We start from the raw sequence: 55,000 nt of genomic DNA, 5'->3' as shown, positions 1-55,000 counted from the left end.
TAGTCGTGTTAGAAACCTACTGTCAAATTTGAGGCATGTCAAGAGTTGGCTTTGAATCTATTATGCTTTTTAGTTAATGCCATATTAGGTTAAAATGTGTGAAATGGCAAAGTGAAACATTTTCTTGTCTAAGTTTAATCTTGTTATGCTAGCGAAAATGTTGCCAATGTAACCTAAAGTAAGTGCCTCTCTTTTTCCCTCCCTCTTAAACACGTCCCTGTTCCATAGCCACGACGCTGAACTACAACCTAGTAGTAACAACAGTAAGTAGGCCTAGCTAACTGCCAGCAATCAGCATAGAAAAGTAGCTTTCTTCACATGTTAGGCTTATGTATAATATGATATAGCATTGACGGTCCTAAACCCTCCTAAAACCCATTGCACTATCACGCTTGTCAAAGTTTGGCAGTGACGTCGGCGGCAGCGTTTGATTGATTGATTAGTTCACTTTTTCAACATTTGGGTCCCTGGAGATGTGACAGATCAGGACAGGTGTAACTTGAACTGTTTTAATATATTTTCATGATTTGATGTAGCTTACCTAATATTTGAGGCATATTGAAACAATAATAGGCTATTTTATAATAGGTCTACTTTAAATACATTCATTTTTATTCGTATACATTTCATCTTATTCTATAAACCGTTAAGATGTATGTGGCTTGAATGAAGGCAATGTCTATTTGTTTGTTACAAATACAACTCCAGCAGTTCATAACTAGCCTATTGTAGCTTATTTTAAAATGAAAACGTGGGTAAATCATCATGAATTTGTTTGATTTGGCTATGACTTGACTTGACTTGCTTGACCCAAGCTATGACTTGCTTGTGACTTGCACATGTGTGACTTACTCCCACCTCTGGTGTGCAGGCTTTAGTGGCCTTACCTGTGTAGTGTGTAGTGTGCAGGCTTTACTGGCCTTGCATCTGCAGTGTGCAGGCTTTAGTGACCTTGCCTAGTGTGCAGGCTTTAGTGGCCTTGCCTCTGTAGTACAGTGACTTTTTGAATAAAAGCATTCAATTCAATTCAATCTAATTCATTAACGTTCATATGATTTGTGCGAATGGTCATGAGATCTGTTTCAGGGGTCCAGTGTGGACAAGGACCACTTCGCTTCTGAAATTGCAAACGTGGGTCTGGAAGGAGATTATATTACACATTTTAAATTGAAACCAGAATAGCGTTGTGCAGAATAGCACAAACCAAATAACACCTTCTAACAGACCCAGTTTAGAGCCATGTCTGTGATTCTGGCCCTGTGCTCTAGTGGTGGCCATGTCTGTGATTCTGGCCCTGTGCTGTGCAGACAGTGGCGGCCATGTCTGTGACTCTGGTCCTGTGCACTACAGACAGTGGCGGCCATGTCTGTGACTCTGGTCCTGTGCTGTGCAGACAGTGGTGTCCATGTCTGTGATTCTGGCCCTGTGCTCTAGTGGTGGCCATGTCTGTGATTCTGGTCCTGTGCTGTGCAGGCAGTGGTGTCCAGACCTGCGTGATGAATCTGTCTGAGGTTATAAGGACCCCGGGCCAACACAGGCGCTGGTCAATGCACACAAGAGAGCACTCACCAGGAGATTTGATCTGCTCTGACAGAAACTGCCACTGGCAGCAGCAAGTGTGTGTGTGTGTGTGTGTGTGTGTGTCTGAGAGAGGGAGAGAGACTCACTTTGGAGGGATGTTCTCAGGCCGGCTCGACCAGTCTGCTACCCAGTCTGCCCCCTTGTTCATGAGGATGTCCTCCTCTCTGTCCTTCTCTGTAGAATCGTCGTCAGACTGGACAGGCCAGGGAAGAAACACATAAACACACACATACCTCAAATACCTATGTGTGTGTGTGAGTGTGTGTGTGTGTGTGTGTGTGTGTATGTAAGCATGTGTGTGTGTATGTGTGAGTGTGTGTGTGTGAGAGAGAGAGAGATAGAGAGAGAGTGTCTGTGTGTGTGTATGTGTGTGTGTGTGTATGTATGTGTCTGAGTGTGTGTGTGTGTGTGTGTATGTGTGTGTGTGTGTAAGCATGTGTGTGTGTGTGTGTGTGTGTATGTAAGCATGTGTGTGTGTGTGTGTGTGTGTGTGTGTTTGTGTGTGTATGTAAGCAGGTGTGTGTGTCAGGGTTTCCGTTGTCCGGTAATTACCGGACATTGGCCGGAAAAAAAATTAAATGTCCCGACAAAATTAAATCTCTCCGGTCAAATTGGCCGATTGAAATTGGCTAATACCATCCCCTCTAACACAAACTGAATTTGAGAATAAGCCTAAATGTAAGCCTAGAACTCTCTCCCTCCTCTCCCCCCTCCACCCTCAGCTACATAACATCCTGGACATTGGACCCACAATGGCCGCCTGCACTACTCCACTTGCACACTTGTACACTTTACAACTTGGTGTTGTTGTCCTGAAAACACAACACTTCTGCTGCTCTTACATAACTTGCACCACTATGCCACTTTCTTTATTACTTAGGTCAAACAGAACTACCCAAGCCTTTTATTGGCCTGACTTTGCACTAGTATTTGATTGACTGTCCATGCACAATTTCAACCAAATTTTGCTGCTCTTATTTTTTCATTATTATATGTGCCCTCTTATTTACTTATTTACTCACTTTTTTGTTTACTTGAATGTTATGTTTGTCTGTGGACTTAAATTGGTAAAATGTCTTGTCTTCACCGTGGGATAGTGAGAAACGTAATTTCGATCTCTTTGTATGTCTGGAACATGTGAAGAAATTGACAATAAAGCTGACTTTGACTTTGACTTTGACTATATTAAAGCAATACGTCCTCTGGCTATGATTTTAAATGTACCGTTTGAAAGCTATTAAATAACACGCATAGCCTATGCTGCATTTCAAATAGGAAGCGCACGCTTAAAACGCCCATGTTAAACAACGAACAAATGAGTGAGGCGGTTCAAACATGGCCAGGCCCAGACAGACTAGCCTTAAACGTTTTTTCAGAGGCCAGACGCAATGGATGATGATAAATTGGTAACGTCTGAAGCCTCAGATGTCCGGTTAACACCACCACCAGATAAAAAGCAGAAGTGTCGGGCGTGCATGTCTGTCGGAATCATGACGTTGGAAGTGGAGTTGCGGCCGCTCCAAGACACTGACATTCTCCGTGTACACTGGACATGCAACTGTGTTCTGTACCCAAAGCATACAGGAGGCCTATGCTTTCTCTGTTTATAATTTGCAAGGTTAGGCCTCCTCGATGAGGAGGTTGCTGGTCCGCGGATCATTTCCGGCACAATTAAACGGTATCATTGAACCGCGGACCAAAAGAAAAAGAAACTAAACATTTCCCAGAATAGGAAACATTTCTTAATTTATTGTTATCAAATAAAGAGGCATAGCCTTAGGGGGTAGTGGTGTGAGCGCTCATTCTTGTGTGTGCGCATCTGTGCAAGTTAAACAGTGCAACCACTGGAGATAACGTGGGTAGCAGCAACAAACAACGTAGCCTTTTTAAAACAATGAACGAAGCGGACTCTTGCTGTCCATGAAAACATACATACTGACTAGATCTTGGTAGGCATGTTTACGTAAGTTAGGCTAATGAACATGTTGCATTCTATTCAGCTTGATGTTATTCTTTAAGCTACATAGCCTGTCTCCAGTTTTCCTCAACTTGATTAATTAAGAAGCGATAATAGGATATTTGACCGGCATATCATCAAAATGTCCGGAAAAACGAAACCTCTGTCTGCCGGTCACTTTGACCGGCACCATTTTTTTCTAGCGGAAACTCTGGTGTGTGTGTGTGTGTGTGTGTATGTATGTGTGTATATGTGTGTGTGTGTGTGTGTATATGTGTGTATATGTGTGTGCTACCTGACTCTCTCTGCCACTGGGCATGTCCACATCAAAAGTGATCTGTTCGTCGTCCTGGTCCTGGTCTGGGCTGTGAGGTCTGGGGGGGCTGGGAAGGACAGGAGGGTGGACAATGAACACACGGCTGAATAACTGACCACTACTGAATTTGTGTGGCAGGAGCAGGGCAGTTATATAAAGCCAGAGACGTTCTAATGAGGAGACACAGCACTCAAAAAATCCTTCATAGAAATGCATGGGGTTAGTTTGTAACGCCAATATGGCAGTTTTCTACACATATCACACCCCTTCCTCGGTAAAGCCTCGACATGTGAATACATTGAGCCAATCATGTGGTGTGATGTGAATACATTGAGCCAATCATGTGGTGTGTTGTGAATACATTGAGCCAATCATATGGTGTGTTGTGAAGGTATTGTGCCAATCATGTGTTGTGAACTCGCTGCTGGAGCAAGATTGGTATCGTGAAGCCTTGCGAACGCGCATTTCTGCCGAATAGGATGCCCGATGAGTGCCCAAAAAGCATTGCGATATGGCTGCCGAGTGGAGGGACTTGCCTAAAAGGACTTTGATAAAGCCTCCTGTATGCCAAAGAAGGGGTGTGTGTGTGTCTGCGTGTGTGTATGTTTGTGTGCGTGTGTGTGTGTGTCTGCATGTGTGTATGTTTGTGTGTATGTGTGTGTGAGGGACGAGGAGGACTGCTGACAGTGACAGTAATGTGGCTGAAAGCAGAGCTCACCCCTAAGCCCCTGCTGGTAGAACTGAGTCTACACACACACACACACACACACACAGTCCCCACATTACACAATCTTCCCCCTCTCTTTCCATCCTATCACTCCCCTGTGCTCTCTTCCTCTCCTCTCCCCTCCTCTGCTCCTCCCCTCTCCTCCTCTTCCCTCTCCTCCTCCTCCTCCACGTCCCCTCCTCTTCCCTTTCCTCCTCCCTTCTCCTCCTCCCCTCCCTTACTCTCTCTCCTCTCCTCCCCTCCGTTCCTGTCTCCTCCTCCTCCTCCTCCTCCTCCTCCTCTCCCACTCACCTGTTGCAGGAGGAGCTGCTGGGACTGGACTCGTGCTGTGCGTCCAGCAGGATCTTCTCCATGTCCCCGTTGTGGATGGAGGAGGAGGAGGGCACATGCTCTAGCCCCCCCGTCAGCACCTCCTCCGCCTCCTCCTCCTGCACCACCTCCAGGCCTGCAGGGGGAGCCGTCTCCCCCTCGTTCCCGTTGGCTGCCAGCGCAGCGTTCTGGGCTGCCTGCTGCAGGAGCTGCAAGGAGGGGGCTGTGTTCCCATTCATCTCTAGTTCCACCCAGGACCCTGAGACAGAACAGAGGGAGGGAGGGATGGAGGGAGAGAGGGAGGAGAGAGAGAGAGAGAGAGGGATGGATGGAGGGATAAAGAGAGGGAGAGGAAGGATGACAACAGAGAGGAAGGGGAGAAGAGATAAGAGATAGAGGAAGAGAGAGAGGGAGGGAGGGATGGAGGGATAAAGAGAGGGAGAGGAAGGATGACAAGAGAGAAGAAGGGGAGGAGGGATGAGAGATAGAAGAAGAGAGAGAGAGGGAGGGCGAGATAGAGGGATGGAAGAAGAGAGAGAGAGGGAGGGTGAGATAGAGGGATGGAAGAAGGGATAAAATGGGCAAAAGGAAGAGTGGTGGAGGGTCAGAAACAGAGAGAGAGATTAATGAAGGTTGCTATGGTAACTGCAGTAGTGTGTGTGTAGTAAAGTGATCAACAGAATTCCACCCTCGCGCTGGACAGTCGCATCGCCGGCCGTGTGTTTGGGCTTGATATGACTCATAGCTTCACACAAGGGGTGTAAAGGGATTCATATTAGCTACAGGATGTTGGGTTCAATACAGATGTGTACCGAATACCATGTTGGAAATTCAAGGTCCCCCACAAACATATCAAGACAAGTGGTGGATTAGATGTCAGCTTAGTTCATTCCCGTTGCGCATAAGCAAAATTTTGTCCATGGATTTTGCGGCACCTACAGGCTTATCGTTCTGAAACGTAACCCAACCGAGATTTCAGAACCGAGGTGCACAGCGAACTGTAATGTTTGTGTACTTTTACAGCCCTACCTCACACAACAGAACAGAACCACGGAGCCCCAATAACACCTGCGTCCCTCGGACTTCACAAACCTGCACGGTCCACTCAGTGAGACTGAGCCTGGTCAGTTAGAATAGTCCCGCTGCCTTGTGTCAGCAGATGCCAAACTCCCTGGCAACACCCTTTGTCGTTGCCCAGAGTCACAGCTGTGTTTCCATGACAGTGGCAGAGCCAAGCATTCCATTGGCTCTGGTGAGTGTGAGATTGAGTGTGTGTGCGTATGTGAGAGGGGGGGGGCAGTGGCCAATAAAACAATTAAGCGCCATGTACACAGCCAGCTTCACAAACAACACAATCCTGTGCTGAGGGTCGAGTCCTGAGCTTTTATGGACTGGCCCTAAAGACACAAGCCTCCCTCAAGGCAAACACCTGCGTGAGTTCACACACTCCGCCCACCCACCGCCCGGAGCATGAGCTGTGGGAAACACATCACCACCGTGTCCTGAGAGGCTGCTGCGTGTGTGTGAGTGTGTGTGTGTGTGAGTATGTGTGTTGCGTCTGTGTGTGTGTGTGTGTGTCTGTCCCCCTGATGGTTGCCTGATGCAGCAAGAGATCTGGCCAGTTATGGCTGCGTGTTGGGTGGTCATCAGCACCCACATCCCCACAGGGATCAAGCTCACATCTTTTTTTTAATGTTTTTCTCATTCCTGCCATGCAAGACCCCTTGTTGCTATTATCTCCTTGCTCCCCCTCAAATGTATTTCCTTATTGTCCACTCTCAACTGCCTCTGAACTGTAAAGCAATTTGGGTCAACTCCTGGAGTTTTAAATGTGCTACAACTTGACTTGCGGTCAACAGACCCCTTCCTGTCTCCCTTTCCGTCCTGTCACAGCGTACAGCCCACAGGGATTAAAAGAGCCGCTGCAGCTATGCCAAGAATGCAAAGCCGTTCAGCAAAAACATGCAATGAACACTCCAGCAAAAGCTTCTTGAAATAACCTGCTTGAAATAGCCAGCATGCTTCTTGGCTGCTCCGTCAGCTCGCAGCGCACACATGGCGGCCAGGCAGCGGCGTCGCACACCCAGCAGATCTGCTGTTGCACTGCTCAGACAGGTTCTGCTGTTTTTTTGGCTCACAGACGGGTTCTGCTGTGCTACTGCATGTTCTCACAGCCGGGTTCGGCTGTTCTACTGCATGTTCTCACAGGCGGGTTCTGCTGTTTCACTGCATGTTCTCACAGACGGGATCTGCCGTTTCACTGCATCTGTGCTGTTTATATAGGCTCAGAGATCAGCTGTGCTGTTCTGCAGGGAAGCAGAAGGGCTGTTCTGTTCTGCTCGGCAGGTTCTACACTGCTCTACAAGGGAGTGCATGGGCTGGGCTGTTCTGCACTGCTCTACAAGGGAGTGCATGGGCTGGGCTGGGCTGGGCTGGGCTGCTCTACAAGGCAGTGCATGGGCTGGGGTGTTCTGCAGGTTCTACACTGCTCTACAAGGGAGTGCATGGGCTGGGCTGTTCTGCAGGTTCTACAGTGTTCTGCAGGCGGTGCTGTGCTGTGCATGCTGTGCTGTTCTACAGGGTGATAGATGCTCTGCACTGTTATCTGCACAGGCAGGGTTGGGGGGGCATTATGTAATCTCTGGCAGGAGCCACCCTCCCCCACCCTAACCCAGAATCTGTCTCTAACCTAGTTTCCCTGCGTGTGTGTGTGTGTGTGCTGGAGACTGCTTCTGGGGGTTTGTGAGGTGGAAGGCTGCTCTGTGTGTGTGTGTGTGTGTGTGTGTTTAGTGAGGCTGCAGAGAGAGGAAGAGGTAGAGGGGAAGAAAGTGAGAGAGAGAGAGAGAGAGAGAGAGAGAGAGAGAGAGAGAGAGAGAGAGAGAGAGAGAGAGAGAGAGAGAGAGAGAGAGAGAGAGAGAGAGAGAGAGAGAGAGAGAGAGAGAAGGTGGGGAGACAGAGGGAGCTCTGGGCTGGCTCTGGGCCAGGCGCGCTTGTGAGCAGTGAAGACGCCTCTGTGTCAGCAGGCAGTGGGGTGTGGGTAGGGAGTGGGGTGTGGGTAGGGAGGGGGGTGTGAAGCCTGTGAATGAGCCATGGCTGATTCAGGACTGTGGAGCACAGTGGGCTCATCAGGCATTGCGCTCACGTAGCACCGCTGCCTTTACTGGAGCTAAACTGCTCCGGAGCACAATGTTCCCTTCTGAGGATCCTCACAGCTTTCATCAGCACAGACTCATCATCTTGTATCTCTCTGAAAAGGGCTGCTGCGAAGACCGCGGCTCCAATTACAACTGCATTCTACAACTACATTCATTCTAGTCACCATGACTAACTTATATTCCAGACCATATGGCCACTTGCAGTGTCAGAAGCTGATCAGATGAACCATACAGCCCAAGACAGACATGGGTATCCTGGCTGTACACATTTCAGGACCACATAGCCTAGCCTAGCACTTATGATTGAGGAATGCAAACACTACATCCTAAGCCTTCAGACGTGTTGTTTTGGTGTGAGCCAGGCAGGGGTGCGTGTAGATGGCGCGTGCCAAGCGCGTATAGTTTGGGGAAATTATCCTAAATCTGGAAAACGGCATAGCCTAATAGCCTAGCCTACTCAAAGAGGGGGACAGAAAACTATACGCACGTTCAAAACAAACTAAGGGGCACTGAAGACATTGTAAACGTGCCCAGCGGAGATCTCAATGCTGAGAACAAAATGTACTCGAGGTTCAGAAGTTACTTCAGATAACAACAGTCGCATTAAGCTGCTCCGCCATGAAGGCCATTTAAAGGCAAAAGTCTCTCGATGTATTATTTTGAGACTTTATCCTACGTGGCATCAGAACACTTTGTTAGGACCGATGCAGAACACTGCGCAGACAGATGTCTTTGTTAATAGTGCGGATAGTCACAGCGCAAGTAGATCGATCACTAAACTAAAGTAAAACAGTAAAACACCCAACTGAACTCAGAGGAATCGTAGCCTAACGGTTTTCATATTGGTAGGTTACAGAGAGCCTACAACTGCCCATATCACAGGCAAACTCAGATCTGTAACAGTTGCCTAGTTCTTCGCGTCTCCCACCCCGCCCCCGTCTCCATTTTACCCGTTCTTTTCTTGCCTTGTTTTGATATCATATGGCAACGCCCCGACGGCACGCTAACATTCACACGAGGTTCTCATTGGTTTGCTCTCAATCAATCACATATGGCCCAATACAATGCATTGCCCACGCCATCTTATTGGTAGCTTTAAAGTGACGAAGCAAAATGAACGCCCTCAACCCCTCCCTGCAAGAAAGGAGGAAATTCCAACCACTGAGCGAAGTGAAACAATAGGTTACATAATATCGGTAAATACACTGCATAAAACGGCAGTTCTCTTTTCTAAACATTGTTTTGCTACCTAATATCCAACAGCTAAAACCCCAGGGTTCTTACCGTTAAGTCCTGCTTCTTCGTTGTTGTTCTGCTGAGCAGCGGCTGTGGTGGACATGTTGCCTCGCCAGTCAGCAGTCACTCAGCATGACGCGCATATTCCGGCACGGGAGCGCGCACGCGGAGCCAACATCCCCCTCCCCGCCCGTGGCCCCACCTGAACTGAAACGTCATCACTCGGGCAACCTTTTGGCCGAATGAAAACAAGTGTTCAAAGGGCTTTCATGAATTTTAAATTATCTTAATTGTGTAATAGCTGTACGGATATTTGTAGGCCTAAATCCTTGACCCTCTGCAATGTTTACATATAGCTGAATGTAGAATAGGCTACTCTTGATATATTTATCAATCTAATGTCATGCAAATTACACACATTACAGGAAAATATACTATATCCTATTTATGGGAAATCCATGTTCCTTAACTATGGTCAACAGGGGCCATAGAGCAGTACACAGGACACACACACTAGCCTGTTTTTGTGACCCACTGAAGAAAAACATAGAAAGAATCCACATTGTTGCTAACTCCCTGGTTGTCATCACACCTAGTAAGAATACTTAAATGTCAGACAGCCTTTCATCTATGTGAGGTCAGGTGATCAGCGTCATATGATATCTTCCTGCTGTTGCTACAGTTCTCATGCAGAAGAAAAACAATTGTTGCCTCAAGTGCATTGTAGTGATCATACTCAAATCAAAGTACACTAAACAAACAGGTAAAATAACTACATAAATGAATAGCTTTTTAAACAAACTGGTTAAATAACTACATAAAGATTGTTCCTAAATGTCACAGCTTCCCAAGACATGTATTGAGGGCGGTCAGATGGAATAAGATGGATCGCTTCTTTAACCCAGTATGGGCCAAATCGATCATTGTATTTCCCTGTGACCGTATACGGTCTATGGTTAGGCTACATCATGTTGCATCAGGACGAAGTCTGTCCATGGACTGCCATGGCCAGATTGACCTGGATTAATCTCAAGTGATTGGCTCAGCCTTCAACCAATCGGATACTCCGGCGGCACCATTGTTGTAAACAAAAGGCTTCTTTGGGTAAGTCTGAGTGGCACCCATTGTGGTCGCTGATTGGTTGACCTGGACAGCGGCCTGGTTTCCAGACCATAATGCACAACGGGGGGGCAGCCGTGGCCCACTGGTTAGCACTCTGGACTTGTAACCGGAGGGTTGCCGGTTCGAGCCCGACCAGTGGGCCGCGGCTGAAGTACCCTTGAGCAATGCACCTAACCCCTCACTGCTCCCCGAGCGCCGCCATTGTAGCAGGCAGCTCACTGCGCCGGGATTAGTGTGTGCTTCACCTCACTGTGTGCTGTTTGTGTTTCACTAATTCATGGATTGGGATAAATGCAGAGACCAAATTTCCCTCACAGGATCAAAAAAGTATATATACTTATACAAGAACATTGAGCAGGGGATCCACATGTAGCCCTCTGATTCAGGCAGCTGATATTGACACAGTTTCCAAAACTCTACAATGACACACACACACACACACACACCACTTGCACAGCTGATTGATTGATGAAGTTTATTTGGTTTTGAAGTCTTTTCATTGTTACATAAGTCTGACTAATTCATGTTCTCCCTGCATAAAGCCCCCCAGTACGAGCAGTGGTCAAACGCCCAGCCTTGAGTATTGTTCTTAAATCAAAGCACCACACAGCTATCCTACACAGCCTCTTTTCAGCCACAGGACACACACCTGTACACACACACCTCCAAACACCAACAGACACACACACATACACACACACACAGACAGACAGAGACAGACACACACACACACACCTCAACTGAATTTAACATTCACACTTTCTGCCCTGCATAGAGATAGTTGCCATCAGGTGCCCCATTCAACACTTGCTTGTCTACGAAGAGCACAGTCTTCCCAAGCAGGACAGACGGTAAGTGCATTAAGTCTAAATACAGAAGAAAAAAGCCTCAACATGCTTGGCAGTGCACCTCGGAGAGCTACTGCAAGCAAGAGCAGTTTGCGACGCCTTCAGCATGGATCCTTCAGATGAACCCAACGTCCAGTTCCCTCCAGCTCAGGCGTAATGGCAGGGAGAGGACTGAATGCAGAACCAGCATGGGAAAGGCAGCTAGCCGAGTCTCAAAAACGCATCCGAAACGTTTGAGAGTAGCACCTTTGCCAGGAGAGGAACGTCTTTGCTCAAACAGGACGATGGCTCACAGAGCCTCTGCTCTGGCTAGACAGTCGGAGAGGAACATCTCTACTTCTGTGGTCAAAAGAAATCAGTCCAAGAAGATCTCTGTCCGCATAGAGAATCAGTCGGGTAGGAACACCTCTACTTCTGTAGCAGGGAAGTCAAATGAAGTCAGTCCAAGAACATCTCTGTCCGCAGACAGAATCAGTCAGATAGGAATTCCTCTATAATATAATGCAGATGAGAGGGAAGAGAGGAACATCTCTACGCCAGTGGCGACAGGAAAGCCCAAGGACAAGGTCATGGATATGGAGCTCCATCCTGCCGAGAGGAAGGAAAACTCCAGCAGGTCTGCACCAGGGATGAGACAGACTCTCTCTCTCTCACACACACACACACACCACACACACACACACACATCAGGACACAGCCAACCCCAGTGCTCTACAGCCAGTGGGTCTACCCGAAGAGAGGCCTGCATACTTACGTACTTACGAAGGGCCTGCATACATACATATGCATGTACGCTAACACACACACAGACACTTGCACAAAGCTGATTTGAATATAGCTCAAGCAAAAAAGCTGAAAGGGTTTGTTACCCTGCAGGAGCCCCAGCAGCCGGGGGTAGGTGAGCTGCCTGCGACACCACAGGACAGCAGTGGAGACAGCAGACACAGCTCAGTAGTCTTTGGATCGCACTTCCTGCAGCCCCAGCCAATGACACGGCAGAGCCACACAAGAGCCGACTGTAGATTGGCCAGGGTCCAATCAGAGGCTACCTAAGGAGCCAATCCTCATCCACAACCACAGTTCTGATGCCGCCCCCCCTCACTTCGCTCCAGGACAGTCAGGTGGAACCAGCAGACAGATACAGTGCTGTAGATGACGCAGGAACATTACAGTGAGCCATCTTACAACCAGCAGACAGTGCTAAAGATGGCGCAGGACGTCACCATGCAGGACAGTTACAGGTTGGCCCTCTCAGAAGCAGCAGACAGTGCTGAAGGTAACATAGGACATCACTACGCAGGACAGATAGTGGGCCAAGCCACGACCGACAGACAGTGCTTAAGATCACTGCAGGACGTCACACTGCAGGACGTCACCATGCAGGACAGATACCGTTGGCCATCTCAGAACCAGCAGAGTGTGGGAGGAGCACACTGGACAGTCACAGCCCCAGAACTGCAATTCAGGATCAGATCACCCTCATTTAATTCTGTAGAAAAATAAATCTAACTATAGTGATTATCCTCTCATACAAACAGTTCTCAAAAAAAAAAAAAAAAAAAAAATTCTAATAAAAAAATAAAACACATTGAGATAAATCAAATATAAAAATACACACAAAACAAACAAAAAAGGTTAACATTGTTACCCAAGATCATGAGAAACCATTAACTTTTAACCTCCAGAAATTACAGTAAAACATGCCTGCAGTGATCAACATACAGAAGGTGTGTGTTGTTTGTGTGTGTGTGTGTTGTGTGTGTGTGGCAACAAACACAGAGAAACATCAGAAGAGTGCAGGATGACTAAAGCCTCCATTTGTGTGTGTGTGTGTGTGTGTGTGTGTGTGTGTGTGTGTGTGTGTGTGTGTGTGTGTGTGTGGTGGGGGCAATCATCAAGGGCTGCTGCAACTGTGCTGGTGTGGGCAGATACAGGGGTCTGCTGGTCCTTCTGTGGGCAGACACAGGGGCTCTGGGGCTCCGCTGGTCTGTCCATGCCGGTCCATATCCTGTCTCCACATAGAGACTGCTGTGCTGATCCCTCTCTCTACAGCCTCGCAAGGGGAAGACGGCTGGGAGACGCACCCACACACACACACACACACACACACACACACACACACACACACACACACACAGCGAGTCCTCGGAGCTCGGACCCCAGGATGGGTTGAGCACCACTGCCGATCAGGGCAGCCATCTCCGGGGACGTCAGCGGAGTCGGTCAAAATGAGAGACGAAAGAAATTTATCATAAGGACAAAAAAAAACAAAAAAAAAAACAATAAAGTAATAAAATAAAATCTGTAGGACATTAAAAAAAAACAATGTACATCAAAAACAGTAAAATGCACATACAGATGAACCAATGGAATGCCTCTGAGGTTGGGAGTGTTTAAAAAACGCATAGAAGTGGCTTACAGTAGAAATTAATTGGGGGGGAAATGGTGTTTGGTTTGCCTTTGCTTTGGCCTGGTCCTGAATATACTGCAGTCCTTATAAAACTGGTTTAGTATCAAAAGAAGTAGTTATTAATGCTAGTTAACATTTGTCCTGGAAAATGTACAGGTTGTTAGTGGTCGCTACGGCGATGATGTTGTCATGGGGATGCCATGTGGTGTGCAGGATCTTCCTGCTGAAGTCCAGACTGTCGACGCCCACTTCGTCCTTCCGCCGTTTCCCACCGGCGCACACACGGCGAGGCTTCAGCACCATCAGAGGCTGGCTGACCTCCCGCGACGCCTCCAGCGTGACGTCCTGTCGACCGCCCCTCTCAAACATCCGGAAGAAGTTGTTGTAGGAGCCCGTCATCACCACACTGCAACAGTGAAACAGCCAATCAGATCAAACAGTTCCTATGGGATTACGTCATCCAGGGGTGTGATTGGCAAAGGTAAAAAAAAATGGGGAAAATATACGAAGCGACGGCAATATACGGAGTGACATCCCTCCCCCCCGATGGTTCGAGTACTTTACTGTACTATAGTGTTAGCTACCGTATATATATTTACCTATCAACTACAATTCATAAAATACATGGGGCAAATCCTATGCAAGGGTGGCACTAGAAAAGGGCCTTAAAGAAAATAAACTAGGGGGGTCCGGAAGAACATTTTGAAAAATAACCCTTTAAATTATGACATCTGATGACTTTTACGGGAAGTATTGATACATTGAGATACATATATTTCAAACATTATAGCATATTACAATACAGCCTATAAGGCCTAAAGAAGACTAACATATATAAAGAAGACTAACTATAATAGAGCAAAGTAGCCTAGGCCTACACAAGATTAAACCAAATATGGCTGAAATATATAGGCCATCATGATCATTTTGCCAACAGTGACGCAGAACCATGGATTTTTTTCCATTTATAACATGTTTTGTTTATAACTTAAACCAAAATTGAGTACATTATTTACTATAGGCCTACTTGATAATAATATATCAGTGTTTCCCACAGAATTGGATTCAATTTGTGGCGGTAGCTGACTTGGTAGTGTATAGGTATAATTGAGTGCCTATTACTTTAAGACGTTCATGATTACACAGTTAACGTTAAAAGGCTGCTGATGTGTGGATGCAATCCATAACGTTTTCTACATAGTTAAAATAAAGGTTCCTACTTCTCCTTGGGACAAGCACTTTTGAATTTTGGAAAACACTTTTCCATTTACATCGGGATTTTGCAAACATTCAGCGTCAGTCAATAAAATAAGCCCTTCCAACGAAATTGACAAGCAGCTGTAAGTAGGCCAAGCATGCTAAATTCGACATCCAAACAGTATTCTAACGTTAGCTTTGACATACTGCTTGATTGCATAACTTAACTTAGTTTAGTCTCTTCAATGTAGCCTACTATGTTGTGATAAGACCTTAGCAGAGTTAACTTCAATGCAGCAGTTTTGAACAAATTTGCGCAGCATGGTCACGATGCTAAGCGGATTTAATAGCAATTTAGCCAGACGTCTTCTATGCAATGCTTCTATGTGGCAACAACAATCCCTCAACAATCGTGAATATTTTGTTAAATGCACATGCAGAGGAGGGGCAGCCGGCTACGAGAGAGAGAGCGGGGCGGGGCAAGGAAAGGCTGCGTGCGTAAAAAGCGCAGCTCAATGGCAATGCAAGGATTTGATCTTATATTTAAATTAAATTAAATTAAATTAAACATAGAATATTAATCTGTGGCGGCCGATTTTGATTTTGTGGCGCCCCGCCACAGATTAGTCAATGTATGGGAAACACTGTATATAGCCTGCCCCCTAACAGTCCTCTAGGCCTACGTACAAAATAGTGAATCATGTGATAGGCCTACTGATATTGATGCTGATTGAAGAGGTTGCAACTTGAAGGTTGTTGATATTTCAATTCCAAAGAGAATCAAATTACATTGATTCCTCTCCTCCCAAAGTAACACTGTAGGTCCTACACCTCTCCTCCTAAAATAAATGCTCTGTTTTAAGCTACTGCACCAGGATTGTGTAGGCTAACCGGCTACAACACTAGTTTTAAAAGCGCACACACTACGTGGGGAGCTAAGGTTATAATGCGGACTGCGCCTTTAAATTGGCAACTTTTTATCTATCAGCACAATGCTACAGTAGGCTATGTCCACTAAATATTCAGCTCAGTATTATGTGCAAGACATTTACTAAGTATGCCAAAGCTTTGATTTCTTAGCACAGTCACCATAACGTTACGTTTTCTCATAGTGAGATGGCATCCTGAAATATGTTTTAGACAAGGGGCGCAAGGTTCACGGAGGTGAACGGCTGGACAAACGCGTAAATGACAAGGTAAACTAAACAATGTAGTAGGCCTAAGGTAGACAGGCTTAGTGGTTAAAACTATGAAAACCTGTAAGGTTAGGCTAGTCTGTCACAGCTAACTTCAAGCACAGCTTACACGCGCAGAAATTAAAATGAATCACAAGATTCATTATCGGAAAATCCTGACAGCGAACCCGATGCAAAGCCAAAATGAGAAAAAAAACCTTCATACATGATGTCTTTAAATCTATTTGTTGACCTTTACCGTTTCATGGCTTCTGCTGAGAAACTAGTTCACCACACACACTGGCGGACGGACTGGATGGGGTCTCCTGTGCTGGGCAGGACTCAGAGCCAGACGTCAGAGTCTCTGGACTCTGTAATTGGTAGACTTGTGAACTGCAATGAGGATCAATGGAGAATGCCATTTTCCCCATTTAATGACCGTAGTTTTTTTTCAAGGCCAAGGTATCTGCAGTTTAGTGCTTGTGGTGTTACTTGGTGTATGGGAAATGTAGTTTAATGCCTTGTAGGGTTGGGTATCGTTTCAATTTGAACGATTCCGATTCCTAACGATTTCTTATTTCGATTCCGGTTCCTAACAATTCTTGATTCCGATTTTTTTAAGAGGCAAGATCAAAAAAAGTTTAGGATATTTTAAACGAGCTGGTCTCTCAGGGTATCTGCACATTTTCCAAGTGCAAATTAAAAGACTTTTAAGACCTTTTCAAGACATCTAAACAGGGGTGAAAGTAGTTTTAATTCTTGGTGGTACTATGATAGAGTTATAATGCGCACGCATAGCGCGCGCCGAAAATTTCACTTAGCCTAATTATTTATTTATTTACTGTATTATAGTCTACTGTATCATAGTGCATTTATTTATTTATTTATTTAGCCTAGTTACTCTGCTTGCTCCAACTAACAATCGTTTTTTTTTATATAGGCTACTGTATATCATGAAACACGTTTCTTTGAGTCATGCCTTTTTATTTGGGAGACTGCAACATACTTCTGTCCGCTAAGATCTGGTTAAGCCGTACACGCGCTCTCTGACTCTTGTCTGACTCTTGTCTCTCCAGCGAAACACGGCACACATAAAACCAGAATAGGCTATTGAAACATCAACATATTTTTCTTTAGCCTGTATGTTTTTTTTTTTATTTGGGAGACTTTCCAAGAAACGTCCGTCTGCTAAAACACTTTGGATACCAGTGCACGTTGGCGCAATTACTGTAGGCTACTGTATGCCCGCTATAGCTTGCTCGTTGTCTGTCCAGCTGCACGGGAGGTTTAGACACAATTCAGATACAGTTCAGAACGATGTATATGAAATGGATTTGGGGGGAAACGTGTTGCTTCTGGTAATTTGACATTAGCAGTTGTGTCGTCATGCTGAAAGTGCTATATTTTTCAGAGACAGTATAGTTTTCTTTCCGGTACGGCGTACCCTCTCCAAATATTTTAGTGGTACTCTGTACCGGCCAGTACCGGCTTACTTTCACCCCTGCATCTAAATGAAACTTAAGACTTTACCATGGCAAAAAGATATACGACTGTTTATGCAATAGTTTTTTTTTTCTACTAATTTTAACCCCCACCCCATTTTGGATGTCTACAGAAGTTACCAAATATATTTTGGCGAAAGAAAAATAATTGTGTGTGAATTACCTTCAAAGCTATAAATGCCCAATTTTAGGGTCTGGGCTGCTTGCTTTTGAAGCTGGCTGTACATATTTGGTTTTGCTTACTGTTCTTCACCCGTGTCTGTAGTAGCCTAGGCTACTTGCCAAAGACATGTGCACTGGACTGGATTCCCTTCAATATTTTTTTCAAAGTTAGACTAAGCTATTTACATATTTTAATAAGCCTACTTTATATAATTTACTATGTGCATCTATTGTCCAATATGCAGCACAGCAAATTAAAGTTAATCCACTACTTTACAATTTGCATACCAGTTGTATCTAAACCAACCAAAGCTTGACTGAAACACTGTAAAACCATTGACTTGTTTTAAATTAATTAAGAGACAGGTCCTCCTCGCATGATCCTGCTGAAAACTGCTGGTTTCATCTCAAACACGCACGTATTATGAACGCACGTTTTTTTTATGTAGCCAGTCGCCGACATTCAAAAAAATATGCGGTTATATTTCACAACTTTTGCGAAGTAGGCCTAGCCTACTGGGAAACGCTGGCAAGCAAGCTGCTGGCAGATATTACAGGTAGGCTATTATAACTTGAGAGATATTTTCTTCCCTAGGCTAGGCCAGCAACACACGCTGGAAAGATGCAAACAGATCAACATATACAGTATTTCCTACTGATTACGAAGCACTGCACATAATTTGACCAGCAGTCTTCGCGTCCATAGTTTGTGAAACGATGCTGCATCCGAGCAAAGATTTTAGATGCCCAGCGCAACTCCAAAAAGGAGAAAAAATGAGCGTCCGGCTTGAGGTTGCACCGGAAGCCGGACAGGGCTTTTAAAATCCATATGTCCGGCCTAAATTCGAACGTATGGCTAACCTATCGCTAACTGGCTTACCAACTCTTTCTCCGCTCATTCTACCGTAGGCTTCCTCATTCCACGTAGGCTACCTGTCTATCTCTCAGGCCTCAGCTACACCACGAAAACGTCAGGCATATTATTTTGTACATAGGCCTACTGTATTATTACCGTTTTCACACCTTTAACCACACCTGTGAAAAACATCTTAACTGCAACCACTACACTTCCTCCCGTAGCCTATAATATCCTAGTCACTTATACAATTGCGTTTTAAATACACGAAACTGGATGGAGACATCACTCGCTCTCTTGCACTCGCTGGCGGTCCCATACGCACATTTAATACCTCTCTTTTGAAAATTCTGTTGTATTTAAGACTTTTTAAGGATCCGCGGAAACCCTGCTTTCTGAATGAAATAGTCTGACCTTCTCTATGAATTTTAATTCTATGAACTATGCTCCTTCTTCGTTGGTGTTCAGCCGTTTGGTCGGCGGACTGGGAATCGAAACTAGGAATCGAAATTTAAACTTTTGAACGATTCCGGGAAAATCGCAAAGATAGTCCCGGTTCCAACCAATACTCGATATTCGATACCCAAGCCTAATGCTTTGTGGTGCTGCTTGGTTTGATGGGAAATGTAGTTTAGTGCTTTTGGTGTTGCTTGGTGTATGGGAAATGCATTTTAATGCCTTGTGGTGCTCCTTGGTTTGATGGGAAATGTAGTTTAGTGCTTTTGGTGCTGCTTGGTGTATGGGACATGTAGTTTAATGCCTTGTGGTGCTGCTTGGTTTGATGGGAAATGTAGTTCAGTGCTTGTGGTGCTGTGTTGGGCGGTGACGTGACCCCAGACTCACCTGTCATCTCCACTCCAGCAGCACTCAAACTTGTCGAAAATGCAGTCATTCTCATAGAGCGAGCACAGCTTACTCCTCAGGTACTCGTGCACCTGGACACACACACACACACAACACATCTCATTAGGATGCAGTCATTCTCATAGAGCGAGCACAGCTTACTCCTCAGGTACTCGTGAACCTGGACATACACACAACACATCTCATTACATGTTTATATCAACTGAACAGTGTTCATCAGTGATCCAAGTGTTCATCAGTAATTGAAAAACCCATGGATAGACCTTATATAATAATAATAATCTTTATTTATATAGCACTTTAATCACCATAATCACCATAATACACAGTGAGATCACCAATCAGATTATTCTGCACACAATGAGTGAGATCACGAAAGATCATCTTTTTACTTTTCATCAAGACGGCCATATGGATTTCCAGTTACAACTAAATAGAATCCGCAAAATGAATTAACTTTTCCATTATTCATTACATAGTTCACAACTGTTACAGCTACTGCTGAGGGGGTACCAGGTGTTTCACTACTCAAAGGCTCCCTCTAGAGGAGAAAAACAAGTAATTGCCACCTTTTACATAAGCCTTTGCTTCATGTCTTATTTTCAGGGTTCCCACTCTAAGTCAAATGTAAAATTCCATGACTTTTCCCTGACAAAAAAATCTGGATTTCCATGACCTATAATGAGAAGATTTCTGAGCAGCCGCATAGCATTCAAGAATCTTTTTTTTAGAGCGGAATATGAATAAATGGGTATTTAAGAAACAAAGTTGGGCTCCCCATCACCACTCAAACATGCAGTAAAGATAACAAAGTTGGGCTCCCCATCACCACTCAAACATGCAGTAAAGCTAACAACCAGATATACACCAGTTCTGTGTGGAAATACATTTCTATTATGTGTTTTGGCAAGTATATTTTAAATTGCCACAACAAAATTCCCTGATATTCCTCAGATATATGGCTTTGCCTCAGATATGATAAAATTCCCTGACTTTCCATGTCTGGAAAAGACTATCAAAATTCCATGATATTCCAGAAATTCCATGACCCGTGGGAACCCTGTATTTTCTAATAAATATCACAACACCCCACAACACACCCTAAAATCACAGAATAAATATAATAACACACACACCTGGTAGGTCTCAACAGGCCGGCTCTCCATGTTGAGGTCCCAGATCTTGACGGACAGATAGTCTCGAGTCATCATGTAGCGGCCGCTGTGGCTGAACTTGACGTCTGAGATGGATGAGATGATCTCCGAGAAGAACGACCGTCGGCTGGGGTCCTCCTGCTCCTCAAACACTACAAGCAAGAGGGAGGGGGAGAGCACGGACACACACACACACACATATATACACGCACACACACACACACACGCACGCGCATACACACACACACATATACACAATAGAAAACGTTACAGAATGGCCAACTTAAGTACAGTCCAGAGCAGGAGTCACCCAGGCCTAGAGGGGGCGCTACTCACGTTTAGAGTGTTGGTCACAGAGCGCCGAGGCGCGCATGTCACACAGGCGGATGGTGCCTTTGCTGCTGCTGTAGACGAAGGTGTTGCACTGGTGGGGGTGGAACTCCGCCGCAGTGATCACCTCCGTCAGCTCCTCCATGTTGGCCGGCTTGATGTCCACAATGTCTTAGGGGTCAAAGGTCAAGGCTCACATAACACTGCTGGGTCATCGGTCAGGAGCTGGCCCAGGACTGGTCCTGAGGCTGCCCAAACCCAGAGGCCTGATCCTCTCTGGTGGACCACCATGCCAGGTGAGGGCGTGTGTGGGTGTGTGTGTGTCAGATTCAGGGTCACATCTTTAACAGTAACTCTGAGATCTGACCACCTCAGCCGTGTCCCCCCCCCAGCGCTAATCTACTTCAGAGGATCAGGTACTCCCAGAGGACACACACACACAGGAGAGACTCTTATCGACAAGCAGCTCATGCTTCATGCTCTAGTCATTACAGGAAACCGTAACACACACAAACTCTCCCGCATACACACAAACAGAAGCTTTATCCCTCTCAAACACACAGACTTCGTTCCGTTTTATTTCACATACACCATAGACTAAGGCCCTATCTGTCTGATATACCCACTCTCTCACACATACACACACACACACACACAGGTAGGATACTGAAGCTGCGATCGGTGATCTCGAGGTGCCACAGGTTGATGCGCAGGTCGTCGGCAGACAGGTAGGTCTCGTTGTCGCTGTTGACGGAGATGGAGTTGATGTGGTAGGTGTGTGCGTTGGCGAAGACGCGCCTGGGACTGGCCTCCACCATCAGGTCCATGGGCTGAAATACGGGTACCTGTGAGGGACACACAGAGCGGCCAGGCAGCGGATGAGCAGAGGGAGGAGGGGTTCCTCTGAGGGTCAAAGGAGGCTCCTAAGCTGCCCGATTTCCCAGCAATGTTTCGAAAACAAAGTGCATTTCAAACAAGGAAGTTGCGGTGCGGTTTGCAGCATTTGTTGCAATGAAATTGCAAAAGCAGTATTAAACAAAATATGCTTAATTTATTTGTACATGACAAATTGCTTTGGTTTGGATACTTTCTGGGCCAGGCGTGGCCTACTGGGGAAGTGGTTGAGCACTAGTCTCCCATGCCCACATCCACGGCTGAAGTGCCCTTGAGCAAGGCACCTAACCCCTCACTGCTCCATGAGCGCCGCTGTAGCAGGCAGCTCACTGCTCCGGGTTAGTATGTGCTTCACCTCACTGTGTGCTGTGTGTGTTTCACTAATTCACAGATGGGATAAATGCAGAGACCAAATTTCCCTCACGGGAAGAGTATCTATACTTGTACTTACGTACTTCACAAAAACCTTTTTTAGAACTTAAGCTCACATTGACTAAACAATAAAACAAACAAACATTACTACACTGGTTGTGCTGGTGTTTGTAGTGTGTGTGTGTGTGTGTTCACCCGTAGAGCAGTGACTGAGCTGGGATCTCTGTATCGCCCGTCGTCCTCCTTCAGGTTGTATCCTTCAGGTCTCTTATCTCGCTCACTGATCTTCCACAACTTAATGGTTTTATCTGCAGGGCAAAGTACACACATGATCACACACACACACACACACACACACACACACACACACACACACACACACACCAAAGTACAGTAAATACTAGCTCAAAGTCAAAGGGAGAGAGAAGAGCATCAATATCAGCTGTAGCACTCAGTAGTACTCACCCCACTGAACTCCTCATAACACTGTCCTACAGCTCAAGATCAATTCCCAACGGACGACTACTGCTACTGTGTTATATGCACATTACACCGTGTGACGCTATTTTTCGCTCTGATCTAGCAGTGGGGGCTCTAAACGTTTTGTATGCCCAGACTGCACTCTTGATTCATCAGTAAATTAAGCTAATAACATGTTTTGATACAAAAAAGGAAGACAAACAGAGGAGCTGCCTTGAGCGGATAATTACAACCCAAAAAGTCACTTAAGATGCAGCACGTGGACGCATTTTGGGTTCTACTGTGTTCCAGGACTGCCTACGCGTTCCAAACGGGTTTCTCGTCCACGCATTTTTTTTTGGTTCTACCGTGTACCAGGACTGCCTATGCGTTCCAAACGTGTGTTTCTCGTCCAAGCATTTTGGGTTCTACCGTGTACCAGGACTGCCTATGCGTTCCAAACGTGTGTTTCTCGTCCACAGGTAAAATCATAAATAAAAAGAGAGCCGATGTAGCTGATCTCTACTTAGCCTAGCCCACATTAACTAAAATGTAGAAAGATAGGCTATCCTTCCTGCTGTGTGGGTTATTTTAAATCCAGGGAGTTGTATACAGCACTGTGAGCATGTCTTCCTTTAGGTTGTATACAGCACTGTGAGCATCTCTTCCTTCATGTTATATACAGCACTGATAGACAGTGAGCACAAATTCTGAGGCCCCATGGCAGGTGCACAGAAATGTACTGCTCAAAAAAATTAGGGGAACACTTCACTCATACACTGGATCGGTACTCAGACACTGTTTGGTTCTGAGCACAAGTAAAACTTTTGAGGCGAGTGTTTTATTTTGCAAGAACCGTCAGACATTCTGTGAATGTAGTTTGAGAATGGAGAAAAGGGTGGAAGGTTTCAAAAAATGTGTTTTTTTTTTTTGTGGAAAACCTAAGTGTTCCCTTAATTTTTTTGAGCAATATATTTCATACAACAGCCATGGTTCCCTCCATAGCTCGTTGGTTTCGTCAACTTCCCTGCAGTCATTGCACAATTAGACTTATGAATGAATCCTTTACACCCCTCGTGCAATGGCAAAGATATGCTTGCGACCACGTGTGAAAACTTACATAGGTGACCTCAAGAGTAGGGCTATTAACAGAAATCAAATGTCAATTATAAGTTCCAAGGACTATGAAATCAGCAGCATAATAGATTATTTTGCCGGATTCTGTTTTACGTAACAATGCTGATATTATGTCTTGCCTTTGCTTAAAGGGGTGTTTCAGGATTTTGGACATAGGACCTCATTTCCAAGTTAGCAAGTGTGATATTTATCAGTGGAAACTGTTTAACACGTTTCATCCAGTCCTTCTAGTTGCAGAGTTCGCAGGTGCTAGGCTAGCGCAAGTCATCAGTACGTGTTGGCCTGCCACTAAAAACAGTCTTACCCACGCCACAGTACACCCAAGGCAAATAAATTATAACGCCAGACTATCGATGTAAATGTCTGTAAAAGGTAACTGTTGCATTAATATATTTACATTACATTTTGTAATTTGTTTACATTCTGAAATATAGAAAATGGACTGTGGGCCAGATGTACGTACATTTGCGAACGTAGCGTTATCAGAGTAATGGACAAACCGCAGATTGCGAACGCTGTTAGACCCAACTTTCCGTTGTATTTATCAATCGTTCAATCCTTAGAGTAAACTGCGCCTTTCTCTGCCTTTCTCCGCCCATAAACGCAATTACGAACGTCCACAACTGAATGGTTGATGAACATGTCCACAACTGAACATGATAAGATGTCAAGAAGCAGGGAGATAATGAAGATCAGTAGTTTTACTCAAACTACCTGTGCACGTAGGCTATGGAAAATTGGTCAAATCTAGCAAGTAAGAAAGTTTAAGTGAATGACATGAAAGTGAAAGTAAGACATTCGAAAGGCCAATGAAAGTTAAGGTCACGTTTGATAGTACAAATACCTACAAAACTGGTGCTCTAAATAGCGATTCTGTTGTCTTTGAAAGGTTCTCTTATTGATGCATTGAACTGCAATTTGGATTAACACCTGCTTTTACAAGGCGGAAGTATTTAGGCGCAGAATAGACGTGTGCTTTCAGGAGCAGTCTTTGTACATACCACTCTTTATGCTTCCCCTCCCATGTTTTTACGCTAAACTCCCACTTTCCCCTGGATCCTCCCATGAGTGCATATGCATGACACGGAAAACACAATTAGCCATTTTCAGCTCCCGCAACAGGCAGTTTGCACTTTTACATCATTGCGGCCTGTTTGTACATACCTCGCAATGATTTTACACGCACGTTGCAAAACAAATACACCTGAAGTGGGCGCAAAAGCGTTAGTACATCTGGCCCTGTGCTTCTGAAATCACTGCGTAATCTTGTAAAATAAGTCATCTAAAGATTGACCAAAATTATAGTGATTATAACCTTTGGAATTGAGCAGCCCTCTGTCTACCATTGTTTCTTTGAGATAGTGTGTGAGTGTGTGTGTGTGTGTGTGTGTGTGTGTGTGTGTGTGTGTGTGTGTGCTTGTGCGTGAGTATGTGTGTGTGTGTGTTTGTGTGTGAGTGTGTGTGTGTGTGTGTGGACTGACCATTAGTGGACAGCAGGAACTGGGCGGCGTTCTTCTGGGGCAGCCAGCGGATCTTGTTGATCTTCTCCTCGATCTCCAGGCTCTTGAGGTAGTCGAACTCGGGCTCGTGGCTCTGGAAGGTGCTGTAGACGTTATACTGCCCTCGGCACAGCGGCTGGCTCTTGCTCTGGGGGGGGGGGGGGGGGGGGGGGGGAACACCAATGAGGTCCTACCTAGGCAGCCAATTTACTTAATGAAAACACTCAGACATTGAACTGCCCTCCGCGAGCGCAGACCTAGCCGACGGTCAGACGTTTGATGATGACCTCTGGTCTATCGATGAGCGTCTGCGGCCTATATATCAGGCTCTTCCGCCAGCTCCATATATTTCCAGTGTAGCGTCAGCGGTGTTGCAGTGGCTATTGTTTTAGTGTCCCTGTTTTCACAAACCCAGTTGGGCGTTGCACCTAGTGAATGAGCATGTCAAGTTGTGAAAAATTATCTATGCGTGTGTTGAAGCTGAATACAGAGTTGCCCTGTTGGGCATAAGATGATGAGTACATCTACTCTCATAGCAACACTTACAACAAGTCTTACTGATCCTAGCACTCACCAGCCGTTAAACTGACAAGTAACTGTTAAAATACAGCACTCACCGACGCACTTATTCTTACTGTACTCTAATGTGTTTTTTTTAAACTGTCCTAAAATTGTGAGAATTGTTCTAAAACTTACTGTTTACCATGTTGTTAGTCGCTTTGGTTAAAAAAGCGTCAGCCAAATGTAATGTAATGTAATGTAATAAGATGGCTTCACAACCCAGCTGACACTCCACCGGATATTTGAGCTGGCAGAAGCGCCATCCATGAGATATAGTCAATAGGTCTGGTGTACACAGCACAGGCAACACTGACAGTGCTGTTGATTTGATAGAGGTGAGTGGGTAAGTAAGTAAATATTTATTTGTATAGCAAAGGTAAATGAAGGCATGGGCCTTACAGAAGGAGAGCGTGTCAAGCCCAAATTTTAGAAATTTAATTGTAGCCCAGATTGATACTGTGTAAATACTTTTAGTATCCAGTTGGACGCAAGTTTGGAATGGAAGGCTTTCCTCAATGTTCTGATGTATTGTGTTTGTGTGTGTGTACATATATGTGTGTGTGTGTGCGATGCGAGCCCTGATGCGGGGTCTTGCTATTGTATAGTGTGTGTGAGTGTGAGTGTGTGTGTGTGTGTAACCGCGATGCAAGCCCTCACCTCCGGGTCCTGCTATTGTATAGTGTGTGTGAGTGTGAGTGTGTATGTGTGTGTGTGTGTGTGTGTAACCGCGATGCAAGCCCTCACCTCTGGGTCCTGCTGGAAGATGACCACTCGGCCTCCTTTGTCCCCAGTGGCCAGCAGCTCTCCTGAGTGGCTGAACTCCACAGTGGAGATGATGTCAGCTACAGCAACACCAAGCAAATGTGCTCAGTTATATCACCCAATGAGAAAGAGACACAACATAGAAGGGGCTCTGTGTGTGTGTGTGTGTGTGTGTGTGTGTGTGTGTGTGTGTGTGTGTGTGTGGGGTGAAGGAGGAGCCCCTGCTCTCATAGTACCAACTGCATGTATTCACTGTCGAACAAATCCACGTCTCTCTCTCTCTCTCTCTTCAATTCATCGTTGCTTTATGAGCATGAATGCAGGTACAGTGCTGCCAGAGCATGCAAATAAAACAGCATAATAACTTATCGTAGAACAACATTTCTCTCTCTCAAACAAGTACACTCTCTCTCTCTCAAACACTTACACACCCTCTCTCTCTCTCTCTCACACACAAACACACACACACACACACACTCTCTCTTAACAGAGTACCATCTGTGGTCCATCTAAAGATGAGCGCCATCCCCAATACTGTAACACAGTGAGCGTACTCCCATTGACAGTGGAGGTTAACAATGTGACCGCAGAGGTTAACATGGTGACCGCAGAGGATAACACGGTGACCGCAGAGGATAACATGGTGACCGTTGTGTAGCTATACATGTGTAGCTATGTCCATATGTCCATATTTATTTTATGCTGGTCTCACTTTATTCTTGCACTGTTGGACTTAATTATTTGCACCATCACCATGACACTCACTCTCATAGAGCACCTTACCATGCATACAGAATCACAGGCTCAGTCCCTGCCCTGTCACTGCAAGCGCCTCATGCTTGATCGTCCTTAAGCTCACTATGTGGATATTTGATTTAGTTTATTTAGTATATTTAGTATTTAAGCATTTTTTTTTTACCTTCTACGGTCTCTATTGTGCAGTGGAGGTTTTTTAAAAATATTTATACTTTATATTTATATACTTACCTACTTTTTCTGCTGTAAGTGCATGTTGTGTGTGATGTCAGTATGCTACAGAGACCTTGAATTTCCCCTTGGGGATCAATAAAATATCTATCTCTCTATCTATCTATCCTGACCTGTACTGAGGTGTCAGCATGGCCGAGATGCTGAGACTCCTCATAGGGACCTGTAATCTGCCCCCAGCTGATACCCCATAAACACACACCTACCCAGAGCTCCGCCCTCACTGAGGGCAAATCCCCACAGCAGCCCATAGAGGGCAAACGGCATGGGCACACAGAGACAACACTTACCCTCCGCGATGTCATCATCAAACGCCCCCTTGACCTGAGAGAAGCACCACTGGACCTCATCGTCCCCGTCACCAGCACCTGCATGAGAGACACACACACACACACACACACACACACACACACACACAATCAGCTGCTGGGAACCTGCATCTAACAGAGCGTTGTCACACACAAACACCATCTGCTGCTGGGTACACAAATCTTACAGAGCATTACCACACACACACACACACGTCAATCAACCTCAGGGTACCTGTGTCTCAGAGCATTACCACACACACACGTCAACCAACCTCTGGGTACCTGTGTCGCACAGAGCATTACCACACACACACACACACACACACGTCAACCAATCTCTGGGTCCCTGTGTCTCACAGAGCGTCTGTGAGTTACTCAAATGAGTCATAAGAAGCTCGACATCAAAGGCTCTCCACCAGGGGTTACCAGAACATTTTATGAAAAATAACATTTTAATTCTTCATTAAACCATGACTTTTCAATTTAACTTTATATGTAGAGTAGTATACAGATATGAACAATACAACATACATAGAAGTGTGAAAAGCTGTAGAGAGTATTATAATTGTGAGTACTATAATACTATGGCAATAATGCCGTCTTTGTGGGCTAATAATGTTATGTCATAATAATACAGGGCTACTCAGCTGTGCAGTTTTATTAACGCTGCATTCAGGGTTCCCACTCTAAGTCAAAAGTAAAAATCCATGACTTTCCCCTGACACAAAAAAAACAAACACGAAATTCCATGACTTACTATATAATGAATGGTACAATATACCAACCAATGATTTCAAGTATATTTTACTTTTTTAGAGCAGGAGATGAATAAATTTAAATTTATTGTGCTTATATAGCGCCAAAACATTACACATGTATCATGGCGCTTTACAGAATGTAGGCAATCAGAGAAAAAGAGGGAGAAAAGAAAAGGAAGAAGGAAAGAAATGTGCATTGAATAAACAAAGTTGGGATACTCAAGGAGGCAGTAAAGATAATAACTAGATATACACCAGTTATGCGTGGAAATATTGGTATTAATGTATTTTGGCAAGTACATGTTAAACTGCTACAACAAAATTCCCTGATATTCCATGACATTGCCCCAAAAATTAGAACATTCCCTGACTTTCCATGTCTGCAAAATTCCATGATCCGTGGGAACCCTATGCATTGTTGTTTACAGTCAAATATAACTGCATGATCATGTTGTCCTACACCTGTGATAGTTGGCCTATGCTGATGACTATGTGATGTTGAGTCTCCAACTCAAGAAACCAATCTAAATCTTGTCTAATCTAATTTAACAACACTGTAGTAAAGCTAAAATGGAATGTATTATTCTGTGGGCAGAAAAATGCAGGGGTGGAGTGAGGGGTTGCAAACACCAACCTGCTTATTCTGGGGGTCATGGCTCAAAAAAGGTGGAGAACCACAGGTCTAAATGTTACAGTAGTAGAAACAGATAATGATGCCGTCTAATGATGTGACGAATAACAATTTTGATAATCTGCTTGTTCTTAATAACTAGTCAACAAATTATGACATTAGCTACACCACTAGCTACTGCCAGCAACGTTCGCTTAGAGATTTGAAACCTGAACACCAAACTCAGAGATATGTGAGACTGATTCCATCACCCACAACAGTTCCCGTCTGAGCATTTCCCTAAACCTGCTAGCCTGTACCGTACATTTATGGTTCCTTACATGCACTAAAATAACAACTTTAAGGCTGACAGTCTGCGGATGCACAAAAGTAACAATATTAGCTAACGTTACCTCTTTGATGATATTCACGAAGTAACGTTAGCGCTACAATGTACCGAATGAACTAATACAGTTAACTAATCGCTACTGCTACCAGGCGATGTTACAAAGTGTCTGCGACCTAATAGATGTATTAGCACGTGTAGTCAAAACAATTAACAGCATTGAAGTTGGTTAGCAGGCTATCAGACGATTTGACACACCAGGCTTCCCAGCACAGCACCACCGCCTAGCTAACGTTCTAGCTAGTCAACCTCAATTGAAATCAGCAAGCCAGCTAGTAAGCGAACTAGCTAACAAATTTGTTACCTAAGATATGTCCATGTCATGTCTGTTAACTCCGCTGCAGTAGTAAACAGGCTTAAACAAAGCTAACTAAAGCAGCGGGTATTGCTTTATGAATGTGATCTCGGGACCTGACATAAGAGATTCCCTCTCTTCCTAGCTAGGTAGTCGGGAGCCAGCATAGCTTGCTAGCCTCCATTAGCTTGCTTGCTTCTGCAACAGCACAAACGTTACAGATGTGGAACTAAATTCCCAATTGAATGGAACGCGTATGCAATAAACCTCTCGTCGCACTGTCTTTAACGTTACTATTTCTTTCTAGATCTACATGAGCAACGTCGGCAACATCGATAATTAGTCAATTCACAGTATTTCTGCAGCAGCTATGCTAACGAGCTAGGTTAGCTAGATCCTTGGAACACAGGGCTAACGTTAACATTACCTGCCATGCTGAGAGGGAATGTCAGTCTTGAGTTTCAGCGCTTGCTGTGCCAATCTGCCGAGCTTGGTGGAGTAAAAATGTCCGCAAGAAAAGTCTAGTAAACTAAGTAACTGCACTGCGTGTCAACTCAATGAATAACCTTTCTTTAGTATTTCGCTCAATAGTACTCGCCACTTTTCATCAGTGGGGAAATAACAAAACTTTCTAACTCTGCAATCAAGAGTAGCCTACTCACTCCACAGCACTTTCAAAATGGCGCAACGTCTTCCCGCTCTGACGTCAGGGCGTCAGACGTAACATAATTACGCACTCAAAGAAATTAACAAACAAATCCAAGAAAGGGGAATCAAATTTGCTGTTTTTTTTTTCCAAGTCCGCCCGCCTCCCTCCATGTTCCATCAGGCCTATTTCACAACCACATTTTTAGATGACGTGTTAATCAAAGAAAAGGGAATCTAATTTGCTGTTTTTTTTTCAAGAGTCAAATAAGCAATCAAGGTAAAAAAATCTAACTCAAAATCAATCAACTAAGTTTATTTTACAGTTTAGCTATGCCCCGTTAATTAATCAGGTCAGGTTCATTGGTCATTCCCAAAACTTTTTTTAAACAGAATTTTGGAAAACAAGAAGAACATTTTATCTGCAATATAATAGTTATTATTATGACCGCCGCTAGCAAAGCTAGCGAAGCGGTCATATAGGGATTGTCAAAGTTTTTTTTTTTTTTTTTTCGTCATCTACTTCCTGAATTTTTGGTCAACGATACCTGGGACACCGAACCACCGGGGCACATGAAATTTGGTGGGTATGTAGCCCCACTAGACTTTTACGGAAACATTTTGTTTGGTCCCCGGGGCCACTCCCCCCCCGCCACCCCCCCGCGCTGGGCCCCCCGAAACCCCAAAAATGCAGTTTTTCCTAAATAACTACCTGATCCGTGGCACCGAGGATGAAGAAATTGTTATGGTATGTTGGTCTCAAGGGCCCACATCAACCTAGCCCATAATCACTCATTTGTGATTTGCACCCCCCCGGTAAAAAATGAAAATGCAATATCATTCTGCTTTAATTGCCCCTCTCTTCAGTTAAGATGTTCAGAACTGCCAAATTGTATGTGTATGATTAACCTGACATTCTCTGGGGGTATGCCAAGTTTCGTAGAATTTCATCCATGGGGGGGGGGGGGGGGGGGGGGGGGGGTCTAAAAAAATTAAGTTATGTGTAGATTTAGTAACTGTACACTCATTGGCCTGTAGATGGTGGTGCACACATATACACACGCACACACACACAGGCACGCACATCAGGCAATTACAACAGGCGATACATAATTACAAATTCAGCAGGATTAAAGGAAAACCAAATATTCATCACAATAATTTGGCTGCATTTCCAGTATTGGCGTCATGTAGTCGTTTGTCCACCAGATGGCGCATCGTTGCAGTGAGACATAATTTTGTTGGAAGTTAATCTAAAGTGGGTTGGAAAGACACTACGCTTCCTACAAGGACAAGACTGTAGTTAACCGCAGAGAACGTCTAATAAGGGTAGGATGATTTCTGCATGACATGTAACTCCCATTTCTTCTTGAAGCAGAAATAAATCTGAGAATGTTTATCGGACATGCTTGGTTTTTACTGCAGGTAGGCTACGTTAATCTTAAATTATATCAATAGCCTAGAGTAGGTACAATAATGTTACCGTTAGCATTGGTTGAGTGATGGAGGCCAATTTGATTATTGATGTATTTGTAGAAAACCATGCGGTTATAGGCTACCAAGAAAATTGATAACAGCACTAATTGCATCTTTCGACTGTCATCTCATTTGCTTATGACCATAACCTAGGCTACTAGGAGCTAAGCAAGTTAGCCACAACACATTCGCTACGTGATGGTTTTCTAATGGAAAATATATAGGCTACCTGAAAGATAACCTGTCTATGATGCATCCTAAACACCTGGCTGGGACATTTAGCTCAAAGTCTCAAAAAGCATCTGAGTCAACGTTCATTCCCAAACACCCATATAGGCTACTTCAATCCTCTATTTTCAAAGGTGATTCAAGTAAGGAAGAGCATGGCTCAAAGTAAAGTAACTAGGACTGAAACTACAGAAATTCGTCAAAGTGAATAATTTGTGTCAACTCGCCGCAATGTAGATTTATTAATGCACCCGTGATCTACATCTCCATTTAAACCAAATGTTTTAGAGCGCACGTTAAGAGATGTATTCAGGGCAGGGCTGTATACCTACACATATTTGTTGCACGTGCTACAAAAATCATTCTTTGCGATGGATGATTTAGTACCAACGTTACACCGGTCCAATACAGTTTTGCCTATGGCGTGAGACTGAGACATTTTTTGTTTGTTCGAAGTGCGTGTTTAGGGTGTGAGAGGGGAGTCGATGTGCTTTGATTCCAGCTTGGTAGTAGTAGTCTTTGTGATTAAAAAACACGTGTGTGTGAAGTATCCAAACAATGATAACGCTTTCATTATGGCTGCTTTAGCCACAGACCTTGAGCTAATGTACAGTGGGCAGTGGGGTTTAGAGTCGCTTTCCGTGATTCACACAGCTGCGTGAAATGTATTACTACTGATATGCAAAACTATTAACTTTTCGCCAAGAGGTGGCAGCTTAAGTCCGCTTGATACTGTAAGCCATTGGTTCCCAAAGGAGATTTTATTTGGGTCGCCAGCATAGCCTAGTGACAATTTATGTTGTGTAATAGGCCTAGCATAGGGCCTACCTTATATAGCCTATAGTTTAGAATAGCTGTGAAACCGGGGGCGAACACGTTGCAGGGGGGGGGGGGGGGGGCGCCAGTGCGTGGATATCTCAATCGCAAAATTAAACAATATTTCTATCGGGCGCCTACCATGGACTAGGCAGGGTGAACTAAGCCTGATATGCCGGCGATTCCTTTTCGATTTCTTAAAAGATTGAGCTTGGTCTGGCGAAAGCCAGACTAACCATGGACCTCATAGTTGCAAAATGCAAGGGAACATGAATCAGCATATTATTTGCACAAACAATAATGGTTCAACTTGGCCCGTTAAAATGTGTAACAGTCTAGCAACGTATTTCATGAAGGCCCTTGTTGACATGTCAGTTATTTGCACCACTGGGTAAAACGGCATTTTGTTTTAGACTACTGGTATTTAATTTGTGCATTGACAATAAAGCTGAATATCATATGAACTAGATGACTAAACTTATGCATATGTAGAAGAAGAAACATTCACAAAAATCCATGACATGACCTCTCTTCTTGATAGCTGTTGAAAACTGCAACTGACAGGGATTGTTTTGTTTAATAATAAATAAATAAATACATTATACCTTCTGCTTTTCCCAAATACAATGTAGCCTACAGGTGTACCTTTCATCAGTCCAGTTGCAATGGATGGACTGTGATGAACTGCCCTACTTGTGATTGTTTAGAGATTTTAAAGGTTTTATAACAATGCTACAAATCTTTTGGCAAGTGCTACAAATCTATTCACCTTTGCAGTAGGCTACTTTGTGTGCGGCCCGCAAACACACATTCCAAACAAGCATACACAAAAGTTTCATGAGTGGGGGATGGAGTAGAAGATGGAGACAAATTCATTTATATGATTTATTTTCGCGGAATGGATGTACAGGTCTGAGCGGCGGTCATATTTTGTACCGCTATGCTGTACATCTAGTTTACACTCAACTTACTTTGAGGAGAGTGTGTGTGACTAGCCTATGCTAGCCCATGATATAAGTAAGTATATATACTCTTTTTTTGATCCTGTGAGGGAAATATATACCTTTATAGCATGTGTATTTACGTGCATATTATAAGCCCATTATATCTTTTACTGTAACTCAAATAGTTTTCAAGTCTATCTTCTTAAAAATGGTCATGTTGTTGTAAAAAATTGAAATATTGGGGTAAAATTACAAAAAATGGCAGGGAATGTGAGAGAGTGAAAGGATGGTGTGTGTGTGTTTATGCATATGTGTCTTTATCAAAGTCAAAGTCAAAGTCAGCTTTATTGTCAATTTCTTCACATGTTCCAGACATACAAAGAGATCGAAATTACGTTTCTCACTATCCCACGGTGAAGACAAGACATATTTTACCAATTTAAGTCCACAGACAAACATAACATTCAAGTAAACAAAAAAGTAAGTAAATAAGAGGGCACATATAATAATGAAAAAAATAAGAGCAGCAAAATTTGGTTGAAAATTGTGCATAGACAGTCAATAAAATACTAGTGCAAAGTCAGGCCAATAAAAGGCTTGTGTAGTTCTGTTTGACCTAAGTAAGAAAGAAAGTGACATAGTGGTGCAAGTTATGTAAGAGCAGCAGATGTGTTGTGTTTTCAGGACAACAACAACAAGTTGTAAAGTGTACAAGTGTGCAAGTGTGCAAGTGGAGTAGTGCACGCGGCCATTGTGGGTCCAATGTCCAGGATGTTATGTAGCTGAGGGTGGAGGGGGGAGAGGAGGGAGAGAGTTCAGCATCCTTACAGCTTGGTGTATGAAGCTGTTGGTGAGTCTGGTAGTGCGGGAGCGCAGGCTTCTGTACCTCTTCCCAGAGGGCAGTAGATCGAACAGATTGTGAGCGGGGTGACTTGCATCACTCACAATTTTGGTCGCCTTGCGGGTGAGGTGGGTGGTGTAAATGTCCTTCAGGGAGGGGAGTGAAGCACCAATAATCCTTCCAGCTGTGTTCACTATGCGCTGCAGGGCTTTCCTGTTGTATTCAGTGCAGCTTCCGCCCCACACAGCGATACAGCTGGAGAGGATGCTCTCAATGGTGCCTCGGTAGAATGTGGTCATGATGGCTGGTGGAGCACTTGCTCGCCTGAGTTTCCGCAGGAAGTACAGGCGGCGCTGAGCTCTCTTCGCCAGTGATGCAGTGTTGGTGGTCCAGGAGAGGTCTTCGCTGATGTGCACCCCCAGGAATTTGGTGCTGCTCGCTCTCTCCACCACAGCACCGTCGATGGTCAGTGGCAGGTGTTGGGTGTGACCTCTCCGGAAGTCAACAACAATCTCTTTGGTCTTGCTGACGTTCAGCAGGAGGTTGTTGTCCCTGCACCACGTGGTCAGATGGTCGACCTCCAACCTGTATTGGGTCTCGTCGCCCTTGGTGATGAGACCCACCAGAGTTGTGTCGTCAGCAAATTTCACTATGTGATTGTTGCTGTAGGTTGCAGTGCAGTCATGCGTCAGCAGGGTGAAGAGCAGCGGACTGAGCACGCAGCCTTGGGGGGCCCCTGTGCTCAGTGTGATGCTGCTTGAGGTATTGTTGCCAACACGTACTACTTGAGGCCTCTGACAGAGGAAGTCCAGTAGCCAGTTGCAGAGGTAGGTGCTGAGTCCCAGTTTGTCAAGTTTGCTGATGAGTTGTTGTGGTATTATGGTGTTGAATGCAGAACTGAAGTCTATAAACAGCAATCTCACATATGAGTCTCTTTTTTCCAGGTGGGTGAGGGCTGGGTGGAGGGCAGAGCAGATTGCATCCTCTGTAGACCGCTTGGCTCGGTATGCAAACTGGAAGGGGTCCAGGGTGGGGGGGAGAATGGATTTGATATGTGACATGACAAGCCGCTCAAAGCACTTCATGATGATGGGTGTCAGTGCCACAGGGCGGTAGTCATTGAAGCAGGATGGAGCAGTTTTCTTCGGCACAGGTATGATGGTGGCAGCTTTGAAACATGATGGGACGATGGCTTGCTTCAGGGAAGTGTTAAAGATGTCTGTGAAGACATCCTTAAGCTCCCCTGCGCAGTCCTTCAGCGCACGACCTGGAATGTTGTCTGGACCTGTTGCCTTACGGGTGTTGATAGCAGCAAGTGTCCTCTTCACGCTGTCGGCAGAGAGGCACAGGGGCTGCTCATGTAGAGGGGGATGGGTCTTCTGTGGGCAGGTGCTGTTTTGTGCTTCAAAGCGAGCAAAGAAGCGGTTCAGGTTGTTGAGCAGAGGGATGTTGCTCTCACAGCTCTGTGGCGCGGGCTTGTAGTCCGTGAGGGCCTGAATGCCCTGCCATAGGCTTTGTGCGTTCCTGCTGTCTTTGAAGTGGGTGGTTATCTTGTGAGTGTATTCCTTTTTTGCTTCCTTGATGCCATGGGACAGGTTGGCTCTCGCTGTTCTCATGCCAGCTTCATCCCCAGCTCTGTAGGCTTTGTCTCTGGCCCTCAGCAGCCTGAGGACATCCCCTGTCAGCCATGGCTTCCAGTTAGCCCGAGTGATGATGTCTTTTGTGTGGGTCACATCATTATGCGTGTGTGTGTGTGCGTTATGCATATTTATGTGCGTGTGTGTGTGCATGGGTGCGTGTGTGTGAATGTGTGCATACCTACCCTCTTTCGGGGGTCCAGTCCAGCGGGGGGGCGACGGAAAAAAAAAAGGTTCTGTGTCATCCTCGTGGGGCTACATGTCCAACAAGTTCCGTGCACCCCAATCTTTTAGTGTCCCGGGAATCGTTGACAGAATTACTGGGGGGGGGGGGGGAATCCGGAAGAAAAAAACAGACTAAACCTATATGTCCTCCGCCTCGCTGCGTACCGGTCATAATAATAACTGTGGAAGTTTTGTTTCAAGATTTTTCCCCTATTCACCTGTAATATATCTCTGCATAAGCGTATAATAGACATAAACATGGGTGATAACATACAAAAAGCTACTACCAATGCAATGCTATTACCAGGGTTCCTACACATTTTCCATTTCAAAATTCCATACTTTTTCGATACTCAAATGTTCAAACTTCTTGGTAGATTTTTCTGACCATATTCTAGACATTGTCAATGGAGTGTTCTACTAGCATTGTGAATAGCTGTATAATAATGTATATTATTAACTTGTTAGCCCACAGAAAACACTTGCCCATTGTTGGATACTTTTCGTTGGGGAAGTGCTGAAATGGAAGGTGCGCTCACATTTGATACAGCATAGCCTACATATGTTGGAGACTAGTGCACTGCTGGCAGAGGCCTCAGAAATCACCGTAAACAGTATTATTTGTTTGCAATAACAGTTTATCAGATAATGCAGTATTCATGTCTTGGTAACTTTTACAAAATCAAAAAAAAGTCTACTAGTGTTTTAGCCGAAAATAGCAGAGCTACGCAAAAAAAACCTGTGCACAATGGTGTAGAGCATGTGCATAGAACAGGGGTTCTCGATTTGTTTTTGGTACCAGGGTCCCCTTGTGGGAGAGAATTTTTTCTGAGGACCCCCATTCAATTGTATCTTGATGTGGACTGACAACTTCAGCTACACAACAGTAGGAATGGTTTATTATGACCTAAGTGAAGTGATTAGAACTAGATGCAATAGTCTGGAAACACAAATATTTCTCCATACCCTTGTTTCTTTTTTCCATACTTATCCAGACCTGGAAATTACTAAAATCAAATTCTTGTTGAAACAGTTTGTTAAGCAGTGGCATGAAATAAGGAGACTATAGACAATTCGGTTTTCAATTCAACTGTTAAACTATAAAGTTCATTTTCAAGGTATGTGACTGCTATGTGGAATTTCAAATGCACCACTAAAGCCACAACAAATTGGTGTTGTCTTGCAATGAAATCAATTACTACTACATCTTAAATTCTATCACTCAAAATGGAAGTTTTTGCATATAGCTGTTGCCCCAATACTGTTCCTCCAGAAGAAGACCTCCAGGAAAAGCAATGTATCATAAAAAAACGAACTTGTTTTTTTCAGGGCAGGTGGACATAGGTCAACTTTGCACAGAAAAATAAGGTTTTTACCATCATAATTATGCGAGACAATGCGTAAAATTCCTGTAGATAATGAATCATCTGATATCTCTGCGTCTGCTACATCTCTCCTTTCACTATGCCATTTACCGAGAATGCTGCTGGCCGCGCTGCACTGGCTTTGCTAGAGAATACATGCGTTGCTCGTTTGTTATGTTTGAGCAATACATCGTGGATAACGTAGTGTGAACTTGTGTTCACTGTTCAGGAGTAGCACGGGCAGCGAGTGACAACGAGTCAATGGCATGCTGTTGCAAAAGTGCGAGCAGACAGTGTCACTTGTAAGGAGAAGAAAAAAATGTAAATCTGTAACGCAGATTCTGAACACAATAATTTAAAGGAATTCGCCCGTCTACAGTGATGAAGTGTTTTGAGATGCCTCCTTCGACCCCCTCCAATTTGCTTACAGAGCCAACAGGTCTACAGAGGATGCCATCTCAAACCTCATGCACAACACCTTAACTCACCTGGAGGAGGGGAATGGGAATTATGTGAGGATGCTGTTCATTGACTTTAGTTCAGCATTCAACACGATAGTACCTCTCACCTTGGTCACAAAGATGAAGGCCTTAGGACTGAACACCACCCTGTGTCACTGGATATTTGACTTCCTCACCAACCGTTCACAAGTGGTTAGAGTGGGGGGGTCTGACATCTAACTCATTAACCATCAGCACTGGTGCTCCCCAAGGCTGTGTTTTGAGTCCACTGCTGTACAACATCTACACACATGACTGCAAAGCCAATAGTAGTCATACCTCCATCATCAAGTTTGCAGATGACACAGTGATCTTGGGCCTGATTAGTAACAACAATGAACAGCTCTACTTGGATCAGGTTGATGAGGTGGTACAGTGGCGTCAATCTAACAGCTTGACACTGAATATCAATAAAACCAAGGAAATGGTAGTGGATTACAGAAGGCAGCAGCAGAACTACAGTTACACCCCACTAATGATCAGCGGGCAACCTGTAGAGAGAGTCACAAGTTTTAAATACCTTGGTGTCCACATTACTGAAGACTTAACATGGACTCTTAACACTCAATATGTTCTGAAGAAGTCCAGACAACGACTCTACTTCCTTCGTCAGCTAAGGAAATTCAAAGTTTCTACATCCATATGAAGGCCTTCTACACTTCAGCGGTTGAGAGTGTTCTAACTGGTAGCATCATCACCTGGTATGGGAACTCCACAGTTAGAGATTGTAGTACTCTGCAGAGAGTAGTGCGCTCAGCTGAACGTACTATAAGAACTCAACTCCCTGCTCTACAAGATATCTATTCCAGAAGAGTACTCCTAAGAGCCCAAAAGATTCTGAAGGACTCTTCTCATCCTAACAATGGATTATTCCTACCGCTGAAATCAAGAAGACGCCTATGTAGTCACAAAGCCAGAACTGAGAGACTCAGGAGAAGTTTTTATCCCCAGGCCATCCAAACTCTGAACTCACACTATACTGACTTTGCACACATTCACTCCTCAGCACTCTCAAACATTTCCCAACTCTGAACTCACACTATACTGACTTTGCACTCATTCACTCCTCAGCACTCATGACCCCCCCCCCCCCCCCCCACACACACACACACCTACATGACTTTTAGCACTTTTACATCCCTCTCCCTATGCTACAGACCTTTTATTTATTTTCTTATTTCATCACACGTCAAAACACACACACACACACACACATATCTGACTTTCTCCAACTTTTGCACATCTCCATAGAACTTTTTATTTATTATTTTTGATTTCTCCTCCATCTACCCATGTCCTTGATTGCCTAGCCTTTCTGCCCCCACCCCACCCCCATCCCCAACACACACACAAAAAACACACACACTTACATCATCACTGTCATCACCTCACATCCATACAGCACACTGCTTGCTACAGTAAGCCTCCTCTACTTGCTGCACACTGCCCCCCCCCCCTTCCTACATACACAGCACATTGTCTTCAGGATCTTCTCCAACACACATCCTCTACATACTTACAGCACACTGCCCCCACCTACCCACACACACACTCACAGTCACTGCTCCACTCCCCTCCCGCCCACACACACATCTTCACTGTCATCACTCACATACATCATACATACAGTACTCTGCTTGCAATAGTAAGTCCCTTCACCATACTTGCAGTACACTGCCCCCCCCTCTCCCCTACACAGCACATTATTTCATCAGGAAGCTTCTCCAACACACATCCCCAACATACTTACAGCACACTGCCCCCACCCCCCCCCCCCCCCAATACACAGCACATTGTCTCATGAGGAAGCTTCTCCAACACACATATTGCACACTGCCCTCTCCCCACATACACAGCACACTATCCCATCTCCCCTGTCATCCCCCCAACACACACACCAAGACCCCTGGCAGTTGGGTTAGCCCCTTGAGCCGTGGATCTGCCCAAGGTTTCTTCCTTGGTAAGGGAGTTTTTCCTTGCCCCTGTTGCTCTTGGGTGCTCCTTGTTGGTCCCCCCCCCCCCCCAATCCCAATCCTCCCCCACCTTTCTTATGCAGCCCTTGCCACTTAATCTACTAAATCTCCCCCATAAATGCACAAATAGGCTGACACCAGATATAATTTCACTGCATTTCTTACTTCCAGTAACTATATGCATGTGACAGAGGAAGTAGATTGGGGCCCAAATAGAACGTTCAAGCATTGTTTTTGTTTTTATTGTTGAAAGGGTCTATAACCATAAATCAACCATTTTGACCAAAACTCAACGTTGATATAACATCTTTTGCTATCTGGGGTGCTTCTAAATTAGCCACTAAAGGCTGATAGGCTACATTGTGCACATAAATCATGACAGGGGAAAGAAAAACATTTTTAATATGATAAATAAATGGTTTGGTTTGTTTTGACAAGCAACATGTCAGGTCGAGTGCCGTGGCTGAGTTGAGAGGAGGGGCTATGTCGTCATAAAGTTGCCGGTTTCACACCTACAGGCGTCTACACGGCGAAAGTTAGTCGGCGGTTTCAAAAATTCCCATTTCGGAAGCCAGTTTCAAAAACTATCGGTTTCAGTCTCCTAAACTGCCGGCGTCGTGTACACGCAAGGTGTAACCGTTAACAAAACCTCACCGGTTTCACAAAAACCGGCGTTGTGTAAACAGCACCTAAATACTGACTCCAGTGCTGTACTATTCGTTATCCCCCTCTAGTGGTGATAGCAGCCATTACACATGCTTCCAGTGGCTACACCAACAGCAGGGGCGACTCTAGGATGACCTTTAACCTTTAAGGGTGTTTAGCCCCTAACAGGGGCGTTATTAGGCCGTGAGCTGGGGCAGAGGACTCCTGGGAGTACGGGGACAACATTCAGTATATATTAACATTTAAATGTATCAATCTGGTAGCCTAGAAATCTAGACGCGCCCCTAGCGGCAGCAAATTACATTTGCTGCTAGGGCTAGTCTAGCAACTCTCCGTTGGCTTGTGAGCTCCAGAAATCGAAACTTAATCGGGCATTGATATCGTGTATAGAGTCGTTTGGTGGGCTTAACATAATGATTGATGGCAGAGTTGCAACGGTTTGGCTTGAATTCCCTGCTACTTGAAAACAAATATCCTATTGCGTCCTATTGCGTGCAGAGGGAATTTGAAAGACAACTGATTATCCCGCCCCTCGGACTGAGCACTGCGAACGGTGAGTGCCCAGACCCTACATTTTAATGTGGGTCTGGCTCGCCAGGCTATCAATCTGGTACACTTTGAAAAAAAAAAATCAGTGGTTAGAATTGATTATGTATACCTATGGATAGAAATAGTGGTGCTGTAGTCTAAATTTTGCACTTCAGAATTGTAACAGAATTTTAATGCACACACACAGGTGGAATAGTTATGATGATACTAAGTTTACAGCCACAAAACATATTTGCTGAGTTTCACAGTTCAGAAATGGTCAAAAATAAATTTCAGCACTCTATGAAATTAGGCAGTAGTGGTCACCTTTGTTGTTCAGCTAGTTAATCTAATATAAGCTAGTTATCTCTGCTTTGCTTGACCACCCCTAAAAATAGCCTAACGACGCCTATGGGAACAAGGGACAGATTTATGAGAATGGCATTTATCAACACAGGCTGGGCTTTGCTTTACTCAGCCTGCATTACCACCCCTTGGCTCTCCAGAAACGCACACACACACACACACACACACACATACACACACACACACACACAGAGACCCCTGCTCTTTGCATCACCACCCCTTGGCTCTCCAGAAACGCGCACACACACACACACACACACACACATACACACACACACACACACACACACACACACACACACACACACACACACACAGACTCCTGCTCTTTGCATCACCACCCCTTGGCTCTCCAGAAACACACACACACACACACACACACACACACACACACAAACAGGCCCGGCGTGGGTAATCGGGAGAATCGTGAGAATTCCCGGTGGGCCGCTTCACTTTTGGGCTGGTCGAGGGAAAAATATTAACATTTGCCACATTAATCTATATCTTCTCTTAAAGTTGGCTACACACGTTCGCATCCTATGCCTAACACCGCAGCCTCTGCATGGGTTGTTCCCCCCTCCCAAGAAGAGTTAATTGGTTGGGTCCATATAGTCCGTCTTTCCTAAAAAGTTTTCTCAGATACCAACTGGGCCGCCCCTACCGTAGTGATAAGCGTCAGGGAGGATGGATGGTAGAAAGAGGCCATGAGGGACTGGAAAGGCCAGGAAAAAAAGACGAAAAGTATTGGAGGAAAATGCTGCCAAATGTGCCAAGCTTCCAGATTTTTTTTAAAGAGGACAGAATAAGTGGCAACTGGTAAATTAGCCATGATTATAGCGCCGTAGCCTAATTATTGGGCTAATACTGGATGTTGTAGCGTTTTCAACCTATTTGCAAGCAACATATTAAATTAATTGAAAAAATTAGCCTTTTTGTATCATCCAATATGGTGATTCATAGACTTTGCAAATATTTTGCAAATATTGATAACAAAACTCAAGGTTAATCTGTGTATGCAGTAGCCTAGGCCTAAAAACAAAAGTAGCCTCTGAGCAGCAGATCAGCCAGTCCCTTGCTGAAAATGAGCCTGAAATTAGCTATGACTACAGGGACAAGTAGAAAGGATTAAAATTATTTTATGTAAGAAAGAGCAGTAGGCTATATGACAGCAGTAGGCTACATGATCAACCTATATGCCTTGTTTGCTCAGAAGTGGATGTAGTAAAGGAGCAAATCACCAAACAACAACATGATAGCTGACCCATGCATAAAAAACATGTAAACAATAGTTCAATATGCCTCTTAGTGGAATTGTGGGATACATTTCAAATGCTTTATTTCTTCCTTCCTGTTTTTGTTAACTTATCAACTTATCCTTGTGGGATAGTGGAATATTGGTAGCCTATAATAAAAACTACAGGATAGTAAGAGCTGAAATGTTGCCTTATTCATCCAGTTTCCACCACCACTAAAAAAGTGGGCCGGTCTTGGGCCTGAAACTCCCGGGCTGAAAAGTGGCCCCACTCCGGCCCTGCACACAGACACAGAGGCTCTCCAGAAACGCACACACACACACACACAGAGGCCCCTGCTCTTTGCATTACCACCCCTTGGCTCTCCAGAAACACAGGCTGGGTTTTGCTTTGCTCAGCCTGCAGCACAACACCTACCAGTTGAACGGTCTGAAAGAGGTTTTTCCTGCAGCACAACACCTACCAGTTGAACGGTCTGAAAGAGGTTTTTCCACGAGATGACTGGTGTGCTGTGGGCTTTGTGTTTCCTCCAGATTCCTCTTGGCTTCTCTCTGAAAGCCTTGGCAGCCGCACACTGTTTGGACAGATAAGCCTTCTCAAACACAGCGCTGGGGGAGTGATAGCTTATCACAGCCCTCTGATTAATATACAGATAGCAGAGCCGCTCTGATGACTTAGAAGCTGTTTAATATTCTGCACTGAAGTCATTTTATCATATTAGTTCTTGGTAAACAATAGAGATTACATAGGCCTCTCAGAAATGATGTGATAATAGAAACATAATTGAAAGCATTTGAGTCTTGTGGACTGCATGCTAAATACATGTTAAAAGGAAGAGCAGTTGTGATAAATGTGAAATGTGATGCTAAAATGAAACAATAATATAATAGGAATTAGGAAAACACATTAGTAAGAATGGATTTATGAATCATTACATCCTTAATGTACATACATACAGTAAGTATTCTGCTGCAGGACCTTCAGATGCTATTCTCAGTTTGCTGTCTAACATGGCAGCAGCTAGGAGACAAGGTTTCCAAAAATTCTTTCCATATGCAAAGACAGTGAAAGCAATCACCCAATCTAATTTCACAGAAAAGAGAGAGTGGAAGGATGGTGTGTGTGTGTGTGTGTGTGTGTGTATGTGTGTGTGTGTGTGTGTGTTATGAATGTTAATTATTTCTTTATTTAATAAAAATCTCCTGCTGAATATTTGATGTTGTCTGTATTAACTTGTCTCCCTGTAATAAATGCTGCTGCCCTAAGCCTGCTGACTGACATCCAGGAATTATGCATTCAAAATTAATGCACTGTTTATCACCCTACTGAAATGTTAATCAAGCAGCTGCATGAGGAATACAAGGCATGTTTGTGCTGAGTAGTTTCTGGTGCTGATGCTGCAGAGCATCTCTGTATCGCTCTAAGTTTGGAAGCCTTGGCCAGACGGAGGCGGACGTCTTCTCCTGACAGCGCTGCAGACGTCTGAATTATGATCCCCTGCTGCTTCTCGGCGAGAGCGACGCGTCCTGCCGAGTCCGGCGCCCTGGCCTGGGGACACGTGCTGTGTGTCTGCACCTGCGGAGCGTGGGGCTGCTGGCGTGATGCGACTCGGCCACTGGGTGGCAGTAGAGCGCCACACGTGTGGCCGATGCTCAGCGGGGGCCTGTGTTGTTGACATGAGGGGAGAGAAGCCTGTGCACAGTACTTTTCCCTGCTAAAAAATAATGCAGAAAGACAGGCAGGCAGGCAGGCAAGCAGACAGGTATGCAGAGAAATAGACATTCAGGCAGACAGGCCTGACAGACAGACAGACAGACAGGCAGGCAGGCAGGCAGAGAAATAGACAATCAGGCAGGCAGACAGACAGACAAACATTCAGGCAGACAGAGAAACAGACATTCAGGCAGGCAGACAGACAGACAAACATTCAGGCAGACAGACATGCAGACATTCAGAGAGACAGGCAGACACAGGGGAGTAGAGAGCTGCCAGTCTGTATCCATAGGTGCCCCACTCCCTGTATATAAACAGCCCTCGTTCCCCTGATTAAAGCATAAATCATCATTTATGCACGGACCTGGGGTGCAATTTCATCAGAGTTCACAGAGAGCAGCAGGGGAAAACACAGCATGCAGGAAAATAGGGGAGTGTGCTCCCTCATAGAGTACAGATCGCTCTGATTGGTCCATATGGAAGTGTAAGCTTGAGTTGGAATGCTGCATGCTGGGTAACCGAAGAGGGTTTGCTTTGGCTCTGGATTGTCATGTAAGTCAAGGTTTGGTGGTTTGTGACTTATGTGAAATTTACTGATGTAGATGTAGCCTAATTATGAATAACATACACACACACACACACACACACACACTTTTGGCCTCGCTGGTTGGTCATTATCCAGAATCATCCTTATTCGGGAGGAGAAGAGAGAAATGGAGAACCTGGCATCACTTCCTGATCAATGAGAGGCGGCTTAAACACTGACATGTGTGTGTGTGTGTGTCGGCTTGGTTCAGTGAGTCGGCTTATAAACACAGTGGGCTGAGCAGGGAGGGTATCAGGCTCTTCCCTCTTCAGGGGGTCCTGAGCTGCCATTGGCTGGTTAACTAGTGGGATTGAGGGCTTACACTAGAGAGGACACTACTGGACAGTGTCTTTGACACTTCAAAAGGAGTTCTCAGAATGTTGGAGCAGTGAGAACACATATGTTGGAACACATTTCAAGAATTCTCAATATGTGCTGGAACACATTTCAAATGCATCCTAGAGTTCTCAATATGTTCTGGAACACATTGGAAATGCATCCTAGAGTTCTATGTGTTGGATAGCATTTTTTTGGATGTGTTGGATAGCAAATGCATCCTAGAGTTATCCAGTTGTTCCATTTCCCCACACAGAGTTTCCTGCAGGAAATGTGTTAGTCAAGGGGGTAGGTCCCGGGGGGGGGGGGGGGGGGGGGGGGGGACTTGTATCGGTTGCCATCGGTGGGGGTGTGTGTGGGTGTTGGCGTCTTGTTTGTGTGATACTACAGACTGTATATTTAACAATTATTTATTAAACACTACATTATAAATAAATAACCAGCTTCTCAAAATAACAGTTAACAAAGAACAAAGTAACAACACCAAACAAACTATACAACAGTATACAAATATTTCAAAATATTTGTGTAATTTGTGCAATTTTAACGAAGACTATTACAAACAAGAACAAGACACAACATAGAACAAGTGCAAAACAACAAAATGTGCAAATGTGATCAGTCACTACTTATGGCAGAGCTGACAACTAGCATTGTTACAAGCCATCCTTGTTTTAAAAAGATCATTTCAAGGGCCCTTTGGTAATTTTTACTATTACTATTTTACTATTGGACCATTAAGTCATTGAGTGCCAAAAATGTAATATTACGTTTTTCCTTCCCATGCGTTGAGTGCCAAAAACATAATATTACGTTTTTAGCTTTGTTTTTAAATTACGAAACTAGACACTCTAACACAACTTGTATGTGATTTTGGGAACTCTGTGATGAATGGAAATGAAATATATGACGATCGTGAAACTCATGAAAACGCACAATCTGGACATTTTATCATAACTCGGTTGCCGCTTTGGGTCGAATCAGTGACGCATGCACGTCAGGTCAAAACCAGGCCATTTTCGTGGGTCTATCACTAGGTGGCAGTTTCGCCAGGTCTCGCTGATCACTTCCCGGAAAGTTTACACAAGTAAGTAACAGGCAACACTTCATATTTCATGAAAGACGTTATATCTCCATTTCTAGAAAAAAACAGCGATTTTAATGAAAAATAGCCACTGTTTAGCTTGGGATTTCTCAGGAACAGAGGCGTGTAGAAATACACGGTTTGCACTCACCGAGAGCTTAAAGTCTCACCTTTTAATCGAGCTATTGTATGTGTTCATAGCTATAACACAGAATATGCTGTGGCTGTACAAAAATCATCAACAATGGTCTAGATTGGCACTCTAGGACAAAGCTTCCGAAAACAGCTTGGCATTCAATAAGTTAATGCTTATCTTCATGCAGGCTGTCAGACTGTTGACCTGCAGCCTGTTCCACAAGTCTGTCCTGATCTATACACCGAGAGTGAATGAAGTTTAGATCCTTTTATAGTTTTGTGTAATATGGATAGAATTTGAGCACGGAGCGCTTTTTAATTTAGAGGCCGGCGTGGCCGCTCTGTTCCGCCCCCATACCGCTCACACCACGAGTCTGAGGCATGCCCACTAATAAAACCAAGACCGTTAAATTTCAAAGATATTGGCCATATAGCCTAAGTTCGTTGATGGGGATGGAGTTAGCTAAATAATTTAGAAAGCATACGCATAGGCACGGATGGGCCTGGACGGGCCTAGGCCCGTCTATTGTCAGTCTTGCGTGTCCGATTAGACGCGCAAGTCAACACTGTGCTGAGAGCAGGAGGCTGTTTACTCGTCAAATTCGCGTCAGGTCAATTTAGCTCCCCGGTCCCAAAGAACTAAGAGTAACGGCAATATATTTCACTCAGAACATTTATTTTAAAAGACTGCAACACACAAGCTTGGCAACATTAGCTAAAGGGATCAGTCGGGATTAATTGCCAAAAGAACGAAAATGACAAAACACGGCTATATATTTTAAACTTGCGCCAAACGGATGAACCCAGCATCGGTGCGTCACATAAATTAAAACACAAATTGAAGCAACAACTTGATCATTAGCAACCCTACTACTAAACCTTTCCATAGGCCTGCAACGTTTATGACATAAAAAGTGGAATATGAACGCATTTCATCACACCTGACAATTAAACGGAGCTGTGGCTGTTCGCGATTTGATTGATTCTTGCTCCGCTCACTAGCTCTGATTCGGAGGCATATCACATATGTAAAGATTCATGACACGTTTCTTCTTATTTTTTAATGCGTTCTGCGGAGAAGGGAGATTGGCGTTGGTCACGGTTTGGAATGAAAGGGAGAAAGTAAATTTCAAAACTTTTCAGCAACCGTGAGTCATAACTCGTCCTGACTGGGACAACCTATAAGCCTAATACGTCCCACTCTAAAGGAAATGATTGAAAAGAGATCGTTTGCATGATCTTAGCTCCTCCGGCCTTGTGCCGTGGGAGAGGCCCGTCCCACCTTACCCGGAGGTGGGCGAGGGGCACCCTCGTACCGGGCCCCTGCGAGTCCCGGGCCGGGGGCGTGCCGCACCCCCCGCACCCCCTCAAGCTCCACCCCTGGAGGCCGCCCAATCGCAGTAGAGAGCAGGGAGGCTGTCCAAACGCAGCAGAGAGGAGAGGAGGAAGGTCGTCCAATTGCAGTGGAAAGCAGAGAGGCTGTGCAATCACAGTGGAGAGGAGGGAGGTCATCCAATCACAGTGGAGAGTAGAGGAGGGAGGCTGTCCAGTTACAGTGGAGAGGAGGGAGGTCATCCAATCACAGTGGAGAAGAGAGGAGGGAGGCTGTCCAATCGCAGTGGAGAGGAGGGAGGCTGTCCAATCACAGTGAAGAGGAGGGAGGTCATCCAATCACAGTGGAGAGGAGAGGAGGGAGGCTGTCCAATCACAGTGGAGAGGAGGGAGGTCATCCAATCACAGTGGAGAAGAGAGGAGGGAGGCTGTCCAATCGCAGTGGAGAGGAGGGAGGCTGTCCAATCACAGTGAAGAGGAGGGAGGTCATCCAATCACAGTGGAGAGGAGAGGAGGGAGGCTGTCCAATCACAGTGGAGAGGAGGGAGGCTGTCCAATCACAGTGGAGAGGAGAGGAGGGAGGCTGTCCAATCGCAGTGGAGAGGAGAGGAGGGAGGCTGTCCAATCGCAGTGGAGAGGAGGGAGGCTGTCCAATCACAGTGGAGAGGAGAGGAGGGAGGCTGTCCAGGCTCATCAGACGAGATGAAGCTGGACTGCTGCTCCCTCTGAAGCTAAATGAGCTCGTTTGATAGATGAATCACCGGCTAATAAAAGCAGGAAATTGAAAATGCCGTGGTGCTATGGCACATTTCCCTTTCCTCTCCTCATTGCTCTTACTCTCTTCCCTCTCTCTCCCTCAACCTCTCTTCCACCTCTCCTTCTCATCCCTCTCTTTTTCCCTCCTCTCCCGACCATGCTCATCCCTCTCTTTTTCCCTCCTCTCCCGACCATGCTCATCCCTCTCTCTACATCCTCCGACGTTTCTTCCTCCTCCCCAAAACATTCACATCCCTCTGTTTCTCCCTCCTTCAATATCTCCCTCTTCTAAAATACATGCTCAGCCCCTCTCTCTCTCTATCCCCCTCTCTCTTCCTCTCACACTCTTTCTTTCTCTCTCTCTTCCTGTCACATCACAGCCTCATCATTCTCTCTTTCTCTCCCTGTGGTTGCTGCACATGCATTTTCAAAACTGCAGAAGCAGTTAATATTCATCTCCATAGAGGAATGCAAAGACCACACACACACACAATCATTCATTTTAGACTAGAAATATACCACAGTACATTGGCAGATCCACACAGAGATGCCAAGCATAGTCACAATCTCATGAAAACCTTTTATGCTTTTCCTGTTTTAATTTTCCATTGCTCTAGATAGCTCTGATGACCGGGTCCAGGCTTGGGATGCAATCCTATCAAAAAAAATAAAAGAATCAATTTCCCTGAATTTAAATAATTTAAAGATTAATCTCACGGAAGGCTGGACTTGGGGGTGGTTCTGAAGGTTTGGATAATTCATGTGGAACCATGGGGAAGGAACCCAAATGCTACTGATATGCTGTATGGTGAATCTCCATTATCTAAGAGCAACTGTGGAGAGCAGGAGGAGACCTATTTCATTTCTTCTCTCTTCAGTTTCTCTCTTAAAGACTCTTAATGTACACTTTCAAAGATACAGATCCATAAAAAAATATAATCAGAATGAACTGACTGGTTGTGGATGGGATCAGTTTGTTCTATCAGAATGAACACTGGTGTTGATCAGCATGAAAAAAAGGTGAAAAAAAAACTAAACATCTCTCGGCGTTTCTTCTCCTTGGCACCACTGCTTTCCCACAATAATGGCATCACACACTGTCCAGACATCCACACTGTCAGTGCCATCACACACCGTCCAGGCTGTCAATGATGTCACAAACACACTCCACTCTGCCAATGTGAAGTCACAAACACGCTTCACATTGTCAGTGATGTCACAAACACACTCCACACTCTCAGTGCCATCACACACTCTACACTGTCAGTAATGTCACAAACACACTCCACACTGCCAATGTGATGTCACAAACACACTTCACATTGTCAGTGATGTAACAAACACACTCCACACTGTCAATGCTATCACACACACAAACAAACACACACACACTGTCAGTGATATCACACACACTCCACACTGTCAGTGACATCACACACACACACACACACACACACACACACACACACACACTCCACATTGTCAGTACTGTCACACAGAGTCCAGACTGTCAGTGATGTCTCACACACATACACACACTGTCAGTGCCGTCACAAATACACACTCCACACTGTCAGTGACATCACACACACATACACACTCCACATTGTCAGTACTGTCACACAGAGTCCAGACGGTCAGTGATGTCTCACACACACACACATGGCTTCCACACATGGCTTTCACACATTTCCTGGTAGTGCCCTCACACAGGCCCGACAGGTGATTTCGACATGACAAGTAGTGAGAGACTGAAAAAGAAAAAGAAAAACAGCATCTGATGAGCAGAGAAATTCTCACTAAACACTGCCATTCACTGAGGCATGACATCTACTGACAATACCAATCAATCGCCTGTTTCTCCCAAGGTGAATTAGACAAGAAAACAAATGCGAATCAAAGAGTGGGCTAATAAGACAGCATGTTTTTTCCATCCTTGCACCCTCATTTTCCCAGTTAGGAGGAGGTTCACTGCACCATCTGCCCAAGTGCTCCACAGGAAACCCCAGCTGACACACCACCAACAGCACAACAAGACAGAGAACACATTCACTACGGCAACAACACCACATCACTATGGAGATTACAATCACCACAGCAACAACACCACAACACTACGGAGAACACAATCACCACAGCAACAACACCACAACACTACGGAGAACACAATCACCACAGCAACACCACAACACTACGGAGAACGCAATCACCACAGCAACAACACCACAACACTACGGAGAACACAATCACCACAGCAACAACACCACAACACTACGGTGAACACAATCACCACACCACCAACAGCACAACAAGACAGAGAACACATTAAACAACTATTAAAGTTTTGCTTGATTGTTTACACACATTTTCTGAAAGCATGCGTCATACTCTCAGAACTCTACACACAAATAAAAAACACACACACAATGGGCAAAACCCCTCAATTATCCAGCAAAATGAAACTTAACATTCAAAACAATGTTATTTCAAAGTCAAAGTCTGCTTTATTGTCAATTTCTTCACATGTCAAGACATACAAAGAGATCGAAATTACGTGTCCCACTATCCCACGGTGGAGACAAGACATATTTTACCAATTAAGTCCACAGACAAACATAACATTCAAGTAAACAATATAAAAAGGAAAAATAAGGCACATACAATGAAGAAATAAGAGCAGCAAAATTTGGGTTGAAATTGTACAATTGTGCATACAGTAGACAGTCAATATAATAGTGCAAAAGTCAGGCCAATAAATGGCTGAGGTAGTTCTGTTTGACCTAAGTATGCAATTGGCATAGTGGTGCAAGTTATGTAAGAGCAGCAGAAGTGTGTTCAGAAGTGTTTTCAGGACAACAGGACAACAAGTTGCAAAGTGTGCAAGTGTACAAGTGGAGTAGTGAAAGGCAGCCATTGTGGGTCCAAAGTCCAGGATGTTATGTAGCTGAGGGTGGAGGGGGGGGAGTTCAGCATCCTAACAGCCTGGTGTATGAAGCTGTTAGTGAGTCAGGTGGTGTGGGAGCGCAGGCTTCTGTACCTCTTCCCAGAGGGCAGTAGATCAAAGAAATTGTGAGCGGGGTGACTTGCATCACTCACAATTGTGGTCGCCTTGCGGGTGAGGTGGGAGGTGTAAATGTCCTTCAGGGAGGGGAGTGAAGCACCAATAATCCTTCCAGCTGTGTTCACTATGCGCTGCAGGGCTTTCCTGTTGTATTCAGTGCAGCTTCCGCCCCACACAGCGATACAGCTGGAGAGGATGCTCTCAATGGTGCCTCGGTAGAATGTGATCATGATGGCTGGTGGAGCACTTGCTCGTCTGAGTTTCCGCAGGAAGTACAGGCGGCGCTGAGCTTTCTTCGCCAGTGATGCAGTGTTGGTGGTCCAGGAGAGGTCTTCACTGATGTGCACCCCCAGAAATTTGGTGCTGCTCACTCTCTCCACCACAGCACCGTCGATGGTCATTGGCAGGTGTTGGGTGTGAAGGTCTGGAAGGGGTCCAGGGTGGGGGGGAGAATGGATTTGATGTGTGACATGACAAGCCGCTCAAAGCACTTCATGATGATGGGTGTCAGTGCCACGGGGCGGTAATCATTGAAGCAGGATGGAGCAGTTTTCTTCGCCGGTATGATGGTGGCAGCTTTGAAACATGATGGGACGATGGCTTGCTTCAGGGAAGTGTTAAAGATGTCTGTGAAGACATCCTTAAGCTCCTCAGCGCAGTCCTTCAGCGCACAACCTGGGATGTTGTCTGGGCCTGCTGCCTTACGGGTGTTGATAGCAGCAAGTGTCCTCTTCATGCTGTCGGCAGAGAGGCACAGGGGCTGCTCATGTAGAGGGGGAGGGGTCTTCTGTGGGCAAGTGCTGTTTTGTGCTTGAAAGCGAGCAAAGAAGCGGTTCAGATTGTTGAGCAGAGGGATGTTGCTCTCACAGCTCTGTGGTGCGGGCTTGTAGTCCGTGAGGGCCTGAATGCCCTGCCATAGGCTTTGTGCGTTCCTGCTGTCTTTGAAGTGGGTGGTTATCTTGTGAGTGTATTCCTTTTTTGCTTCCTTGATGCCACGGGACACGTTGGCTCTCGCTGTTCTCATGCCAGCTTTATCCCCAGCTCTGTAGGCTTTGTCTCTGGCCCTCAGCAGCCCGAGGACATCCCCTGTCAGCCATGTCTTCCAGTTAGCCCGAGTGATGATGTCTTTTGTGTGGGTCACATCATCAATGGACTTGGTGATGTAAGAGGTTACAGTGTCTGTATACTCCTCTATGTCTGTCTGGTTGTTGTAAGTGGCTGCCTGCTTAAACATTTCCCAGTCTGTTGTGTCAAAGCAGTCTTGAAGAGCATCAGAGGCTCCCTCAGGCCACACTTTTACCTGCTTGCGAACCGGTTTGTTTGCTTTCACTCTTTGTCTGTATGCGGGCATTAGCATAACAGTGATATGGTCAGAAAGTCCAATGTGGGGGAGGGGGGTGGCTTTGTATGCTCCTTTGTGTGTAGTGTAGACCAGGTCCAGGATGTTGTCTCCTCTTGTTGGAAAATCAACATGCTGGTGTAGCTTTGGAAGAACAGTTTTAAGATCTGCATGGTTAAAATCTCCAGCGAAGATGGTGAAACCGTCTGGGTGTGCCGTCTGTTGTTCACTGACAGCCTGGTACAGTTCACTAAGAGCCGTGTTCCTATCGCTGTTGTTGTTGGTAGGCGGGATGTATACTGCGACTAGCAGAATCGCAGTAATTTCCCTTGGCAGGTAAAAAGGACGGCACTTTATGATCATAACCTCTGCCAGTGGTGAGCAGTGTTTGCATACTACTACAGTTTCCCGGCACCATTCGTCACGGATGTAAACACAGATTCCTCCTCCTCGTGATTTTCCTCCCTTTACAATGGCCCTGTCTGCTCGATAGCATGCTAGCTGCTCCAGTTGTACAGCAGAGTCCGGAATGCTGTCATTTAACCAAGTCTCAGTGAAGACGAGCACACAGCAGTTACTCACTGTCCGGTTCGTGGATCTCAGCAGTTGTATGTAATCCATTTTGTTGTCCAGTGATCGTACATTTGCCAGGAGAATGGATGGTGTGGGTGGGCGAGTTGGGTTGGCCGCTAGCCTGGCCCGGACGCCTCCGCGCTTGCCCCTCTTCTGCTTCCTCGCACACCGCTTCCAACGCTTTATTTCCGGGGGAGGAGTAGCAGTCGAGTCCGGTGTTGTTGCAGGCCGGAGTAGTCCGAGTTCCTTTAGCGTCTCTGTTGCAAAGTCCAGAACGCTGCAAATCTTGCTTTTGCAGATGTCCAGTAGAAACTGATGTACGTAAGTACGACGTAGTAAGACGAGACGAACACGTAAAACTTTCGGACAAACACTTTTTAAACGAACAAAACACCGTTCAGCGTTCACCGTTCACCTATGCAGTGTGGAGGTGGGGGGGTGCTACCACAGAAACCGAAAATTCTCAGGACAGCAGCATGTGTCCAAATTTCAATCTTAAACGTTCTATTTAATCATAAACTATCTGAGATAGATAGATAGATAGATAGATAGATAGATAGATTGATAGATACTTTATTGATCCCCATGGGGAAATTCAAGGGTCTCAGTAGCATACAGACATCACACACAACATGCACTTACAGCAGAAATGGTAAATATAAGTATAAGTA

The 55,000-nt window shown here is 45.0% G+C and overlaps 2 protein-coding genes across 3 annotated transcripts in view; both read right to left on the bottom strand.

The window, feature by feature from the left end:
- bnip3la (BCL2 interacting protein 3 like a) overlaps window positions 1-9,468 on the bottom strand; it is a 13,556-nt gene extending 4,088 nt beyond the window's left edge. The window contains exons 1-4 of the mRNA XM_042100345.1: window positions 9,330-9,468; window positions 4,873-5,149; window positions 3,834-3,921; window positions 1,668-1,774 (exon numbers count right to left, since the gene is read on the bottom strand). Coding sequence (XP_041956279.1) covers window positions 1,668-1,774; window positions 3,834-3,921; window positions 4,873-5,149; window positions 9,330-9,384 — 527 coding nt within the window. The 5' untranslated portion in view covers window positions 9,385-9,468. The remainder of the gene's footprint in view (window positions 1-1,667; window positions 1,775-3,833; window positions 3,922-4,872; window positions 5,150-9,329) is intronic.
- A 1,396-nt stretch (window positions 9,469-10,864) lies between these two features.
- ppp2r2aa (protein phosphatase 2, regulatory subunit B, alpha a) lies at window positions 10,865-30,641 on the bottom strand. Of its 2 annotated transcripts, XM_042100333.1 has the most exons (11): window positions 30,380-30,641; window positions 27,863-27,940; window positions 26,568-26,665; window positions 25,245-25,410; window positions 22,363-22,475; window positions 21,569-21,746; window positions 20,908-21,072; window positions 20,554-20,723; window positions 19,397-19,488; window positions 16,260-16,266; window positions 13,877-14,067 (listed from the first exon to the last, which is right to left on the bottom strand). In XM_042100333.1, the coding sequence occupies exons 1-11, from the start codon at window positions 30,384-30,386 to the stop codon at window positions 14,023-14,025; spliced, it is 1,119 nt and encodes a 372-aa protein (XP_041956267.1). In that variant the 5' UTR covers window positions 30,387-30,641; the 3' UTR covers window positions 13,877-14,022. The 2 variants fall into 2 exon arrangements, with proteins under 2 accessions (XP_041956266.1, XP_041956267.1); XM_042100332.1 differs by lacking the exon at window positions 16,260-16,266 and having other exon boundaries at window positions 10,865-14,067.
- Between the last annotated feature and the right edge of the window lie 24,359 nt (window positions 30,642-55,000).

This window comes from Alosa sapidissima, chromosome 8, assembly GCF_018492685.1.
Source record: "Alosa sapidissima isolate fAloSap1 chromosome 8, fAloSap1.pri, whole genome shotgun sequence".
Taxonomy (NCBI): Eukaryota; Metazoa; Chordata; class Actinopteri; order Clupeiformes; family Clupeidae; genus Alosa; species Alosa sapidissima.
The sequence above is the reverse complement of the archived record's forward strand: the minus strand, read 5'-3'. Positions and strand labels throughout refer to the sequence as shown.

What these genes read in the sequence shown, in the direction of transcription:
- ppp2r2aa (XM_042100332.1), bottom strand. An exon ending in TCTTCCAGCAGGACCCAGAG is followed by an intron (nt 25,411 to 26,567) that starts GTGAGGGCTTGC and finishes CCCCCCCCCCAG; the next exon opens with AGCAAGAGCCAGCCGCTGTG. An exon ending in GCTCAGTCACTGCTCTACGG is followed by an intron (nt 21,747 to 22,362) that starts GTGAACACACAC and finishes TGTCCCTCACAG; the next exon opens with GTACCCGTATTTCAGCCCAT.